General features: G+C 47.0%; 1 protein-coding gene across 1 annotated transcript; it reads right to left on the reverse strand.

Moving 5' to 3' along the window:
- Positions 1–10,744: 10,744 nt before the first annotated feature.
- Positions 10,745–35,561, reverse strand: TNFRSF17 (TNF receptor superfamily member 17). The gene is made up of 3 exons (XM_069209210.1): positions 35,341–35,561; positions 34,490–34,648; positions 10,745–13,304 (listed from the first exon to the last, which is right to left on the reverse strand). The coding sequence occupies exons 1-3, from the start codon at positions 35,456–35,458 to the stop codon at positions 13,051–13,053; spliced, it is 531 nt and encodes a 176-aa protein (XP_069065311.1). The 5' UTR covers positions 35,459–35,561; the 3' UTR covers positions 10,745–13,050.
- Between the last annotated feature and the right edge of the window lie 36,528 nt (positions 35,562–72,089).

The raw sequence follows: 72,089 nt of genomic DNA on the forward strand, positions 1-72,089 counted from the left end.
GTGCCGGGCTGGAGAGAGCCTACTGCGCATGTGTGTTTGGCCGGCCCGAGACAGCCGTCCAAACATACATGCAGACTGAGGGGGAGTGCTGTGCACTCCCCTCACTGCTTGTCACCCCGTGGCCCCACCCCTTTACAAGAAAATGATAATAAACACAGTTTATTACTGTTTTCTTGTAAAGGTTTTGCAGCTGCCACTGCTGGCAGATAGGCAACGCTCCTCTGCCCTAACGGATGAGCCGCCCCTGCCCTACACTGGATGCACTAGTCCAAGGCTGAGTTTAAAAGGGTAGAGAACAGTGCACTAATGACTTTCAATTAGGGGCAAGAGTTCTATATAGACCGACTCAATTACCCCACCTTGCACGACCACTTAAGATATAGAGAAGGGTATAGAGGGACACTACATCCATGGAGGGACTATTTACTGAGAGTTCCCCAAAATGTGCTTAAGTGTACCTATTCCACGTGTTAGATATAAGCCATTCATATCAGACATGCTTAGCTACTTACTTTTGCCTACTACCCCTTCTGGGGTATAGACCAACAACCAGGACTCTCCAGCCATCTCTGACATGGCCTTTTCTCTCAATCTGACTCAATGTGTAACCCAATTTCTTGCAGTCAACCTTGAGACCTAGGCACCAGGTGCTTCTTGGCCTTCCTCTTTTCCTTTTCCCTTGAGGGTTCCAGGTCAGGGCTTGTTTTGTGGTGTTTGATGCAGACTTGCTAAGGGCGTGACCTGTCCGGCACCAGCGTCTTTTCATGATTTCTTCATGAGCAAGGAGCTAGAAAGTCTGCTGCCTTTGGTTGTTGTTGTTAATGGTGTTTTGCCAGCCGATTTGGAGGATTTTCCTCAGACAGATGTTGATGGAGGTCTGGAATTTGTTGGTGATGGTCACTGTTATCCTACAAATTTCTGTTCCATATAGAAGGGCTGATTTTATGTTGGTATTAAAAGACCTGATCTTGGTTTGGATGATTAGGTCCCTGGAGCTCTAGATCTTCTTTAGTTGAATGAAGGCAGCCCTTGCTTTGCCGATTCTTACCTAGACATTGCATCTGTGTTGATCTGCTTATCTTTGACACTGCGCAGGTATGTGTCGGCCTCAACCTCTTCCAGTGAATTGCCTGTAAGAGTTACTGCAGTTGTGCTGGCTGTGTTAGCTTTCAGAATCTAGTTTTTTTCCCCGTAGGTGTTGAGGCCAAGTTGTGCTGATGTGGCTGTCACATTTTCAGTCTTCTCTTGCATCTGCAGATGGGTATGAGAGAGTAGGGCCAGGTGGTCTGCAAAGTCCAAGTTGTCTAGCCGTGTCCATGGTGTCTAATGGATCCCATTTCATCTCCTTGCTGTGGATATTTTCATGATCCAGTCAATGGCCAGCAGGAAGAGAAAAGGCGAGAGCAAGCAACCCTGGCAGACACCAGTCCTCACTTGGAAGGTTTCTGTGAGTTATTCTCCATGGACTATCTTGCAGGTAGGTCATTCCCTCATAAGTGTTCCTGATGGTTCTTACAGGTTTCTCTGGCACACTGTAGTGGTGCAGGAATTTCCAAAGGGTTTCCCTGTCCACACTGTCAAACACCTTCTCATAGTCAATGAAGTTGATTTAGAAGGGGGAGTTCCATTCCATCGACTGCTCAGTGATGAAGTGCAGCGTTGCAACCTGGTCTGTGTATTACCTATCTTTGTAGAAGCCAACTTGCTGGTGTCGCATTTGTTGCCCCAAGTGGGAAGGGTATGCTCAGATGTGGGTCCTGTGCTTGCTATAACACCAGATTCAAGCTAGCCTGGCTGATGAAGGGTGATACCCTGAAACCAGTTCCAGGATGCTTGTTTCTGGTCCTGGGAGGACCTGGCCTGGCAGTTTGGGCTCGACTGTTCCCATGGGGAACAGGGTCAAGAATGATTTGCATATGGCTGGGTCTGAGCTGGAATGGCATGGCAAGCAAAAAAACTGATGGATTAAACCCAGACCCGTGACGGGGAGTGAATGTTTGATTTGTTCTGCATTCCGTCCATCTTCTGTTGTTTTAGCATCGGATAACATTCAGGTTGATCCTGTATTTCTTTGTGTGAATGGTTGCTGGGATGAGTCTTGGACCACCGGCTTCCCATCCAAACAGAGCTTTGTTGGCTGCTGGCATTAGCATTAGTGCTACTCCCTGAGTGTGTGGGGCATTATCTTTCTTGTGTCCTAAATACAGCAACATTCCTCTTGCAGCCATTCATTTCCACCCAGACTGTGTCCATCTGGTCACACTGACGCCAAGCAGGGCAAGGTTTTATTTTTTCATCTCTGCTGCCACTTGGTCTGTCTTGCCTTCTCAGACACAGCCCACATGTTCCATGTCTCGATGGTGATGATCTTGGTCAAAAGGAAGTGGATCGGCTTTGTGCCTTCCAGGGATCTCTGACTTTCACCACAAGGAGTTATAGCTCCATGTGAAGGAGATTTCTCTCTCCCCTAGGATGGGATGTCTTTTGGCTTTTTGGCAGACGTTCATGAAGATAGGATTCTTTTTTTCATGGTGGGGTAGCTAGCCCCATGCATAAACCTCCTCCTTTCGCAGGTGGGCATGGGTCCAGCCATGGCAAAGTTATATCAGCCACAAATGTATAAAGAATGGTCAGCAGAACTTCCAATGGGAGTTTTTGAAAGCTTTTGGATATTGATTTCACAGGAGGCAGTTAAATCCTCCATCTGCACATGATTTAAAGAAAACACATACAAAATAACACACTGGTGGTACGTGACACTTGCCCAGTTGAAAGTAACTTTCAACATTCCTGCTATGTGGGAGGGAGTTTCTGCCCTTAATTAGAGATATCCCTAATATACCGCTGCCACTCGGCCCACTTGTAGTTTTGTTGGGAAAGCATATAATGAAGCATTACATCCTCTATTGCCCTAAGTAGGTAAACCAATCAATCATCAGCTATTGGCTGCTAAATATTCAATAGCCCAGAAATGGCAAGTGCCAGATTCACCAATTAAGGATCTATGGTGGACTAAAGTCTGGTGTTTATATGCCTGGAGAAGCTAACCATGACTTTTAAATAACAATTGACTTTGATGCAAGTGAGAGTGGAACCCCTTTCTTACTCACATAAAAAGACAATTCTCTGTCATGCATTTGCACCCACCTCCATGACTAATTCTTATAGAGGTGAGGAGGGAATTGGGGTGCCCCCTGGACAACCTCTATTGTTGACTTTCTAACCCAGCGCAGTGCAACCCTGGTATTGGATTTTAGTACTGGGGCAAAGAAAGATTACAGTGAGTTTTTCTTTTTAACATGAAGGGTATTCACAAGGTCTGCTCGGGGCTGTTTACTTGATCTCTGACCTCAAATGAAGTTGTTAAAAAGTACCTCTATTAATTGCAGGCAATTGTGTTAAATGTTTTACTAAAGCATTAGGCTACAATTAAGAAGTGAAAATATTTAATGATAATGAGTGCTGTTCTTCACACACGAATGTCCAAGAGAACATTGCCAAAGAAAACAATTTCCTGACCTCTGGATTTCTTCATTCTTGGATAATGAGTTAGCAGTTATGACTAGAGAGTTGTAATTGCACTACCACATTCTCAAGGTAGGTACATATGCTTCAGTCCTTGTGCTAAACGTTTGCTAAAAATAAGGTTGAAGGTATTTTACTTTACCAGTAACTGCTACTACTTATAAAAAGGTTGTGATCACAGATGTTCCGAAACATTTATTGAAAGTTGCAGTATTGACTCATCATCATAAACCAGAATTAGCTTACATATTTATCCAATAGAAAACAAGCAGAAACCATTAAAACAACAAAAATATATATGTGAATGTGTATTTTGAAGCACCTTTCCCTCAGCTTTTTGAAAATCATTTGAAGCACCTGCTCCTGACTCTAAAAAGACAGCTAGAAATGACTTTGGATGCTGCAGCTTGATGAAGCATTCAAGCAGTTGGATGTGACTTCAGAGGGAAACCTGGCAACCACTTGAGGGACTGAAGCTTTGACATTCTGCAGTTTTGTGAAAAACTTTCAGGCTTTTGCATCTGACTCAAGAGGGGCATCTAGTAACAACTTGAGGTACTGCAGGTGTTTTTTTAATTTCTTGGCCGCCTCACGAAAAATTCATAGTAAAAATACATACATATAGATTAATAAAAGGACCTTTCATCAAATTTGTTTATCTATTAGTTTACTCAGCTGACATTGAAATTCACAAATCATAGGGCATTAGTTCAGCACAATTCAGTCCTGGGCTGACCATACTACAAGAAACTGCAATTTTGTGACACACATGTATAGTGCCAATCACAAAACAGTTTCTTAAAAATAAATAAGGTGTAAGCCACTTCAGTTTACCAGTGACTGCTAGTACCTATACTTATTAAGTTGCCATCACAAGCGCTCCTTAATAAATAAGGCGTTTTTTGAAAGTTGCAGTATTGACATAGCATCATAAACCTGCTTTGGAGTGTCTACTTATCCTATAGAAAACAAGCTCAATTCATTAGTCCTTTCCCTTCCCCTAAACCTTCTCCCTTACCTTTTTTACCCTTTACCATTCCTGTTCTTATTTTAAGTATTTTTTTTATTTATGGACGAGTCCTCTAGCTTTCTCTGTTACCCTATTTTTCCCTTTACCTCCATACTTTAATCCTTACTTTCTCTATAACCTTTACCCTTTAAATCTTATCAGAGCCCTTTCGTTTTTTATGTAGTATTTTTCCTCTATTTAATTACCCTTTTGTTTTTTGCATTCTGAGCAAACTGGTTCGAAAAATAGATGTCACTATTGTTTCTATGTGTAGGTCTCTGTGCATCAAGGAATCCAGAAGGCATTTGAGTAGTTTTAGCCCTGTCCTCTACCTGTGTACGGGTTCATCCCTTAAGGAGCATGTATATCCTAAATGTATCCCCTGGATCATTCCATGAACCAGGACAGTCAACATCCCTCGAATATAGCCCTCCATATACTCCCAGGAGTATGATACAAAATGATGCCTTTTGTTTGGTTAAGGTACCTATAATTTCAAACTCCTACATCTGAACCTCACTCTTGCAGGGTGTAAGGTAACAGACCGTGTAGGGTCCTTTTGTCAAGAACTGGCAAGTAAGCTGCCAGGGTAGATGGGGGGCGACCATCAGTATCTGGGATGAGCACAGATCTTGGATGTAATATGTGGTCACCGCAAACTGAAATGTGCAGTTGACTCGATATTATGACCTCGGCGCAAATTGTGTCAATGCGTCCGAACCAGAATTTTGCCATATCAAGCCTGACTCTAATGGGGAAGACAACAGCGCCAGGCACTGTATGCTAACATCTGAACGGGTAATAACAATATTATTCTCAACTTCGATGTGCATATGTCAATAGGATCACCACTGGTGCAGTCCACAAATACCGAGCCCAGAAATTTCTACTTGCCAGGTATGCAGTTTGCCCCTGGCAGGCCGTGCTATTTATGCGTCTCTCGGGAAGTGGACTGAGTGTTTCCTTTTCCTCTGCCACCAAAGCAGGCAGACTGAAAAAAGAAGTGAAACTGGCTGAGTGAAGAAACATCTTTGCTGTGGCACGTTACCCTTTATGCAATCTTTCACCAACAGCTAGTGTGGCTTCCTCGTTTAACACTAGGACACATTTCCTGCAACCTTAGAAAATTAAAATGAGGCATTTTATATTCGGAATGTGACCAAGAAAGCTGCTAAAGTGGGTTTTTCATTTGGAGACATAAAAAACAAATACAGTTAAAAAGTATCCTTTGTAACATTAGGTAAAAAATGGTGGCGGAAAGCGATCTTGAACTCGAATATCCAGAAGAGCCATATCAGCCGCAGCACATTGCACCATTCCGGCAGAGTTTTTGAATACTAATAAATTGCGGTACAAACATGACTGTAAATATACTTTATTTTGAAAGTGGCTGGATGTTGGCAGTGGATGTTCTCCAGTGGGGAAACGAAATTTGAATGGGGGGCCCCCTGCAAAATACATGAATGCCCCCCTCTGACGCAGTGCCAGCTTTTTCGCTGGAGGTGCGGTGTGCAACAGTCTTTTTTGGCGTCCCACCTCCTCCGCCAAGAATTCCCTCACTTCCACTCCCCAACAGTGCCCCTCATCTCTCCATAGCCCCTCTCCGGCATCCATTTCTTTTTATTTTTCGAAGCCCTACTCATAGTTCACTCACAGTTTTGTGATCTGCATGGACCACATTCTTTGTAGCAGCCACATTATCCCTCTCTGCTCCTTTGTAATGAGTAAAAACTGCCACTAGACAAAATTCAGATCTATCACCAGCAGTAACATTAATCACCAGCCTTACCTTGACATTTTTATAGTTGCCTGAAAACTGCTGGATGCACAATGATGTTCAGAGCTTCTAAATCCATAAGTTATTTTTGAACCCAGCGCCCACTCTCCAAAATCAGTACCCCGGTCGCACTGCCCTAAAGCCGGCGGCCCCCACGCTCGGACCCAGTCAGGAGCTCAGGCCAGGCGCCTGTGCACAGTGCCTGGGGCCTGGATCTCCCCCCCTCCCCCCCTCCAACGCACCACGGGGGCTGCAGGGCTATTGTTACGTCACTGATGTTCTCAAAATAATGTAAGAGTGGTGCAAAAGTCCAGATTTTAACGTGAAAAATCAACATGCAGTACATACAGGTAGTAATCGTAGAATTCGCCTGAATTACTGGAAGTTTACAAGAGAAAACTTTCCAACTTCGCACATTTACAAATATGACTGGAGAAAAATACACATACTGCTGTAGTCAGAGAGAGAAGGAAATTACATTAAAACGAAATGTGTCCCTTAAGAATCTCTCCCCAAATAAGTGGATTGAGGGGCCCAGGAAGGACATTGTTTCCTTACGTGCTCCCATAGGTTGGGATGGAGTGAAGAAAGAGCAACCTGTGCTGATTGGCAGGAGTCGGCTTCCCATACCTGAGGGTTGTTGGTGGCAGTGTTCACTGCCCCATCTGCTGTAGGACCAGTGAACAAAATCCTTCTAGTGTCACTACCTGCACTTTTCATTTCCCCCAGTCACTGCACAAGGTACCAAACATGTTTACTGAGGATAAAATAAATGGGCAAATGTACCTCTCTTACATGGAAGTTAATTGGATCCTTTTTTAAGCCAATGAGGCATGCCCAGCCCTTCTGGATCTGGTCTACGCTCACAACTCATTTGGAAAAACACAAGAATCACTTTCATTCTAGACTTTTATGGTCACTCTTTGTTTACTGAACGTAGGATAGTGGCCCATGGGACACCATTAGGCTCCCATGTTTCTTTCTAGCAGCAATCACATAGGTTACCCCATTGTTAATGTGGCCCAATATGTAAATGTAAATTAGCACTTGTATAGCGCACTACTCACCCGTTAGGGTCTCAAGGCGCTGTACTCATACCACTATGGAACCCCTCCTGGCTTTTCCTTGTGAGGCGCCCACTCCTGAGCACCCCCAGGGTGAAGCCAGGCATCCAAGCGCTGTTGGGGCCTTTGTGGAGATTAAGCAAGCTATTGCCCAGAGTTGCACCCATGAATTAGATTAGGCACTGAGGCGAGAATTATCTGGTCAAGGGGAATTGAGCCCAAGACCTGCCGAAGCGGGACTTGAACCCTGGTCTTGAGCCAGATCTCTGCTTCAGGGTCTGCCGCTCTAACCATTGGGCCACACTTCTCCAATAGAGCTATCTCCCATACAGGGAGATGAATGAAAATTACCATGAGCCGAACTACAGGTGTACGTTAAAGAAACTAAGGGCCTGATTGAAATGTTGGTGGTAAGCATATCCTATCGCATATCCTATCGCAACGGAGTGTGCTTACCGTCAATATGATGATCCATCCACAAAACGTAAAAGCGTGTGGGCCACAGTTTGACCACAACAAAGTCTACTCTGTCTCCGCTGTGGCCAAACTTCTCCAATGGCCCACGAATTAAGGGCCGTTGGAGAATTAGCTATATGTCCATCCTCCCACTTAGGATGGGTAGACAGATAGCCAATTTGTATTGCCTGTCACTGCAGGCAAACCCTCGCAGGGAGGGGCAGTAAAAAGCAAAAAATGCCCCTCGCCATGTGAGACAACTCGCATGGCGAAGGGGACATTGATTTTTAGGTTGAGCGAGCAAGCGCTTTGACCTGTTGTTAGTATTGTGGGCTTTTAACCAGGCCCACTTCATGCCCATCACTTGGGGCCAGATGTAGGAAAGGTTTTGCACGTTGCAAACAGCTAATTTCGCTGTTTGCGATGTGCAAAACCCTAATCGTGATGCCCAATTCCCGTTTTTGCGAGTCGGTAACCTGGTTACCGACTTACAAAACGGGACTGCGAGTCGCAATTAGGAAGGGGTGTTCCCCTTCCTAACTGCGAGTCGCAGTGCGATGCTGCATTGCTTTGTGACCGCGAACGCGGTCGCAAAGCAATCGCAGTTACCAGCAGTGTCACACTGGTGGTAACCCATTCGCAATAGGGAAGGAGTCCCCATGAGACCCCTTTGTGAATGGTATGGAAAACATTTTTTCATTTTGTAATGCATCTCGAATTCCTTTAAGGAAAACAGGCTGCATTGCTAATATGCTTAACTGTGAGCAAACTTCTTTTTCCTTTTGTGTCTCTCCTTCGCGCTCATGCTCATAGCAGCAATGGTGCTTTGAATCGACTCGCTTTTGTCAACTAATGTTTTACTTTTCATTTTCAATTTATGTGGCAAGAAAAGTCCAGTTATGAATATACAACACCAATACCTCTAACTGGAGCTAATGTAAGACCGATTGAATTGCAAATGCTTGTTTTTTTAGTTCAGACACAGAACCCCACTTTGGGTGTATGTATTTGAAAATAAAAAAACTTTAGAAACTTTTCTGTATGGCTCCATCATGTTAAGCAGTGCCCTGGGGGAAAGTTCCAATGCATTCACAGGAACCGCCTGATGGTGGTTCCTGTGAGTGCTAGAAATGTCCAGTGCCCTGAAAGAAATTTCTAAATTGGACAGTCGAGACCTCCACAAGCCAAACGGAGTACTGAAAATGGCCCAAATGCCAAGAATTAAATCAGGCACTAAGTCTCCCACTCGAGGAAAATACTTGCAGGTGTGGCTCACATAACTCCGGTACCAGGATTTGTACAGGCTAACAGTTGACCTGCCACCAGGACAAGATACTAGCACCTACTCAGGACAAGCTAGAGCACTGCCCTCTGCCCACCCTCGTCTACACTGGTGGTAACCCTTTAGTAATCTCTTGCATGCCTGACTAGTTCTTTCATTTGTCTGGAGTTAAGGTACCATTTTGCGGACGGTCTTGGCCACTATGTCCTTCAAAGTGGTGGGGAGGGGGCCAGTCAGAACACCAGCCTTCTTTAATGAGAACGTGTCTGTTCCTACTTGTATACTCTTGAGTTACCAACTGGGTGCTATTCCTTCCTTAGGAGGAGACCTTTCACGGAGCTCCTCGGGGGCTTCTATTAGAGGTCAATAATGACTTCAGAAACAAACATCTATGCATCTGCCCAAGCACTCTCTCTCCCTGGCCACACTGCTAGACAGGACCTACCCATCTTCCTGCCCCCGGACTCCATAGTCGAAGAAGCCACTTTATCATTGAAAGGGAAGTTAACAGTTACTCCATCACTACTAGGTTGTGTGTAGCTTTGCTATCTAAAGAGACAAAAGGACCATACACATGAGTGACAAGGTACAGGTTTTCCAAATACCATTGTTTTATGTTAGGTCACCTGTCTTATTTTTGGAGTGAATTGAAGCAGCTGTTAGTAATCTCCTTCCACTTCTCATTCAATTATCAACCCCAGGCTGGAAGTAAAAGCTGAAAAGGTAAATTTAACCCTTTAACGATTACTCAGAAGTTACAGCAATACCAACGAGCATCAGTGGTCTGATCTGCAAGCCCCGAGCAGAGTTCAGGTTAAATAACACCATCCACTCGCTGCACACTTGAATATTGCCCAAAGTCTTTTCCTTCAGAACTTTGGTCCATGTAATGGGAAAAGGGATAAAAAATGACGAGTGCTTGCTATATCAAGTTAGCTTAACATTTGACACAAACGAAGGAAACACTTCGGCCAAGCGTTATGGAAGGCCAAAAACTCCATGCCAAAGACCAATAAAGCCTGACTCTTCTGACAAAAACCAGATCTAGGTTGAAATTTGAGTCACAATACCTAGGACTCGACACTGTCGCCGAGTCGAGAAAACTGGCAGAAGACGATATCAGTTGCCGTTCTTGGATAAACACATTACCACTTTGCATGTTCCAGCACTCCTCCACCACTATAAACCCAGCAGCACCAATGGGTATCCACGAAGAACCTTCAGATGACAGTGGACTCCATAAAGGAATATTAGGCACTGGAGTTACCAAGGAAGAGCTAGTAACATAGGGCTTGATTTACCAAGGAGTTTAGTAACAGGCCCTAATTTAATAAGGGTGTTTCCCTGGCTTGAGACATTATTACATCTTTCTTAAGGAAGAGAAAACGTTTTGTAACAGTCTTATGGTTGTATTAAGCCAGGAAAGATAGTCTCAAACCAGTCTTCAGCCAGGGCAAAATCCATCATAAATCAGGCCTTATTAAGGGGTGTAATTCTTAAAAGTGCCTTAAATCTGGATATCTCCTTTGTAATTCCGGGCAATGGATCAAGCGTAGGTACTACCAAATAGAAAGGGAATTAATGAAACATTTCACATTATTTAGCTAAATACTTAGACAGACGCAAGATGTAGGAATGCTTACTGTCATTGTTATAAAATCCGGATACAGTTTCAAAAGCAGTGATTAAATAAGCAGCGAGGTACAAAAAACAACCAATCTGAAAAGGAAATGGGACAGTTAACATTTCAAAAACGTTTCTTCATAGATGCCTATAAAGGTTTGCATAAAAGCGAATGCATATTCGATGCATAGGATAATGCACAGTATAATTGTTTGATGCATAATATAATTTCATTGTAAAAAAGTTTCATCTCAAACATCCAAAAATATTATGTTACAATAAATAATATGTTTTTTCATGTGGAGCTGCAAACTGTTTTTGCTATGACAATATGAACAATTACTGTTCCTAACCCAACTGCCATTTTTGATAGACGTTTACAGATTTGTTGAAAGCTTTTAGGCAGAGCAAAGCACAAATGTGACGCAGGTCCCTTCTCTGGTTTTAAGGCGACATCTAGTGGCAGCCAATGTTATCTGCCTTCTCAGGAAGATATCACAAAAGAAGGCTAAGCCTTTAGTCGCATATAAATAGATTTGCATTGGCAGCACGAGTCCCTGAAATGAGCGGGGCCTGGAGCAGATGGCCTTGACTGCTCACATTTCTTGTGATAGCCCTAGAGCCATAAGGGGTTGGTGACTGGCGGTTTAAGTGAAGCTGCATGTAGTTTACACTGTGTGTTAAAAGGAAACACGCCTCCTGAAAGAGGCAAAGTAAGCTAAGACGCAGTGCAACCCAGTCCACTTGCTCTAAACATTAATTGGGTCGCCTTTTATGCTAAACACCAGCATGATACATCGAAAATCCTAAAGACTTAAGTTGTCTACGTTGAGGCAAATATTCAGGAAATTTCTGCATGAACTGTGCATGGCATGTGACATGGGGACCACAACTCATAAAATAAGCAAAAACTTTTGTACATGAGTTTATCTGCCAGGACTATAAATTGTAACAGTGTCCCATACAAAAGGCTACAGAGCTCGAGGGAAGCTCAGTCTACCCGATCGCATAAACAACACGAACAACCATAGAAACATTGTATTCCGTTTTTAACTTTAAATGCACTTTTTTCCTTTAAATGGGTGCCTGCTTAGCTTAGCCTCTAAAGCAACTACCAAGTTCGTCAGTAGGTAGGTCTTGGTATTTACCTAGCAGAGGAGTAATGGAGAACTGTACATGATAAAGTAATTGTACTACACATTCACATCACATTTCACATAATTACAATAGCATTTGACATATTTGCATTCAGGCACAGGGAAATTAAGGGATTTGCTTAGCATTGCACTATATTTAATTAAGGGTCACGGCTGGGTTTGAACCAGTAGCTTAGCTGATAGACACTCCTTTTGGTCAGGCATCTCCATGCTCAGCCTTCTCACTTGGCTATGCACTGTGATGGAAATGCTCTCTATTTTTAGAACTGGCATGAGCACAGAACTTTTGATTTTACGAAAATTAGATTTCTAATAAACTTACTTGAAGGGACTTTCAGCCAGTCCTCTTTATCCATTGGCCTGTTAATGTGCTATTCGTATTGTTCTTCTACCTACAGCAGCATACTTCAAGGGGCAGTGGGCCAGTCCACTTAAGTCATTGGGTAACTTCACAGTGAGTGTTGGCATCCTGCTCTTTCACAAGAAGCACATACACACACAAAGTAAGTGCCAAGGACTACTATGGCAATGTCTTCTTTTAGAAACCCCAAATTATTTTTGCTTTTAAGTTTTTTTATAGATTGTAAAGAGCCTCGCAGCTTCCCCAATAATAATGTTTTTCAAAAACAATGACAAAACAAGCAAAAGGCTAGAGGCCAGCCAAGACCCATTGACTTTGCCAATGCTTGTTTATTTGAATGAAGCGCCCACCAGCACAGGATGGCTGGAAAAGGAGATTGTTAAGGGTAGTGGGTAATCTCAAACACATTTAAGAGAAAAACAAGATCTCAGAACCAGCACAAAATAGTTGGTCATGCCAAGGTACATTCCTTCTATTGTATCAAATGCCTACTTGAATGTGCCTACAGGCTTGTTCGGGCACTCAGATAATCTCTCATTGGGTGGATTTCATACCTTATGCTCACGTTTTACATCTTAATGACCCTTCAAAAGCATTAGGTTATGGAATCAATGAGCAGAGAGAATTTTTCCCAAATTAAGCCCGCTCGGTAACTGATTTTTACTTAACACATAGCGAGGTATGCTTTGCTGAATGGCACGGTCAGCCCTGTCCTCCAGTAGCCGTCTTAAGTGTTGAGGTGTGGCTTCCCCTTCCCCACGAACGTGTCACTCATCGCTTTTGCCATCTAATTTCCCTAGTCATATGTTTTTGTGGTGACCAGAAGAGTTGCCCCTTCTTCCGTGGCTGGTAAGGGGAAGCGAAATTCAGAGGTTGCCTGGAGTTTCAACAAGTCACACACTTCACAAGTGCAGTCCTTCACTTCTGCTTCACTCGTCTCTGGTCGTTTTTCAGTTTCATCTGTCTTCGTGAGAAGGTTTTCTACGGCCTCTCCTCCCGCACCGCTCTCGGCTCCATTTTGAGATACAACATTTGTGTCTTCCCCGGAATCTGCAAATAAACACCAGTTGGGATGTTTAGCTAACCAAGGATACATCGATCAAGAAGTTTTATGACTGACTGTGCAGGATTATATCACATAGATGTGCATGACAACAAACAGATTAAAATAGTCACTTGTTTGTATTTTCTGCATTGTCTCTTTCCTAAACTGTACAGATTTTGCTTTATGGTGGGTTTTGATGATCGCAAACAATAACGTAACGATTGTTTCAATCACCTCCCCCTCAAAGGTATAGATGATGTTTACCACTAAAATGTGGCAATTTCCTTGACATGTATGACTGGTTTGTATACTCTAGACATCAAACATGTAATTTGCTGCATAATGTATGTCCATATCCGCTGAATTATTTGTATTATATTGAAAAACGCTAGGAAACCCGCTTGACAAGAACAGGTCTTCAGAATTGGTTTCACCACTTTTGTTTTTGTGTAAATGTATTTACAACCAATAAAAGTAAAATGAAAGTAAAAGTTTTTGTCAGCTTTCTGACGTCTCTGATTGGATGAAGCAATTCATCAAAGCAAACAGTGTGCTAATTTCATTTATACATGCTGGAAGTAATTGAATTATTCGTAATGTGAAACCTCAGTCAAGGATGCACAACTTCATTTAGTGGTTTATGTAAACATTATTGGGGTTTCTTCAGATAAAATAAAATGGGAGTATTTTCCCCTTCCTTTCATGTCTTAGCAGGTTAGCACACCAACTCTTGCACTTCCATCAATGAGAGATACTTTTTAACAGGGGCAGTTCCTCCTCAGGAGCGTAGAGGCATTGACCACCTACTAAGTGCAGCCAAAAGCAGATCATTTTAAAATTCCCCAAGTCCGAACTGTTTAAAGGACTGGGCTCCGCAAGGCTGATGTGTTTGTTCATAGGGGATGAGCCAGGGTGGGGCCAATCCTGATGACTGGTAATGGCATCAAGCTGAGGTCCAGTGCGCATGTGGGGTTAGACAGGGTTCTGATGCGTCCAACCTGACATGCACATATTAAACCTCTCAAATCCACTCTCTTTTAGGGAGTCTGGGAAATACAGTACAGGCCCCCAGTCTCCGTTGGAGTGCTGGGCACACCTGCTCACACCAATCCTGACATTGCACTCATGCATTTTCTACTTGAAGCCTCGTGCAATCAAACTCAAAACTGATTGTGGGGGCTGGATGGCTGTGGTGACGTTAGAGTAGCTTGTCCCCGCAGTCTAGCGCTTGGAGGCAGTTAGTGTGGTTTGCTCAAGATCACACAATGTTTACACGTAAGAAGAGCGAACATTAGAATGTTTAATATCACAGCCACTAGCCAGCATCTTTTGCCACTGTGCAGGTTTGTGTTGCAACGTTAAATGCGGCTTGTTAGAAATGGGTCCTCACTCTAGTCAGGGTAAAAGAGAATCACCCTCAGCTAACCCCTGCTTAACCCCTTGGTAGCTTGGCACGAGCAGTAGGCTTAACTTCAGAGTGCTAGGTGTAAAGTATTTGTGCCAACACACACCGTAACTTAATGAAAACACTACAAAATGACACAACACAGGTTTAGAAAAATGGAAAATATTTATCTAAGCAAAACAAGACCAAAACGACAAAAATCCACAATACACAAGTCAAGTTATCCTTAAAAATACAAAAAGAGTCTTCATGTAATTTTAAACACACACTAACACTGTTAGCGTGAAAATGTACCTTAAGTGCATCAAATATAACCCAGAACGGACGAGTGGGCATCAAAAAGGGCTTGCTATGTGTCGATTTCACTCACGAGCGAGAGCTTGCGTCGTTTCTCCTTCAGTCAGGTCGGCGTGTGTCATTTCTTCTCTCCGCAGGAGAGTGATGCGTCGATCCGGTCAGCACTCTCGGGTCCGGGCAGGCCGTGCGTCATTTTTACATGCCCAGCGGTGTTTGCGTAGGAAATCCAGCCGCACGATGATCCGAAAACCACGCAGAGTGGGTTGCGATCTCACAAGCCTCCGTCAGCAATGCTGTGTGTCATTTCTCCAGCCCCAGCGTCGATCTTCTGGTCGCGTTGCAGGCAAGCGTGGATTTTCAGCCACAAAGTCGGTGGGGCATCGATTTTTCAGCCGCAGATCAGAGTTCCGTCGATCTTCTCCCCGCGCGGCATTCTGTGCGTGGATTTCTCACTCTTGGGCTGTTAGCTTCTCCTTTCAGGGTCCCAGGAACAGGATGGGCACCACTTGGCAGAGTAGGAGTCTCTCCAGAGACTTCAAGTGCTGGCAGAGAGAAGTCTTTGCTATCCCTGAGACTTCAAACAACAGAAGGCAAGCTCTAAATCAAGCCCTTCGAGATCTTCACAAGGAGGAAGGCAACACAAAGTCCAGTCTTGGTCCTTTAGCACAGGCAGAAGCAGCAACTGCAGGATAGCTCCACAAAGCACAGGCAGGGCAGCTCTTCTTCCTCAGCTCTTCAGCTCTTTTCCAGGCAGAGGTTCCTCTTGGTTTCCAGAAGTGTTCTAAAGTCTGTGGTTTTCGGTGCCTTTCTTATACCCATTTTGCCCTTTGAAGTAGGCTTACTTCAAAGAAAAGTCTCTCTTGATTGTGGAATCCTGCCTTTCCCAGGCCAGGCCCCTTTCAGGTGTGAGTGACTACTCCTCCCCTCCCTTCTAGCACAGATGGCTCGACAGGAAATGCAGACTACACCCCAGCTCCCTTTGTGTCACTGTCTAGTGAGAGGTGCAACCATCCCAACTGTCAAACTGACCCAGACATGGAATCCACAAACAGGCTGAGTCACAGAAATGGTTTCAGCAAGAAAATGCTCACTTTCTAAAAGTGGCATTTTCAAACACACAATCTTAAAATCGACTTTACTAAAAGATGTATTTTTCAATTGTGAGCTCAGAGACCCCAAACTCCACATGCTATCCGCTCCCAAAGGGAATCTACACTTTAATCATATTTAAAGGTAGCTCCCATGTTAACCTATGAGAGGGACAGGCCTTGCAACAGTGAAAAAGGAATTTAGCGATATTTCACTGTCAGGACATATAAAACACATTACTATATGTCCTACCTTACGTATAAGAAAAGGGAAGGTTTAGGCCTGGCAAGTGGGTTACACTTGCCAAGTCGAATTTACAGTTAAAACTGCACACACAGACACTGCAGTGGCAGGTCAAAGACATGATTACAAAGCTGCCTATGTGGGTGGCACAACCAGGGCTGCAGGCCCACTAGTAGCATTTGATTTGCAGGCCCTGGGCACCTCTAGTGCACTGTATTCGGGACTTACTAGTAAATCAAATATGCCAATCATGGATGAACCAATTACATATACATTTTGTATAGGAGCACTGGTTAGCAGTGGTAAAGTGCCCAGAGTAACAAAAGCAGCAAAAACAGAGTCCAGCTCACATCAACAACCTGGGAAACAAAGGCAAAAAGTTAAGGGAGACCACGCCAAGGATGAAAAGTCTAAAATGGCTCTTCACGGAGGTGCACATTAGTAAGATGAGGCATGCCATGGCAGTGTGTCCTCACCTCTGCCACCATTGTCACTGTTATCAGATTCCTAGACTTCGTGCCACAAACTTGTTAAAGCTCTGTTCACTGAGCAGCGCCTGGGGCTGCTCTGGTGGTAGACTCAAATTTTACCCAAAAAAAAACATTTAATCGGAACTTGGGAGCAAATTGGACCAATGAATATTAAATACACATCAGGTGGCATTGACAACCGTAAGGTTGTGCCTGGCGCTGAGTTAATGTTTTTGTTTATATGTCTGTATATATCTGATGCCATATTCTCGAGGGTTTTCCAGTGCTGTAAGTAGCAGGTGTCCCTATAACCTAGCTGCATGGGGCTCCTTCTATTAACTTTGGACAAATAAAAGTTAGCCCTACTGGTTACACACATGCATGCTGGACACAGAATACTGCAGCAGATGCCTTCGCCCACTCAGCTACATTATTAGAATGTATCCATAACTTTCTAATACTGCCCTTCCCTTGTTTTTAACAGCGCTTGTTCGAAGACCTTCAACACGCCCTCCTCCCCAGAAGTCACCGTCGCTAATGGATGTTATGCTAAATTAAGTCACAAACGAGAAGGGGGGTGCATGGATAAAGATCCTAACTGATCACAGTGTAGCTTTACTATCAAACCACACTTTGATTAGTTTTGTTTCTTAAAGAGTGACGCGATGCTTTCTCCTCATACACAGCGCCGGTGACGACATTATGCCTGCTGGGAGTGTATGATAGCAATTTAATTTTGTCAAATTCCTCTGTGATTTAAGCGGTGTTTGCGTTAGAGTTAACACGATTTTGGACACAGGAATTCTTCTTTGCAGAAGGGGAGCAGATATAAACCTGCCAAAAGTGGGGTGAGGCAACTTTGAAATACTGCTCAGCTAGCTGAGTGCGGTAGATGACTATTGTACACTATTTATGCTTTATGAAGTGCGTGTCCAGCTGCAGAGAGAGAGAGAGCGAATGGGGAGAAAGAAACCACTTTTTCAGATCTGGAGGGAGTAGATCTGACCTCTTCAGGGGCAGGCATAAAGTATTTTTCAGATTAATTTAATTTAAAAAAATACAATTTGAGCATTTAGAGTGACAAACATTGCAGAACGTATACAAGGACACATACATCTGGCTAAAACATTGTTTACTTCATTGACAAGTGTATGAACTACAGTGACTTTTAGAGATTCCACCATCAGAAACATTCCTCATCAGAGATAAATTGAAAAGAATGCTTCCCATTCGGCCTATTCCCTTTCAATCTCCCTGGCTAACCTTCGGCAGCTCCTTGCCTTGCTCCTGCCATTCGGCCTGGCTTTGGATGGCACGTGCCTCCCTGTGCCTGGTGTTTGCGCTACCAGGCGTGCTTTCTGCCTCCTGCACTGATTATGTTTTGGTGATAGGATTACACCGCATAAACAATCCAGGTGAGTTCAAAGCAGACCCTGCCAATAAAATAATATTACTATAACTACTACTGTTTCAATACAGCTGGTATTAAGTGTTTGGGGAGCAGTGGGGGGGGGTCATGAAACAAAGTGAGGCCTGGCCTTCCCTACTGTCGAACTCCAGGCTGTGGTCCTGCACCCCTTTCTAAGTGGAGCTGCCCCATTTTTTCCCCAACTAAGTTGATCCAAAAGTTGTGCAGGTCTTTTGTCCTCTAGCGATGCTGACCCAAATATCCTCAGCTTTTTTGAAAGTCAAGCGCAAAGAGATAAATATGTGTAAATGTTCTGAGAACACAACTGAACTACAATCATTCACTACAAAAAGCGAATTCCCAACTTTTACGTTCCACCACTTTCAAATGCCACCACTGTTTTTTCATTCCAGCTAGTGGAGTTGCCCGCCCCCTCCGGCCACGCCCCCACTTTTGGCGGCAAGGCCGGAGGAGATAATGAGAAAAACAAGGAGGAGTCACTGGCCAGTCAGGACAGCCCCTAAGGCAACCTGAGCTGAAGTGACTCTGACTTTTAGGAATCCTCCATCTTGCAGATGGAGGATCCCCCCAATAGGGATAGGAATGTGACCCCCTCCCCTTGGGAGGAGGCACAAAGAGGGTGTAGCCGCCATTGGCTACTACCCTCCCTGACCTAAACACCCCCCTAAATTCTGTATTTAGGGGCTCCCCTGAACCTAGGAACTCAGATTCCTGCAACCTAAGAAGAAGAGGACTGCTGAGCTGAAAAACCCTGCAGAGAAGACGGTGACACCAACTGCTTTGGCCCCAGCTCTATCGGCCTGTCTCCCCCCTTCGGAAGAAAACTGCTCCAGCGACGCTTTCCCCAGGACCAGCAACCTCTGAATCCTCAGAGGACTGCCCTGCTCTATAAGGACCAAGAAACTCCAGAGAACAGCGGCCCTGTTCATCCAAGACTGCAACTTTGTTTCCAAAGAAGCAACTTAAAGACAACTGCACTTCCCGCCAGAAGCGTGAGACTTGCAACTCTGCACCCGACGCCCCCGGCTCGACTTGTGGAGAAACAACACTTCAGGGAGGACTCCCCGGCGACTCCGAGACTGTGAGTAACCAAAGTTGTCCCCTCTGAGCCCCCACAGCGACGCCTGCAGAGGGAATCCCGAGGCTCCCCCTGACCGCGACTGCCTGACTCTCAGATCCCGACGCCTGGAAAAGACCCTGCACCCGCAGCCCCCAGGACCTGAAGGATCGGAACTCCAGTGCAGGAGTGACCCCCAGGAGGCCCTCTCCCTTGCCCAGGTGGTGGCTACCCCGAGGAGCCCCCCCCTTGCCTGCCTGCATTGCTGAAGAGACCCCTTGGTCTCCCATTGATCCCAATTGAAAACCCGACGTGTGTTTGCACATTGCACCCGGCCGCCCCGTGCTGCTGAGGGTGTACTTTCTGCGCTAACTTGTGTCCCCCCCGGTGCCCTACAAAACCCCCCTGGTCTGCCCTCCGAAAACGCGGGTACTTACCTGCTGGCAGACTGGAACCGGGGCACCCCCTTCTCCATTGAAGCCTATGTGTTTTGGGCACCACTTTGAACTCTGCACCTGACCGGCCCTGAGCTGCTGGTGTGGTAACTTTGGGGTTGCTCTGAACCCCCAACGGTGGGCTACCTTGGACCCAAACTTGAACCCCGTAGGTGGTTTACTTACCTGCAAGAACTAACAATTACTTACCTCCCATAGGAACTGTGAAAATTGCACTGTGTCTAGTTTTAAAATAGCTATGTGTGTTTTATTTGAAAAGTATATATGCTAATGTGATTATTCAAAGGTCCTAAAGTACTTACCTGCAATACCTTTCATGCAAAGTATTACATGTAGAATTTGAACCTGTGGTTCTTAAAATAAACTAAGAAAATATATTTTTCTATACAAAAACCTATTGGCCTGGAATTGTCTCTGAGTGTGTGTTCCTCATTTATTGCCTGTGTGTATGTACAACAAATGCTTAACACTACTCCTTTGATAAGCCTACTGCTCGACCACACTACCACAAAATAGAGCATTAGTATTATCTCTTTTTGCCACTATCTTACCTCTAAGGGGAACCCTTTGACTCTGTGCATACTATTCCTTACTTTGAAATAGTGCATACAGAGCCAACTTCCTACACCACTGTTTTCGATGCACTCACCACATTAATTGTTAAAATGGAGGAGGTGGTGGGCAAATTGGGAGAAACTGTGGGGCGTATTCATTCACATGTGGTGAATCTCTTGAGCAAATCAACCCCCATGACCCTTACCCCTCATAACATTCCTAATGTGCCCTTATAGGACCACCTCAGTAGGCATTTTCCATCTCGACCATTAGAGTCTGAGAGAGGACTGAGGATCACTGACAGCATAGCTGACAACACAGCTAATGTTATTTTTTTCATCTTCGATGCCCAGTCAGAGTCCCAGAGCGCTCAGCTCAGCGACTTTAATGGTTGGAATTCCCTTCACAATAGTATTCAAAGCACAGACCGCGGGCAACCAGAAAGCAAACCTCCTACTCCAGCCGTGGTTTCCTCGGGAAACAAGTTTAGTGATGTCATACAACTGCCACCTGCATCTACCCGATATGTTTTAATGATGACCAATGTTCCCCCAACCTAAAGGGTAAGGAGATTGAAAATTATCAACAGCTTAAAAATAAAGTCACACATTGGCTGACTGGCAGAGTGAACCTTGATCAGTCCCTTTTCGAAGAGTCTATCGTGGTTCGGAGAGCAGGCTGGATAGGTAATTCCCACAAAACATGTACAGGTGACTGTTTAGTCATCAATATTCATAACACTTTAAGTGTGAGTTACACCCTCCCCAATCTTATGTCCAGTACTGCCCGAGACCTTGAATTACTGTACTCCACCTAGCCTTTATTTATAAACCCTCAAATATGAGGCCAATGTGGAGGGGAGGGGGGGGGGGGGTGGAGGGTGGGGGCTCAGGCCATATGTGCCATCGGGGACAGGGTTTTAGTTTGCAACTCAGCAACCGCTTTAAACCACCAAATGGATTATATGACCCATTTTGACTGGCCCCTAATCCTGGGGTAGGCATCACTGCCATTTCGAACGCTGAATGTTCTCCTGGAGACCTTAAAGTGTTAAACTGGAATATTGCAGGTGTCCAGGGTAAATGATATGATGAAGAGTGGATCAATAGGCTTTGCCCCCACGATGTCAGTAGCCTTCAGGAGACTTGGGACAGAAAAGGGGGTTAAGTTTCTAGACGTATATGTTACGTTTGCCTCCTTAGCCACTCCTTCCACCCACGGTAGAGCTAGAGGGTGGGGGGCTTGCAACAATAATCAAACTGTGTCTGAATTGTAAAGTGGGGCTTATTGCCTCCAACTCACCCACTATCCTTGGTATTCTTCTGACTTTTTCAAACCCTTTCAAGGTTCTGACTGTGAATGTTTACAATTCAATCTCAGCGAGGGCGTCTTAGGCATCGTATCCCTAACCTTTCACTGATAATGTTGATGTGTGATTTAAATCTGTTCCCATGCACTGGCTGTTATATGTATGGGGTTATCAGCAACCTATGTCCAAGCACTGATCAGGTGCACCTCAAACATACAGAGCAGGGTGATATGCTAAATGATTGGATCTCAAACCACGACCTAATTAATCTATTTAACAAGAAGAAGAATCTCGAAGAGAGGGTGCCCACGTTTAAGATAACGAGTGCCAGGTCTACAATTGATTACATTTTTAGCATGCTTCTTTTTTTACCCTTGTAAATTTTAAAGTTGAATCGGACACAGATAGGGACACAAAACTCACGTGGGCACTTTCTGGTGGGTAGAGATGCCTGTGGATGCTGCGTGTTTATTTAAGAAAGCAGTCATTTCAAGAGACCAGGGTCAAAGAGTGAAATGGGCCAGGATCATACCTGCTGATTGTATCTCTAATTTGCTCTCTATCTGTCAATCTGAATTTTTCACCTGTTTAAGTGAGGAAGCCACGGACACCAGTATCTTGGCAGCTTTCACCATCCTCTATGGGTTAATTAAGTCTGCGCTTACCTGGACAGTGGTGGTGTCTTCTCTACCTGTTTGGTGCCACTGTGTGATTGTGCCTGTATTTAAAAAGGGGAGCAAAATGGATCCAGCCTGTTACCGGCCCATCTCTTTGGTGGATTTGGAGGTTCAAATTATAGAACGGGTGCTTTTGGATCACCTCACGATATTGAAAAAGATCATAATATTTTGTCTGATCTCCAATATGGGTTTAGATCAGGCTGGGGTACTAGTGGGCGAAATCTCAATCTTTATTTGTTAATCACTAAATACACCAGGGCAAAAGGGGACCTCAATACACTTGGCCTTCATGGACCTCAGCTCGACGTTTGACAGGGTTAATAGAGCTAAGCTCTGGGGCGTGTTGAGATTCATGGGGGTCGAGCCTGCTCTTGTTGCTTTTTTACAATATTTCGACGATGGCCTTACGGCCGTGGTGAGGTATGGCCCTAATGGGGAATGCACACTGCACTTTTGTCTGAAGGTAGGGGTTTGTCAAGGGTGTATCCTGGTCCCTTTCCTCTTCATTCTGTATATAAACTGTCTAAAATCTATTTTGATTAAATGGGGGCAGGGCGTTCCAAGCGTGGGTGGTCAATGGCTGTCTGCCCTTCTTATATGCAAACAATGCCATTTTACTTGCACATACAGTCTGTCTGCCCTTCTTATAGGCAAACAATGCCATTTTACTTGCACATACAGCCAGGGGCTTGCAGCGATTTTTAGATCATTTTGTTACTTTATGGATAGTCTTAATCTCTGCGGTGGGCCACAAAACTACCAAAATGCAAACACATTTGGTAAGGGGCCAACATATTAATAGTAGGGCAGAACATTTTTCTTACCTGGATATTTCACTCCATTCCCACCTTAACTGGTGCCCTAGGCAAACAGTGTGTTACATAAATGAGTGCATCAATGTTAAGGAAAAAAGTGGAATATTTTTACCTGTAACAAGATCAGAAAATAAGCTGGATGGCTAACATTTCCCATAGTTTTTTAAGAAAGAGTTAAAAACTGTTACTTTTCCATTGACCAAGGTGCTGCCCTGAGTGTGCAGTTAAAGGAAAGAAATCTAAGGCCCCAATTTACTAACATTTTGCGTAGTGGGTGCACCATTTTTTTCAGTCAGCCATGATGCAAAATGTATTTCGGGATTTACAAAGCAGCACAAAGCCTGCTGCCTGTGCTTTGTAAAACAAAGCAAGCATTGGCAAGGCCAGTATTCTTCACCTATGTGAGATCTACTGGCTTTGGTGGAGTGGCATTGTGTGACGTGGAGTGACATTGTGTGGTGTGGAGTAGCATTATTTGGAGTGGAGTGCACTGTAGGGTTTGGATTTGAGTGTTACTCTGTGGTGTGGCGTGGCATTGTGTGGGGTCAAGTGGCAATGTGTGGAGTGGCATTATGTGGGGTGGCATTGTGTGGAGTGAAATGGCATTTTATGGAGTGAGTGGCATTGTGTGCTGTGGAGAGGAGTAGAATTGTGTGGAGTGGAGTGGCATTGTGTATTGTGGAGTTGCATTGCATGGCATGAAGTGGAGAGGCATTGTGTGGCATGGAGTGGAGTGACATTGTGTTGTGTGGACTGGCATTGTGTTGCACAGAGTTGTATTCTAAGGCATGAAGTGAAGCAGAGTAATAGTGTGTTGTGTGAAGTGGAATTGGGGGAAGGGGAGTGTAATGTAGTGGTAGAGTGTAGTGGAGTGGCATTGTGAGGAGTGAAGTGGCATGGAATGGATTGGCATGGTGTGGCATCGTGTGGAGTGGTACTGTATGGTGTAGTGACATTGTCTGGCATGGAGTGGAATGACACTGTGATGTGGAGAAGCACTGTATGGCATTGAGTAGCATTGAGTGGAATGGCCTTTTGTGTGGAATGTAGTGGCATTGAGTGGTGTGGAGTGGCATTGTAAGGCATAGAGTGGCGTTGCATGGGGTGCTGAGGCACTGTGTGCCATGGAGTACATTGTGAGGTGTAGAGTAGAGTGCCATATTGTGGCAGAGTGGCATTGTGTGTAGTGGAGTGAAGTGGCATTAAATCGAGTGAAGTGGCATCGTGTGGCTTGGAGTGGAGTGGCAGTGAGTTGAGTAGAGTGGCAAACCACTAAGCACTTTAATGCTTTGTAGAAAGCTGGCCTGGTGTGTGATGGGTTTCCAATGTACTTACACCTTATACCAGGTCCAGGTATCCCCTCTTAGTGAAGTGTAGGCAGTGTCTAGAAGCCAGTCTCTCTAGAGGTAGCTGTGGATGAGCAGCCAAGGCTTATCTAGGAGACATGCAAAGCTCATGCAATACCACTATAGTCACACAGCACTTACACACATGAAAGAAAACACCCAGTTGTACAAAAATAAAGGTACTTTTTTTTTTTTTTTAAATCACCACAAATTATTAGACAGGTAACACACCCTTAGGGGGCAAGTAATACATTAAATATACACACTAATAATCAGAAAAAAGGCATAGAAAAGGTTGGAACTATGCAAACAGATATAACCAATAGTGTCCCTAGGGGGAGCACAAACCATTTACTAACAAAATAGAATGCAAACAAGGTACCCCTACCTAGGTAAGTAAAATGTGTAGAAGGGAGCTGGGAGTACTAGAAAACCACAGAAGTAAGTAACACAGTACCCACCAGCGACCAGGAATGCAGGCGTAAAACACTGGATTTTCCCCAAACCACCCAAAAGGAGGAAAAGAAGAAAAAAGACCTGTGAAGAGAGGGGACCAAGTCTAAGAGTCACAGTGGAGTCCTAGAGGAGTAGGAGCTACTACCCACCCAGCTGTGGATGCAGGAGTTGGTCGACTGTGATGAAGAACAGGTCAGCACTGCAGCTGATGGATGCAGATGAATTGCCATGCTGGAAGAAAGATTGCAGTTGGTGTCGGTGCAGGAATTCCACCAACAAGCCTTGGCAAAGGTAAACTTGCCCTTAGTGGAAAAGAGGTGCTGCCAGGGACCAGCAAGGCCCAGGAGGGGGAGTCACAGGGGACCCTCAGCATTGCAGAGATTCCACAAGAGCAAAGGCAGCACCCACAGGAGTCCCACAGGTCAGGGACACAGGAGTCGCAGAAGAAGCCCATGCAGCACTACAAAATAGGATCCCACGCCGCAGGGGAACTATGCAGGAGGCTGTTCTTTGCAGGATGGAATGCTGGGGGCTGGAGCTATAAGTTACCAGAAGATCCCTTGGAGGAGATACAAATAAACCTAGGCAGCTGCAAGAGACGTGGTGCATGGGGGGTACAGTCCTGCGTAGGAAGGCAAAGGCTCACTTCCACCAAAGTTGTACAGCTGGCAGAGAGGACCAATAGGACTATGCCAGACCATGACCCCTGATGCAGGATCCATGCAGCTCAGCAGGAGGGGGGATCCACGCAACCGGTCGTCGCTTGTAATAGGTGCCTGTGGGTGCAGGGAAGTGACTTCAACACTCCAAGGGTGATTCCTTCTTTGTCTTGTGCAGGCTGAAGAGTCACAGTCGCCTGAGGATGCCAGGCCGGGGAAATGATGCAAGGCTGGCAGGAAACCTGGAAACAATGTTGCTGAAGAGTCCTTTCTTCTTGGAAGCAGCTTGTCGGGTCCTGGAGGTTTCAGAAGCAGTTCCGGAGGCCAGAAGCTGAAGCAGAATTTGCAGAGAACTCCTGCTGGAATCCTGCAAGGTGAATCTGAGGACCCACCCAAGAGAGAGACCTTAGATAGCCCTGAAAGGGGAATTGGTCACCTAACCAGGTAAACACCTACCAGGAGGGGGCTCTGATGTCACCTGCCTGGCCTGGCCACTCAGATTCTCCCAGAGATCCCTGCCAACCTTAGAAACAAGTTGGCAAAACAAAGGGACCCTCTGGAGGATCTCCGGGCACCACCCCTAGGGTGGTGATGGATAGGGGAGTGGTCATTTCCATTGTCCAGTTTCGCCCCAGAGCAGGGACAGGGGTGCCTGAACTGGTGTGGACAGGTTTATGCACGGAGGGCACCAAATTTGCCCTTCAAAGCAAACCAGTGTCTTGGGGAGGCTACCCCTCCCAAGCCAGTCACATCTATTTCCAAAGGGAGAGGTGTTACCTCCCTCTCCCAAAGGAACTCCTTTGTTCTGCCTTCCTGGGCTTGATCAGATCAAGCAGCATGAGGGCAGAAACCTGTCTGAGGGGTGGCAGCAGCGGACTGTCCAGAAAACCCTGTAAGACTGGTGGTAGCAATGTTAAGGAGCCCTCAGAGTGCATGGAATCATACTTCCAGTACTTGCAACAGTATTGGGGTATGATTCCGACATGTTTGATACCAAACATGCCCAGGTTCGGAGTTACCATTATGTAGCTGGACATTGACCTATGTCTAGTGCACGCATAGAATGGCATCTCTGCACTTACAAAGTCCAGGAAAATGGCTCTGGAGTTTGTGGGGGCACCTCTGCTAGTGCAGGGGTGCCCTCACACACAGGTACCTGCACCCTGCCCTCTGGGCTGAGAGGGCCTACCATAGGTGTGACTTATAGTGAACTGGTGTAGTGATCTGTAGTGAAAACAGGTGCATGCACCTGTTTTACACAGGCTGCAATGGCAGGCCTACAGAACCCTTTGCATGGGCTCCTTATGGGTGGCGGAATAACTGCTGCAGCCCATAGGGATTCCCTGGAACCCCAGTGCCCTGGATACCTAGGTACCATATACTAGGGACTTACATGGGGGACCAGTATGCCAATTGCGGGAAGGAAATGTTAGTAGCAACCAAATTTAGAGGCGAGAGCATAATCACTGGGGTCCTGGTTAGCAGGATCCCAGTGAACACAGTCAAACTCACTGACAACAGGCAGAAAATGGGGGCAACCATGCCAAGAAAGATGGCACTTTCCTACATGCCACATCAGGGTTAGTAAGGACTATGTAAACACAATTACAATTGAGTCTAGTGGAGTGGCCCTGAGTGGAGTGAAGTGGCACTGTATGGAGTGCAGTGACACCGAGTGAAGTGGCATTGTAGGGAGTAGAGTGGAGTGGCATTGCATGGAGTGGAGTGGAATTGCATTGTGTGGCGTGGAGTGGCATTGTGTGGGGTAAAGTGGCAATGTTGTGGAGTAACATTGAATGGAGTGGCATTGAGTGGAGTGGCATGCCAAAAGTGCTTAATACCTTGTTAGAGATAGTAAGCACTATAGAGATGCATCTACAGTTGGGTGGAGGGGAGTGGTGCAGAGTGGTATGGCATTCTGTGGAGTGGAGTGGCATTATGTGGAGTGGAATGGCATTGTGTGGCACAGAGTGGGATTACGTGGAGTGGATTGACATTGTGTGATGTGGAGTGTGACTGTGTGGTGCAGAATAGAGTGGCACGCAGCGGCGTGGAGTGGTATTGAGTGAAGTGGCATTGTGTGGACTTGAGTGGCATTGTGTGGAGTGAAGTGGTATGGAGTGGAATGGCGCTGTGTGGCATTGAGTTCCATTGTGTCGCATGGCGTGTAATGGAGTGGTGTTGAGTGATGTTACATTGAGTGGAGTGGCATTGAGTTTAGTGGCATTGTGTGGCATGGTGTGGAGTGGCATTGGACATTGAGTGGAGTGGCATTGTTTGACATCGAGTGGCATTGTGTGGTGTGGAGTGGCACTCTGAGGCTTGGACGGAGTAGACTGATATTGTGTGGCATTGAGTGGAATGACATTGTGTGGTGTGGAGTGGCATTGGGTGGCATAGGGTGGCATTGTAAAGCATGGAGTAAAGCAAAGTAATATTGTGTGTGTGAAGTGGCAGTGTGTCGAGGGGAGTGTAATAGAGTGGCATTGTGGGAAGTGGAGTGGTCTTGTGTGGAGTAGAGTGGCATTGAGTGGAATGCCATGGTGTGGTGATGGGTGAGTTGTATATAGAGTGTAATTGCATTGTGTGGCATAGAGTAGCATTGTATGACATGAAGTGGCATTGTGTGAAGTGGCATTCAGTGGGGTGGAGTGACATTGTGTGTAGTTTAGTGGTATTTTGTGGTATGGAGTGGCACTGTGTGGCATGGCACTGTGTGGTGTCGAGAGGCATTGTGTGGCATACAGTGGAGTGACATTTCTTGGTGTGGAGTAGCATTGTGTGGTGTTGAGTGGTATTGTGTGGAGTGGCATTGTGTGGAGTAGAGTGGCATTATGTTGACTGTAGTGGCATTGTAATGGTATGGAGTAGCACTCTGTGGTGTGGAGTGACATTGTGTGGTAAAGAGTGGCATTGTGTGGAGTGGCACTGTGTGGTATAGAGTGCATTGTGAGGACTGGACTGGAGTGGATAGAGAGATATGGAGTGTCGTGAAATGGATTGGCATTGTAGCAGAGTGGCATTGTGTGTAGTGGAGTGAAGTGGCATTAAATGGAGTGAAGTGACATTGTGTCTAGTGGAATGGAGTGGCAGTGAGTTTAGTGGAGTGGCAAACCACTAAGCACTTTAATACCTCATTAGGGTTAGTAAGAACTACTGTATATAAATACAAATTACAATTGAGTTTACTGGAGTGGCCCAGAGTGGAGTGGAGGGGAATGGCACTTCATGGAGCACAGTGACATCGAGTGAAACAGCATTGTATGGAGTACAGTGGAGTGGTGTTGCTTAGAGTGGAGTGTAATTGCATTGTGTGGCACGGTGTGGCGTGGAGTGGCATTGTGTGGGGTGGAGTGGCAATGTGGTGGAGTAACACTGAATGGAGTGGCATTGAGTTGAATGGCATGCCAAAAAGTGCCTAACACCTTGTTAGAGATAGTAAGCACTATATAAATGCAACTACAATTGAGTGGAGAAGAGTAGTGCAGAGTGGTGTGGCATTCTGTGGAGTGGAAAGGAATGGCATTGTGTGGCATAGAGTGGGATTATGTGGAGTGGAGTGGCATTGTGTCGGGAGGAGTGTGATTGTGTGGTGCAGAATGAAGTGGCATGCAGTGGCATGGAGTGGAGTGGTATCGAGTGAAGTGGCATTGTGTGGACTAGAGTGGCATTGTGTGGAATTAAGTGATGTGGAGTGGATTGGCATTGTTTGGCATGGAGTTGTGTGAAGTGGAATTATGTGGCATTTTGTGTAATGGAGAGGAGCTGTATAGCATTGCATGGAGTGGAAATGTATGGCATTGTGTGCCATGTAGTGGAGTGGAATTGTGTGGCATATGGAATTGAAGGGAAAAGTGTGGCACAATATGGCATGGAGTGGAACTGTGCTGCATTTTCAGGAGAGCAGTAGAGTTGTGTGGCGTAGAGTGAGCTTGTGTGGCATTATATGGAACTGTATAGAGAGCATGTAATTATGTGGCACTGTGTTAAGTGGAGTGGAATTGTGTGGCATTGTGTGGAGTGGAGTGGAGTGAAATTTGTGGAATTTTGTGGCGTGGAATCAAGATGAACTGTATATCATTGTGTGGAGTGGAATGTAATTGGGAGGCATGGAATGGAATTGTGTAGTTTGTATTTTGTGGATTGGACTTGCGTGACGTTGTTTGGAGTGGAGTGGATTGGAAATGTGTGGAGTGGAACGGTAGGAGTGAAGTGAAATTATGTGGCATGGAGTGATACTGTATGGCATTCTGTGTAATAAAGTGGATTAGAATTGAGCAGCATTGTGCAGCATGTAAATGTGTTTACAATTGTGTGGAGTGGTATTGCGTTGCATCGTATGGAGTGAAGTGGAATTGTGTAGCATTGTGTGGAGTGGAACTGTGTCAAGGGGAATTGTGTGGTATTGTGTGGAGTGGAGTGGAACTGTTTGGCATTTTGTGAAGTGAACTGTAGTGGAGTGGTGCTGTGTGGCATTGTGTGGATTGTAATTATGAGGCACTGTGTGTAGTGCAGTGGAATTGTGTGGCATCTTGTGGAGTGGAGTGGCATTGTGTAGTGTGAAGTTCAGTGAAACTGTGTGGCACTGTGTGGCATGGATTAGAGTGAAATTGTGTGGCTTTGTGTGGCATTGTATGGCGTAGAGCAGATTGGAATTTTGTGGTGTGGAATTGAGGGGTACTGTGTGGAGTAAAGTGGAGTTGTATTGTTTGGCATTGTGTGGCATGGAATTGAATTGTGTCACATTGTGTGGAGTAGACTGAAGTAGAATTGTGTGGAGTGGATGGTTACGCCATTGTGTAGAAAGGAGTGGAACTGTGTGGCATTGTGTTGAGTGAAGTGGAATTATGGGGAGTGGAATTGTGTGGAGTGGAGTGGAGTGGAATTCTGTGGCATTGGATGGAGTTGAATTTTGTGTCTTTGAGTGACATGGAGTGGAATTGTGTGGCTTTGTGTGGAGTGGAGTTGAATTGTGCTGTTCTGTGTGGAGTGAGTAGAATGGCATTGAGTGGCCTGGAACAGACTGGAGTGGGGTGGCATTGTGTAGTATTGTGTGGAATGATGTAGAATTGTGTGGCATTGTGTAACGTGGTGCAGAGTTGAATCATGTGGTATTGTGTAGAGTGGAGTTGGTAATGTGTGGCATTTTGTGGAGTAGAATTGTGTGGCATTCTGTGGTGTGGAGTGGGATTGAGTGGCACTGGGTAGAGTGAAATGGAATTGTGTGACATTGTTTGGAGTGGAATTGTCTGGTATTATATGGTGTGGAGTGGAATCGTGTGGCATCATGTAGAGTGGAAATTGTGTGGCCTTGATTAGAGTAGAATAGTGTGACATTGCGTGGAGTGGAGTATGATTGTGTGGAGTGGAATTGTGTGGCTTTGTATGGCACGTAATGGAGTTGTGTGGCATTGGGTGGAGTGGAATCATGTCTCATTGTGTGGAGTGAATTGTATGGCAATGTGTGGTGTGGAGTGGAATTGTGTGGCATTTTGTGGAGTGGTGAGGCATTATGTGGCATTGAGAGGACTGAAGTGACATTGGAGTGGAATGGAACTGTGTTGCATTGTGTGATGTGGAATGTAGTGGAGTTTAATTGTGTTGCATTGTGTAGCATGGAGTGTATTGGAGTCGTATTCTGTAGCATAGTGTGTCGTGGAGTGTAATTGTGTGGCATTGTGTGGTTTGGACTGGAGTGTGATGGCTTAGTGTGGAATGGAATTGTGTGGCGTGGAATTGTGTGGCAGTGTGTGGCATTGTGTGGAGTGGAATTCTGTGGCATGGAATGGAATTGCAAAACATTGTGTGTAGTGGAATTGTGTGACGTTGTGTGGAATGGTATTGAATTGTGTAGCACTGCATGGAGTGGAACTGTGTGGCATTGTGTGGCATGGACAGCATTGGAACTGTGTGTCTTTGTGTGGAGTGGAGTGATCTTGTGTGGTGTGGCATGGAGTGGACAGGAATTGTGTGGTATCATGTGGTGTGGAGGCGAATTGTGTGGCAGTATGTGGAGTTGAGAGGAACTTTGCGAAGTGGAGTGGAACTGTGTGGCATGGAATGGGTGGGAATTGTGTGGCATTGTGCGCCGTTGAGTGCAGTACAATCGAACTGTGTGGCATTGTGTGACATGGAGTGAAGTTGAGTTGTGTGGCATTGTGTGGCAAGGAGTGTAATGGAGTGTAATGGTGTGGCATGGAGTGGAATTGAGTGGAGTGGAATTGTGTGGCTTTGCGTGGCATACATCTCTGTTTCCCTCTCACTCCCATCTAAATTGTACTACCAAGTCAGATTCAGTTGCCTGACTAGCTTCATAAACTGCAGTAAGTGCTTCATGTTGCGTGGTGGAGTTTATACAGGCTGCACAAATGCCCAGGAGCCACCAGCAGGAGGGAGCGGAAAACGCAGGCAGAGAAACTAGTCAGAACGTAACAAATACGGTATAAAGGCTAGGGTTCACACAAGTGCAGGAGGCAACAATCTCATTACAAGAGAAATTAAGGTAAAACATACATGAGAAGTGCATCTGTGTAGAGGACCAGCATACTTTTCAAGAACACAAAGAACAATTTGGTTGCGGTTTACTCTAAAGAATTAACGTAGTACCTTGCAGCGAAAAATTAACTTAGGTCCAACATTTCCTTCTATTATTTATAACGTTAATTTCTGACAGCAATACAGTGTTCCTGAAGCAATGGGGGCTAAATAGGGGCAGTGGGGTTGAGGGGCGTAACGTGAGGGAGAGAATGCTGAAGCAACAAGAGATAGGATGTGGGGATGAACGTGAAACGTTGGAGAGAGGACATGGCCTACTGGCTACAATTGCGAATTTGGAACATGGGAACCAGATTTGAGAGCCTATTGGAGCAAACTCCTGACCCTGGATTCTAGCCAAATCAGCGTGCCTCAAGAAATTTAAGTGTTTTGTGAAATGTAACTGGTGCTAATGTAAAGTGCTCCAATACCTTTGTGTTGAGTTCCCACTATATAAAATTGCAAAAAATAAATATGTCAATATGCAACATGGAGGAGGGCGGGGGACGCGTAAGGAACACAGATGGCATGGGTGGAGAGAAGCATATGGAATAGTACAACAGGAAAAGGGCTAGATGATAGAGAATAACATTGGAGAGACTTAGATGAGGGAGGTGATAAGAAAAAAAAGGTGCCTTAATCCAACTACGAGCAGCAGTGGAAGGATACTAATCAAAGACCATCAATCTGTACTTCGTCCATGCTCTCAAGGAAAGGCGATGAAGTGAAGCTAGCAAGCACTAGCTAATTAGAAGACAGAAAATAATAGTGACAATGAAACTAACAAATTATAAGCAACGGGCGAGTTCCAAGCACCTTGTATACAATAAACTCTTGCAAGCAAGAGCACATGCACTATCAAAGGCAATACCTAAAAAAGTGAAGCAAGGCAGCGCATACCACATTACTTTGTGTCAGAGAGGGGTTACATGGGTGAAGATTCAACCACGTATTTTGATGCAAATCCAGATTTACTAAAATCAGTAAACATGGGTTTGCACAAAAATGGTGCACCTTGTTACTTCCTCTTTACATGAGTGTATGTACAAAGAGGAAGAATAGAAAAACAATAGTTTTTTCATGCAGGGCGGGTATTTATTCCTGCACAAAAAGTAATCTGACCACAACACAGGCACACTTGCATTGTGGTGCAAGGATGTCTGTATTGGCACTAGGTTGACACAAGGGTGCCAGTGCAAGGTGGGGGCAGTAGGCACATACAAAGAGGAAGAATACAAAAATAATCATTTTCTATGCATGGAGGTATCTATTGCTGCACAAAAAGTAATCTGACCACAACATAGGCACCATGCCATTGTGGTGCAAGGAAGTAGGCTGATACAAGTGCACCAGTGCAAGGCAGGAGCAGTAGTGCACCATTTCTTATTAAATGGTACATTGTGGCTCTCTTCTTGCACACAAGCCTGTGCAGCAAGACCTGTTGCTTTGTTGCATTATAGTTTAGTATATCTGAGCCTCAGAATACTGTGATCTAAAGCCAGAGTATATTGGCTAAATCAATTTGAACATCTGCTGCAAATCACTAGTTTTTCTGGCTGCCGTCTTGACTGTTTTCTTAAGAGGTATAACACTTGCACTCAGTTTGCATGGGAGACAGCCTTTTACAATGGGGTGCCTTGACCACACATCCTTTAGCTCAAAATGCCTTTACTCCAAATATGCCTTTACCACGCATGCTTTTAACAACAACATGTTACTATGTTTAAAAATGTGTGTGTGTTTACATATACTTATATGGTAAAGGCATTGGTGGTACGGGTGCTTAGTAAAAGAATGAGCTATGAACAACCGTTTGCACTGCACCCCACTCCCTGTGTTTCAGCACGGAGTAGATGTGCAGCTCAAAACAATAAGGCTCCCTGCAGAATGCGAAGAGGGGCCACTGAGCCTCCCATAGCTCACAGACAATACCTGGCCTTGCTTTGATTTGGAGACCCCCCTCAAGGTTTGAGTAATCACTGAAGCCCCGAACTCACCCCCAGGGGTAGTGGAAGTGACATCGCACGCCCATGATGTGCCCTCTGTCCTAATTTTCACACGTGCTTCCACACACACACACTCTCACGTAAACACACACCCTCCTACAAGCATGCACACTACATACATTCAAAAGCATTTGATTTTAAATATGAGATGCCACTGTGCTCCAGGATCTGTATTTGCCACTTCTGACGTCCACGCTATATATATATATATATATATATATATATATATATATATATATATATGTGCAAATAGATGTATACATACACACACACACACACCTCCCCCCACACCACCCCCAGCCACAGAGGCTGAAGGGGCCTTTCACGCGCCATCACATTCACACACAAATTATCGAAGGAATAAAATAGGCTCAACTCGCCTTACCTGTCTGCTCAGCTCGACTCGTGGAGTACGTGGGGCGCAGCTTCCTGAGTAAGAGAGACAGTATGAGCACTGTCGCTGTTAGAAACAAAACTGTTCCAAGGCAGATCCACAGGTTTTCGTACCTATCTTTCGCCATGGCTTTCACCGGTCCGGTGGCATCTTTAGAAAGAGGAAAGGCTCGAGCGTTATGCGTGTATTTCTCAACAACATTTTGTGTAAATCTTATTCTGTGCCATGCCAGGCTATCTCAAAATAACGCAGTATCTATCTATCTATTTCGTGGGGCAGTAGGCTGTTTCTGCGTTTTATCTAGTTGTTCTTCAAACATCTTTTGCTGAAATCTGTAACTTGTGCACCAGATATTGCAGTATGTGGCACGTGTGCAAAATTCATAATTATGCCGAAATAATATAGCCGCATAATCACGTGATTCAAGTGGCCCTATTTATAAATACCTTCTATCATAACATAACCTCACTGTATTTCAGTTAACATTCTAGAGAAACAATTTGTGCAGGTAAAGGTTGTGATATTCCAATGAAAACTGTAGACGGACGAAAAATGCACCCAACTGAGTGACGTAGCGGGGTTGTTATGGGCCCAGGGGCACGCAAGGTAAATGGACCCTCTTACTGCTGGACGGCTAGGAAAAAACAGCAATAATCAGGGTCCGATGTGCCTCGGCGCCACTGCACCCGCTGCACCATTTGTTAGCCACCTCCTGAGCCCACGTGAGAGGCTGTAGGTTGAACACAGACAGAAGACCACTAACTGGTCAAACGAGGCTGCTCGTTCTTTCCTTCTCACTACAGTTCTGAAGAAAGGTCTGATAAAAACGCTGAACGACTTACAAGAGTGGCAGTAGCGCTGGCATATGGACGGCGGAGACCTGGAACAGCGCAGGCGACAAGAGCGGCACGACTGTAGCAGCGAGTCAAAATACTCGCCTGTTAGGCAAGGGCGAGCCATGGGCGATGATTTGTTCCGAAGTTAAATAGAGGCCAGAAGCACGGGCTGCTTAAGGTTACCTTTAACAATGTATCAGTGATCAGATGGACAGATGAGGGAGTCTAAACTGAGAGACGTGTCAGTAAGTCGCAGGATGCTGACTGCAGGAGTTTCCCATCACCCTTGGCTCCCTAGGGGACCCGGCTTATTTGAATACGGGGTGCTGATTCAAGTTTCTACAGTAACCATGAAGACGCAGGGGATTTTGTATATACTTAGAACAAGACCGACACCGTGGAGTGACTCTGCTTTTGCAGGGGTAGGGGGCAGGTTTTAGAGCCGCTTAATCAGTGGCGTAACAAAACTGTTGGGGGCCTCCCTACAAAGAACATGAAGAGGGCTCCCTCTCCGGACTCAGGGCCATATTTATACTCCGTTTGCGCCGAAATTGCGTCGTTTTTTTTGACGCAATTTCGACGCAAAACTAACGCCAACTAACGCCATATTTATACTATGGCGTTAGAGGCGAATAGCGCCAAAGTTCCCGGAATGTGCGTCATTTTTTAGCGTGAACCCCTTCCTTGCGTTAATGATATGCAAGGGAGGCGTTCCCGTCTAAAAAATGACTCCCAGGCCTTTACGTGGTATTTATACTCCCGGGCAAAAGAGACGCCCGGGAGTTGGCGTGGCAAAAAACGGCGCATTTGCGCCACTTTTTAACGCCTGCTCAGGGCAGGCGTTAAGGGGCCTGTGGGCTCAAAATGAGCCCACAGGTGCCCTCCCATGCCCCCAGGGACCCCCCCTGCCACCCTTGCCCACCCCAGCAGGACCCCCAAGGATGGAGGGACCCACCCCAGGGACATTCAGGTAAGTTCAGGTAAGTATAATTTTTTATTTTTTATATTTTTTTTTGGTGGCATAGGGGGGCCTTATTTGTGCCCCCCTACATGCCACTATGCCCAATGACCATGCCCAGGGGACAGAAGTCCCCTGGGCATGGCCATTGGGCAAGGGGGCATGACTCCTATCTTTACAATGATAGGAGTCATGTTGATGGGGGATGGGCGTCGTTAAAAAATGGCGCAAGTCGGGTTAAGACGATTTTTTCGACGTAACCTGACTTGCCCCATTTTAAGACGCCCATGCGCCATTTTCCCCCTACGCCGGCGCTGTCTGGTCTACGTGGTTTTTTCCCACGCAAACCAGGCAGCGCCGGTCTGATTGCGCCGTCTAACGCCATTCCATAAATACGGCGCCCGCATGGCGCTTCAGAATGGCGTTAGACGGCGCAAAACTTTTTGACGCTAAACTGCGTTAGCGCAGTTTAGCGTCAAAAAGTATAAATATGGGCCTCACTCAGGCCAGGTGCTCTGCTGAGGGGGCCCACTGGAGCTCGCCCCCCTCCTCCATCGCTGGGGCAGCGGGGCCTTTGTTACGCCACTGCGCTTGACCAGTGCAGCCAAACCTGGCGAGGTCGCATGTGGGGTGGAGTGTTTGGACATAAAGCTCCTGCTGCAGAGTTCATTGTGTGTCCATGAGTTTTCAGGCAACAATAGAAAATCAAGCTAACTCTGGTAATTAATGTCCCCTCTGAAAAGAGAGGGGGTTTTGTCCAGTGGCAGTTTTAATTCGTCATAAAGTAGCACAGAGAGTTAATATGCCTGCTGAAAAGAACGTGTGCCATGCAGATCAAATAAGTGAAATGTATGTGGCTAGTTTAGTAGATTACTGCTTTTGTCACAGAAATGCTTTTGCTACTTGAAATTTATGAATTACAATCCTAATATGTCATAGTGATAACTGACAAAGAGCTGTATGCAAACTGCAGGGGACAGGTTAGACCATTATGTTTTTCGGCAGTGTTCATTATTGTCATGTTGCTAAAAAGGGGTAGCGTGGGTAGAAGTGCATTCTTTTAAGTAAAGTAAATCCCAACCACTGTGGTATGTTTTACATTTTGCGTTTGTGCTTCTCCAAAGCAAACACTCTAAAAATATACTGCTTACTGGAATGGATGACATGCAGTCGTCTCGGGCCGGCCAAACACACATGCGGAGTAGGCTCTCTCCAGCCCGGCTCTGTGTTGCCGTGCTGGAGAGAGCCTACACAGGCTCCCAGTCTGCTTGGGAGCGCCCTGGCTGGGCACTCCCAGCCAATCCTAATGCTGCTTTGAGCAGCGTCAGGACTGGCCGCAGAGCAGGCTGGGAGCCTGTGCCTGCAGCGAGACAGTGGAAAGGAGCGGCATGGCGAGGAGTGAGGTAAGTTTTTATGTTATTTCTTTCTTTCTTATTGCATTTTAGACCCCCTCCAACCTCCCCCGTGCCGCACCCGCCCTGCTCCTTATGAGCGAAGTGAGCCGCGACTGATGACATGTGATTCCTACACCTTGTAATCCTCATTATCTTATGTAGCGCAGTGATTTACACACTGACACTATACACTGGTATGAGTAGTGATATATAAAAAATTAAATGCATGTGAGAGAGGGGCTATGGAGAGAGGAGGGGCACTGTTGCAGGCTGGTAGCGAGGGGTTCTGTGGAGAAGAAGGTAAAAGGGGGAGGTGCCAAAAAAGACTGTCATAGTAGGCACCACTAGCACTAAAGCCGGCCCTGCAGGGGCGTAGCTATCTTTGCTCATCAGGTGCAGTGGCACTAGGGCCCACTGCATCACAACTATTGTTACTCGGTAGACCAGTGAGGGATAGTACATAATGGGCTTACCATCAGCCCCTTTGGGAATATACATAGGAGACGGGCCAAACCTAGGGCCTGATTTGTACTTTTTGACGCAAAAATGCACAAACGCAATTCGGCAGCAAAAAGTCTAGCGCCGGTTTGCACCATTTCACTGCGCCAGCTGGGCACAATGATAAAGGAATGGCACAAGCCGGTGCTAAACTTGGGCTAATGTCTTAAAAGAAGATGCTAGCTGGGTGGGGGTGGCGGTAGGGAAGGAGGGGGTTGTGCATCAAAAAGATGACACTAGTCTGGTTAGAGAGGCAAAAAAAATGCTTCCAACCAGACTAGCACCTTTTCCTGGTGCACAACCACCAAAAACATGACTCCTGTCTTAGGAAAGACAGGAGTCAGGCCCACCACTCCATTGGCTAGCACAGGGGACAAGTGTCCCCTGGTCATTGCCATTTCACCCTGTGCCATGCAGGGAGCCCCAAGTTAGGGCCCCTAATGGCAAAAAGAATAAAAATAAAAAATAATTAACCAGACTTACCTGGGATAGGGTCCCCCATCCTCTGGTGTCCCTCTTGTGTGGGTTGGGTGGTTCTGGGGCTTAGATAGGGCACCTGTGGATCCGTTCCATGGTGTTTAACCATGGAAATGGGTCCACAGGTCTCTAACACCTGGTCTGACCCAGGCATTAACCAATAGTGCAGAGCAAGCTTTGTACCATTATTTGGCCCCTCCTCCCACCCGTGCATCATTTTAGCATTGGAGGATAAATATGGGGCTTTAAGGATAGCAAATTTTTTTAGATGGGAATGCCTACCTTGCATCTCATTGACGCAAGGTAGGTCCACACATCCCAAAAAATGAAGCAAATGCCTATATTTTGATGTTAGACTCATCTAACGTCAAAATATAAATATGGAGTTAGGGTTGCGCCAAAATTGCGAGAAAAAAAAATGAGGCATATTCGGCACAAACAAAGTATAAATCTGCCCCCTAATAGGTATACGCTGCGAGGAGAGGGTCCAGACATCACACATGACTCACAGGAGACTGGGACTGGGGGGATGTTCATAGGGGTGCATAGGTTGGCATGTTGGTATTGTTTAAGTTGCATAACTGTGTTGTCTATTCAATCAATCAATCAATTTGTAAAACGCGCTACATACCCGTGAGGGTTTCAAGGCGCTGGGGGGGAGGGTGCTGCTACTGCTCGAAGAGCCATGTCTTGAGGAGTTTTCTGAAGGAAAGAAGGTCCTGGGTCTGTCGTAGATGCGACGGGAGGGTGTTCCAGGTCTTGGTGGCGAGGTACGAGAATGATCTGCCGCCGGAAGATTTGCGCCGGATGCGGGGGATGGAGGCGAGGACGAGGTTTGCGGAGCGGAGATGCCGGGTGGGGGTGTAGAAGCTGAGTCTGTTGTTCAGGTATGTTGGTCTGGTGTTGTGGAGTGCCTTGTGTGCGTGGGTGAGGAGCTTGAAGGTGATCCTCTTGTTGACGGGGAGCTGTCTATTGAAAGAATATTCCTGATGAATTTTCTCATGTCAGATCCACCGACTATCACTAATCTGTTTATAAGTGACAAGCACTGGTGGTAGCTGTAATATTTTCTTACAATATGTAACTGTTTGTTTTGAAAATGCAATAAAATCTGTTTTAAAAAATCACAACTTTTGTTGCCTTTTACCACCGAACTGGGGGTAGAAATTTTGCTTGCATTAGAGAACTTGCCAACTTTGCTGCAACCAGGCATGCCAGAGAAGCACTGACAGAATGGTATGTGCTGTTTTGTTTGCAAAAATATTGAACAGGCTTCTGTGGCCTTCTTATGGAGCGTGTTTCATTGCTGTGAAAGAATATCAATTTCACTGGAAACAGCAGTGCGGTAAGCCATAGCGGCCTCCAAGTACATTGTGCCTATTTATCCAAACTTCAGAGTTAGTAATGTTTACATCTTACAAACTTTGACTTCAAATTCAACGCTGAAAAAATAAATAAAAAATGCCTGTTGCAGTGTAAAACAATTAATTAAAAATTCAATGACAGGGAAACTTGGAGGGAACAGAACATTTATTAGTGTGAAGTACAGTATCTAGGAGAGTTTTTTTGGAGGGCGTTATTTGCTTTAAGCAATAAAATATGGTAGTGGAGGAAGAGTGAAGCGTTTTTGGCAAACTAGCTTCGCAGGGAATACCGGTGGGACAGAAACTGAATTTATATATAATGGTTTTAGGATTTGAGAAAAAGGGTTGGTTTACAGTTCATATGCTCATTTTAGAATGGTGCGAGCAATGGAATGTTTTTTAGGTGAATTATGGCGGCAGTGTAGGACGGACTGCTGATTCATATAAGCATGCTGATGGTGTGAACACGTTTTCGACAGGGGAGGTGGGACATTCTAGACGAGGTAAATGAATATGGGAGGAGCTAGAACTGGGGAATGGAGTAAAAACAGTCGTACACCTTTGCAAAGCATTTCAGTTTTGCAAGAAACCAGTCACTAGTGAAAGGACATATTTTTGTATGAAATTGGAATTAATTTTGGGATGTGGAATGCCAGATGTGTTTGAAGTAGTGGGGAGTAAGGTATAGATTTCTGAGAGGACATTGTGTATGACACTGCTTTCAGAAAGAAGCAACAAATGAAGACAACGGTTTGAAAGATAAGGACAGGACAGTTAAATGTATGATTCAGGTGGGATGTTCTGGGAATGGACCAGTTATTTAAGAGATACGAATAGGTCAGATAAAGTTATGATTCAGTAGGGATATGTTGGGAATGGGAAATATGATAGGCTAAAAGTGTGCGCTCCATGAATATTGACCCAAGAATATTGATGGGACACAATATTGAAGAAAATGATAAAAAACAATTTTTGACTGGCTATCTAGAGTTTCTATATCTAACGCCACATTTAAGTGGCTACACAGAACATATATCTACTGGGGACATAGGTTCGGAGGAAGGAATAGTAAACCTATACTTCCTTGTATGGACTTACCTTTCGATATTTTGTCCCTCGTTATTCTGTGAAAGGTTGGGGGCCTGCTGAAAGGTTGAAGGCTCCCGTGCTTCAAAAAGGATGCAGAGACCGGGGTTAGTGCCCTGATCTGGGTTACGTTCATCCTCCTTTTTATCCCAGCATATCCACATTTGAAATGCTTATTCCTCTTGTTGCCTCCATTCCACATGCCACATTATAGGACGATTTAGTGGATTTACTGTAGCCTGTCTTGGGCTTTATTCCAGTAGACATCAAGCTCTCCGGTTCAAGGTGGCCTCTCATCACTTTTGTTTCTTTGTTTTCTTCCAAAACTTCGTTTCTCACTCCATTTCACAACTTTCAGCATGCTTGGGCCCTCTACTGATTTCCTGGTCATCTCAGTATGCCTCTTTCTCAATACCAGCACAAGATCTACAAATTAGCTACTGGGTATCTCACCTTTTGGCTGTGAAATAATCCCAGTAAGCAGGTCTTAGGTTTTAGGGGACCTGCGCTCACAGTGACATCCATTAGAATTTGTGTTATTTCTCCCTAGTGTTGGGTTACCCAGTCTGGTCTAGCATAAGAAGACTTAGCTACTCAGTGAGTCCTAGTTATCTTTTATGGATGAAGTAAGTTGTGTGTAGAAAAATTAAACCTTAGGAGCTTAAAGTGATCATTTCTGGACACTTTGGGTGTGAGGCTTAAAAAAGGCCAGGGTCCAGTCCTCTTCATACGATCTTTTTATTAACATTGGCTAACCAGTTTTCTCTCCAGACTTCAACAGTACTCTTAGTTGTTTTGAAGAGTTGTAGGTATAAAATGAAATCTATCTTTCTCCTAACCTCCATTGTAAACAGCAGGTGTTAGACATGTAGGAAGTTACATATGTACTTCTCCCCGGATATGTTTTAGCACCATGTTACTGTCCCATATTTCAAAACTGACCCATACACATGGTATTCCCTTGCAAGAAGTCTGCGTCTATGTGTGCATGGTTTATAAAAGTCTCCTACCACCTCGAACCCTTACCTCAGAGGTACCCCAGTTAGAATTTAGAGCTTTCCTGTGGTCCTCGAAGACCTATGAGCCGTGTACTGGGGGTATGTGCCACTTTCTGCCATGACCACTTTACATATTTTCCACAACAGCATTCAGTGATACTTGCCTATCCTCAACAGTTAGTCTTGAGTGCACTACTTGGTTTAGTAAACTTAACAGTTAGGTTATTGATGTTTAATTTATTTCTAAATGTTTTTGCACACATTCACCTACATTAATCTGCAGAACACATACCTGTTCATGGTGTGATATTCACCTCAAGTTGCCAATAATTAATGTAGTCTTCAGCTTAAAGTTGTTCAAGTTAGTTGTGGTTTCTGTCTGCTGTGTACTTTCCCTCGTTTTCTTTGCAGAAGCCAAGCTGTAACAGCAAGCAATAATTCAAATGTATTTCTTGTTTAGTTTCCGTTTGAATGTTCCTTGGAGTGTGAAATAAAATGCCTTCACTTGTGAATGGGAACATCCTGACCAAATTGTATCATTCAGCTACAGATATCCAGCTGAAGGTAATGCAAGAGACACTACATTGTCTGGTAGTCAGGGAAGAAGACTGAAACATTTATTATCACAACATTTAACTTGATTAGTTCAGATGCCCTTTACGTTCTCCTCAGTGGAGATGCTTTCCTTGATATTGCCCAAAAGCCTTAGACTCTTGGGCAAATACCTTTCCTCACTTGTTTGAATGAATATTTATTTGATTCACTTGATTCTGCTTTTGGAGGTTTTACCTGTAAACACCTCCTGTTTGATTTCCCCCAACCTTCTTAGCTTCCTTAACTTAGTAAATTAGAGAACATCACTTCACGGAAAGTCGAGCCTGGTTTGATTTACTTTATGACAATGTTAAACAGTTGTCTTTTTATTTGTGATCTTGTATTGCTTTGAATTGGACTGAATTATACATTAATCTACTGATTTACAAATAATTTGAATGATTTGAGTTTTTAATTTGCTAATCTGACACTTTCCTTAATTTTTGTTGGGCCAAACGCGCTTCATGATATTCTAATGTATTTGGTTTGTGTTGTTGTGCCTCACTCCGGAACTAAAGGTCCTGCTTGAGTGCAGCTCAGTGGTGCTGGAACAATTTTCTGAGCAGGGCTGCTGCCATCAATGGTACATCACTGTGCTCACAGGAATTCTGAAAAAATCGACGCATCACAAAAAGAAGGGTCAGATGTAGCAAGAAAAAAATTTGTGACTTGCAAATTGCGAGTCATACCGACTCGCAAATTGCAACTCGCAAAATTGTATGCAGAAAGGTGTCTCAGACACCTTCTGCGACTCGCTATGGGGTCGCAAAGACCCACCTCATGAATATTAATGAGGTGGGTCGCAAATTGCAACCCCATAGCGAGTCCCTGCACTCACAGGGATGGTGGCCTGCTGGCGACAGCAGACCTCCATGTCTGTGACAGCTTTTTTTAATAAAGCAGTTTTTTTTTTTGGAATTGCAGCCCGTTTTCCTTAAAGGAAAACGAGTTGCAATTCAAAAAAATAATGAAACCATTTGGTTTCATTTTTTCAGAGTAGGCAGTGGTCCATTGGACCACTGCCTGCTCTGAAAAAATATATTCAGCGACATTCACAAAGGGGCAGGGGTCCCATGGGGACCCCTTCCGTTTGCGAATGCGTTACCACCCACTTCAAGTGGGTGGTAACTGCGTGTTGGTTTGCGACCGCTTTCGCGGCGATGCTTTCAGCATGGCGATGGGGTCGCAAATGGGAAGGGAACACCCCTTCCTATTTGCGAGTCGGAATCACATTTTGCAAGTCGGTACCGACTCGCAAAATGTGACTCTGCATCGCGATGGCCGTTTTGCATGTCGCAAACTGCGTTTTTCACAGTTTGCGACATGCAAACCGGTTGCTACATCTGGCCCGAAGTGTCATAGATGAGCCACACTACTCAGAAAGAGAGTGTGTAATTGGTGTTACATGTTGGAGCACACTGTTACAAATGTATTACTAAGCATGGTGTGGTAGCACACTGGCATTTACAGAAAGCACATTTTTCATTGAAATGACCACTACATTTGCGCAGACATACAGTTTTACTGATAAAACTATATTGTGCACAAACAATAATGAGTGGAAATCAAGTTTCAATTAATATTTTTAAATTGTGCATCACCAAGTAAATGAGTTCTCATTTTTAAAATCCTATTAAAATTGTTAAATCTTAGCTTCCATAACACTTCTTAATTATAAAAATAGCGCCTCATTTGTGCTTTCCGGCCCGCTTACTTATTTTGAAATATTTGCACAGTTCATTTACAGGTATTTACATTTTCATTGTGTTAGAAAAATCAAATTCCTACAGCCTTCCATTTCTCACCAGCAAGACTGTCACATAGTTCACTTTATAAAACCCTGTCTCTTTGCATTCAGAGAAAGGAAAGTAAACACCAATTTCCACATTAAATGAATAAGCCACAATTTTTCAGAAGACATAGGGTGACATTTGACTTCTTCTTTTGAATGGACACAAATGTGATGATATAAAACAAAATTGAAAGTCATCTTTAATGTGCATTCATCTCCAGCATGGTTATTTAGGGGTGCTACCGCACCCCCTGCACCACTAGGTCCAGCGCCTGTGGCACAGCTTGTACTTCAGTCTGCACTCGCTGGCACACTGTCTCTACCAGTCCTCTTTAAAAGCATAAGGGCCAATTGGGTTCTCAACGCGTCAAAGAAATTCCCACATACGCACAAGTTATCCTTCATACAAACCCCAGACATGACCAAGATAAAAGACTCTAGATATGAGGACTGAACAAACATTTGTGGAGCGCTGGTTGGCCGGTGCCACTGCCTGTTACCACATAGCCTGCTTGAGGTGGGAGCGGCCGCTGTCACTCACAGAAGGGGTTCACTTTGGAGGTTCACTGACACCAAAGCCCAGCTCGGATGTTGACAAAACATAAATGTAATGCAGTGCCACCATTGTTCGTAGAGCTCATTAGAGGGAAGCAACTAATGTCCTGAACTAAAATGCAGCACAAGAGATCACAGCTCTTTGTCTTATGGCAATGCAGCGTGAAGTATCTGCCCTTCATTTTCAATACAACACAAGGCAGTGAGAGTGCAGTGTTGGCACAGCAGGCGGACAGAGAGTTTAACAGTTGTGCAGCACCAAGCACGGGTCACTGCACGTATCACTGCACGTATCAGTGGGAGAGGGCTCATTTGCACTGCTCATGTGTTACATTAGAGGGACTTTTGTCTTGGATGGAAGTAGGAACACGTCCTTATTATGTTTTGAAACACATTTATTATGGTGGTTGAATAGTTTGGTGCCTTTGATGCGTAACTGTGGCCGGAGATAGTTGGGTTCTTAATGTTGCGCCTGTTGCTGTGCATTCACTATCGTGATAGTAAAACTGTCATTAAATATATGTTCTCCGTGCAAGAGCTAGAAAGAGATACTTGCCAAAGATTGTCAACATTTTATAAACAATTTAGTTAACAGGTTTTTCAAAGGTTGACAATTGACAAATTACAAGTGCAACAAGATGTTAATTGTACAAGTAGACACTTACAAGGACAAACAGATACTCAGCCCAAGCATCAACCTTGTCTTGTTCAAACACTTAATCCCCTCAAATTCTATTTTAGTCTTCCCTCGACCCTCAATCCATACGTATCCCACCCATTCGTAAACCAAACAATTCTCAGCCCTCTGGGCTCTCTATACAGTTTTAATAATCGAAGACTAGTTAGTCCAATTCTACACTTGATACGACTCCCAAGCAAGCCACCAACAAGAGCGGGTGTGAGGTCTAACCCTGGTTCCAGGCAGTTGAATCTTTTGGTGTGTAAGAAAGGGTGTCCAAGTCTGTGAGTGTGGTTTTCTTTTTTCTTTGACTAGTGAGCACAGCAAACGTCTTGCACCAAAGTCGATGTTAGGAGAAAATTATAGGTAAAATAATCCCTGTTGTCTCTACAAAATGTATATTATATGACACTTAAGAGAAGGCAGCACAAGTTGCACAGACAGGTCTTGGGAAAAGTGTTAAGGTCAGAAGAGCACAGTGTAGGAGGGCCACATCAATATATCCTTAGGGCAATCCTTGAATGGGAGCTAGCTGAAATGGATTCTGGCAGGTTGGTTGGACCGGTGAATAGATTCCTTTCAGTCACCAGCTCTATCAAATCGATTTAATGCACTCATTTGAATTGTGCTCATAAATGTCAATTGGTTGCTTATGACATACAACACTGCAACTTCATCCGGTGTCTATGCAGAAGAAAGCGCGACTATCAAGGTCCTAATGGAAAACTAGAATCAACAGATGCAAGCTCCTATTGAATTTTGTAGATGAGACTTTGGACATTAGTCGAATATCACAAGAAACAGATTTCTGGCATCCACGGATGTAACAGACACTGGTAAACATGATGTAAGAAAGAGTCAGAAGATGGCAATTAATTATTTGCCGTACAAAGTTAATCATGGAGAGAGATTTACATTGTACGTGGATCAAGGGGTTGAAAAAAAATGATGGTCACCACACCACCATGGAGGCCAACATTCAGGTACATGTGCAGAGTTTGATAACTGTAACAAGAAGCGTGGCTTTGGCCTTGAATAACATTGCTAACCCCAGTGCACCTGTCTGTAATGAACTGATGACTCATTTGAAAGCAAGCAGCACAATTTACAGCCAACAGTGCTGCTGCAAAAGTGGATGAACAATCTGTACACTTGGAGTTTCTAGAAATAATGAAATAATCCTTGAAATAAGGCATTTTAGTTTGAACTGATTCCTAGTGCTGCTCCCCAAATTACAACATCTAGAGGTACAGTGAAAGCTCTGTAGTCAGTGACCTGCCTGTGGGCCCATGTTTACAGTGTGTCACGCAACCAAGGGCTGCTTGAAAATTTGTAGTGCTGCACTGTGCGAAAGGCAGGAGAGAGCACTGCACAAGATGTAGTAAAAGTCATCTTAGATGACATCATCAATGGTGCTCACGATAAAGCTGACTCCTCCGTGACACTAACCTTCACACTCTTGCGTAAAGGCTGGCAAGCGGACTCTATTTTAGGATTTACACTGGAATTACACTCTCCAAAAATAGTCTTAGATGTAGACAACAGTTCGGTGGTCAGACAGAAGATGCACATATTACATCTAGGCATATCAAATGATATATTTCGCTTGGGCCTCCTTGTACCTGGCATTAGGATTAGGGTCAAAGCTAAATCACAGTAACGTAGTAAGTATGGCTTTGCACCAAAACAGAAGGTTTTTGCACTGGAACACCACAGTCATGCCACCCCTTGTATACATTAACAGGGGCATGGTGCAGAGATGATCTTCTATTGGTGTTTGCGCCAAAGGTCACTGCAAGCCCTTATTAAATCTGGGTTGTTTTGTCTAAAGTTGTTGCACAGTTTGGCGGACCTAAAGCAGCACGGCACCATGCTGTAGGTGAAATGTTTTCCCACCTTTCATGTACAACTGCTTTGCTTGTGATGTTTATATGTGTTAAAATAGATGTAACTACAGTTTGCAGACTACCTGAAATCAGGTCTGTCCAGACAGCTGCAAACTTGAGTACTCCAAGTTGAGAAGATTAAGGGAAAACTGGGGAGAGTGCAATACCAGGATTAGTCACAAGCTGCAAAGATAGAAGAAGACATAGAATGGAGCAACATTCACATTGCAAAACGGAAATATATTACTAATAATAGTAAATGGGCACACCCTAAACAAATAAATAAATAAAACTTAGTGAAGATTACGACATACATGCGATTAGTATTAGCAGCAATAGCAGTCATTGTTGATAACTTCAGTGTTTACCTTAAGCTAAGCATTAAGCAAACATAGATATGTATTATGATTTAACATTGTACATAAAAATATTTATGCTATAACAGATGTTTTAGTTAAGGAATTGTTTCCAGAAATATGTAATATCTTCCCTCTATTGCTTAGCTTTTCACATGTTAGCATCAAATGCAGATTTCAACAAATTAATTATACAAACTCATAACTTCTAACGTCTCTCACTTTGTAACACACACCCACCATAGTTCCAAGGTAACTAAATTCTATTATGAAAATACAGGGTAATAGTATAACCATAAGTTGCTTGTTTAAGGTTCGTATTTTATTACATCCATAAAGCAATTAAGAAAAATCAAATTCATGAGTAAATTGAGACATTAACAACCAAACTGTTTAGTTAAATGTGGAAAACAACTTCATACCTTATTAGTAATCCTTATTTGTGCCTGGAGATTTCTGAAATAAAAGTATATAATAACTGTTATCTATATAGATTGGTAAGTAGTGGTAACTATAACAATAATGTGACCTATGTTAGCATACCTCACAATTGTCACAGGGCACAGTTCCCTGCTTCAAGACCTCTTATTATTAAAAAGGACCCATATCTAAAATGCCTGCCGTATTTATATGCACCCTTCTAAAATAATGTCAACAACAAGGCACCAGTTTTCTATCCCTAAAGCTGTGGTCAAAAATAATATGGTACCCCAAAGATGGAGTTTCTCCTTGTTAACAATATCCTACCTGAAACCCTATGATCCTTAAGCAACTCTTAGATTCAAGATAGCATAGCGAAAAGAGCTGTTAGCTTAAATAGGCCATCAGCAGAAAAAAAAAATTGTCAGATAATGTGTGACTGAAAGCAAATAGCTGAAAACAAAACTTAATAAAGGTTCATTCTAAAGCAGGGGTCTCCACCCTTTTCTTTAATAGGTGCTACTTATGCTAAATGCAAATCATCCTGAGCTATTAATGTTAGTGTTGTATTAGTGATCACTGTAAAGAAATGGCTCCCTGTTGCAGTTACCCCCCACTTTTTGCCTGATACTGATGCTGACTTGACTGAGAAGTGTGCTGGGACCCTGCTAACCAGGCCCCAGCACCAGTGTTCTTTCACCTAAAATGTACCATTGATCCCACAATTGGCACACCCTGGCATCCAGATAAGTCCCTTGTAACTGGTACCTCTGGTACCAAGGGCCCTGATGCCAGGGAAGGTCTCTAAGGGCTGCAGCATGCATTATGCCACCCTAGAGACCCCTCACTCAGCACAGCCACACTGCTTACAAGCCTGTGTGTGCTAGTGAGAACAAAATGAGTAAGTCGACATGGCACTCCCCTCAGGGTGCCATGCCAGCCTCTCACTGCCTGTGCAGTATAGATAAGACACCCCTCCAGCAGGCCTTACAGCCCTAAGGCAGGGTGCACTATACCATAGGTGAAGGGTACCAGTGCATGAGCACTGTGCCCCTACAGTGTCTAAGCAAAACCTTAGACATTGTAAGTGCAGGGTAGCCATAAGAGTATATGGTCTGGGAGTCTGTTTTACTCGAACTCCACAGCACCATAATGGCTACACTGAAAACTGGGAAGTTTGGTATCAAACTTCTCAGCCCAATAAATGCACACTGATGCCAGTGTACATTTTATTGTAAAATACACCACAGAGGGCACCTTAGAGGTACCCCCTGAAACTTAACCAACTATCTGTGTAGGCTGACTGGTTCCAGCAGCCTGCCACACTAGAGACATGTTGCTGGCCCCATGGGGAGAGTGCCTTTGTCACTCTGAGGCCAGTAACAAAGCCTGCACTGGGTGGAGATGCTAACACCTCCCCCAGGCAGGAGCTGTAACACCTGGCGGTGAGCCTCAAAGGCTCACCCCTTTGTCACAGCCCAGCAGGGCACTCCAGCTTAGTGGAGTTGCCCGCCCCCTCCGGCCACGGCCCCCACTTTTGGCGGCAAGGCTGGAGGGAACAAAGAAAGCAACAAGGAGGAGTCACTGGCCAGTCAGGACAGCCCCTAAGGTGTCCTGAGCTGAGGTGACTCTAACTTTTAGAAATCCTCCATCTTGCAGATGGAGGATTCCCCCAATAGGGTTAGGATTGTGACCCCCTCCCCTTGGGAGGAGGCACAAAGAGGGTGTACCCACCCTCAGGGCTAGTAGCCATTGGCTACTAACCCCCCAGACCTAAACACGCCCTTAAATTTAGTATTTAAGGGCTACCCTGAACCCTAGAAAATTATATTCCTGCAACTACAAGAAGAACGACTGCCTAGCTGAAAACCCCTGCAGAGGAAGACCAGAAGACGACAACTGCCTTGGCTCCAGAAACTCACCGGCCTGTCTCCTGCCTTCCAAAGATCCTGCTCCAGCGACGCCTTCCAAAGGGACCAGCGACCTCGACATCCTCTGAGGACTGCCCCTGCTTCGAAAAGACAAGAAACTCCCGAGGACAGCGGACCTGCTCCAAGAAAGGCTGCAACTTTGTTTCCAGCAGCCTTGAAAGAACCCTGCAAGCTCCCCGCAAGAAGCGTGAGACTTGCAACACTGCACCCGGCGACCCCGACTCGGCTGGTGGAGACCCAACACCTCAGGAGGGACCCCAGGACTACTCTGATACTGTGAGTACCAAAACCTGTCCCCCCTGAACCCCCACAGCGCCGCCTGCAGAGGGAATCCCGAGGCTTCCCCTGACCGCGACTCTTTGAATCCTAAGTCCCGACGCCTGGGAGAGACCCTGCACCCGCAGCCCCCAGGACCTGAAGGACCGAACTTTCACTGGAGAAGTGACCCCCAGGAGTCCCTCTCCCTTGCCCAAGTGGAGGTTTCCCCGAGGAACCCCCCCCCTTGCCTGCCTGCAGCGCTGAAGAGATCCCGAGATCTCTCATAGACTAACATTGCGAACCCGACGCTTGTTTCTACACTGCACCCGGCCGCCCCCGCGCCGCTGAGGGTGAAATTTCTGTGTGGGCTTGTGTCCCCCCCGGTGCCCTACAAAACCCCCCCTGGTCTGCCCTCCGAAGACGCGGGTACTTACCTGCAAGCAGACCGGGGCACCCCCTTCTCTCCATTCTAGCCTATGTGTTTTGGGCACCACTTTGAACTCTGCACCTGACCGGCCCTGAGCTGCTGGTGTGGTGACTTTGGGGTTGCTCTGAACCCCCAACGGTGGGCTACCTTGGACCAAGAACTGAACCCTGTAAGTGTCTTACTTACCTGGTAAAATTAACAAAAACTTACCTCCCCCAGGAACTGTGAAAATTGCACTGTGTCCACTTTTAAAACAGCTATTTGTCAATAACTTGAAAAGCATACATGCAATTTTTATGATTTAAAGTTCCTAAAGTACTTACCTGCAATACCTTTCGAATGAGATATTACATGTAGAATTTGAACCTGTGGTTCTTAAAATAAACTAAGAAAATATATTTTTCTATACAAAAACCTATTGGCTGGATTTGTCTCTGAGTGTGTGTACCTCATTTATTGTCTATGTGTATGTACAACAAATGCTTAACACTACTCCTTGGATAAGCCTACTGCTCGACCACACTACCACAAAATAGAGCATTAGTATTATCTATTTTTACCACTATTTTACCTCTAAGGGGAACCCTTGGACTCTGTGCATGCTATTCCTTACTTTGAAATAGCACATACAGAGCCAACTTCCTACATTGGTGGATCAGCGGTGGGGTACAAGACTTTGCATTTGCTGGACTACTCAGCCAATACCTGATCACACGACAAATTCCAAAATTGTCATTAGAAATTGATTTTTGCAATTTGAAAAGTTTTCTAAATTCTTAAAAGACCTGCTAGGGCCTTGTGTTAGATCCTGTTTAGCATTTCTTTTAGAGTTTAAAAGTTTGTAAAAGTTTGAATTAGATTCTAGAACCAGTTGTAGATTCTTAAAAAGTATTCCAACTTTTAGAAGCAAAATGTCTAGCACAGATGTGACTGTGGTGGAACTCGACACCACACCTTACCTCCATCTTAAGATGAGGGAGCTAAGGTCACTCTGTAAAATAAAGAAAATAACAATGGGCCCCAAACCTACCAAAATACAGCTCCAGGAGCTTTTGGCAGAGTTTGAAAAGGCCAACCCCTCTGAGGGTGGCAACTCAGAGGAAGAGGATAGTGACTTGGAGGAAAATTCCCCCCTACCAGTCCTATCTAGGGAGAACAGGGTCCCTCAAACCCTGACTCCAAAAATAATAGTCAGAGATGCTGGTTCCCTCACAGGAGAGACCAACACCTCTGAAATCACTGAGGATAACCCCAGTGAAGAGGACATCCAGTTAGCCAGGATGGCCAAAAGATTGGCTTTGGAAAGACAGATCCTAGCCATAGAAAGGGAAAGAAAAGAGATGGGCCTAGGTCCCATCGATGGTGGCAGCAACTTAAATAGGGTCAGAGATTCTCCTGACATCCTAAAAATCCCCAAAGGGATTGTAACAAAATATGAAGATGGTGATGACATCACCAAATGGTTCACAGCTTTTGAGAGGGCTTGTGTAACCAGAAAAGTAAACAGATCTCACTGGGGTGCTCTCCTTTGGGAAATGTTCACTGGAAAGTGTAGAGATAGACTCCTCACACTCTCTGGAAAAGATGCAGAATCTTATGACCTCATGAAGGGTACCCTGATTGAGGGCTTTGGATTCTCCACTGAGGAGTATAGAATTAGATTCAGGGGGGCTCAAAAATCCTCGAGCCAGACCTGGGTTGATTTTGTAGACTACTCAGTAAAAACACTAGATGGTTGGTTAACTGGAAATGAAGTGTGTGACTATGTTGGGCTTTATAATTTGTTTATGAAAGAACACATTTTAAGTAACTGCTTCAATGAAAAGTTGCATCAGTATCTGGTAGACCTAGGTCCAATTTCTCCCCAAGAATTGGGAAAGAAGGCAGACCACTGGGTCAAGACTAGGGTAACCAAAACTTCCACTGGGGGTGACCAAAAGAAAGGGGTTACAAAAACTCCCCAGGAGAAAGTGGGTGACACTAGAAACAAAGAAAAAGAGTCCTCTGTAGGCCCCCAAAAACCAGAACAGGTGGGTGGGCCCCAAGACACAACCCAAAACAAAGGTGGGTACCAGGGTAAGAACTGGGATGCCACTAAGGCATGGTGCCACAACTGTAAACAGTCTGGGCACCACACCAAGGACACTTCCTGTCCCAAAAACAAACCCCAGAACAAAATTCCAGGGGTAACCAGTGTAGCCATGGGAGATGACTCCTCAGATGAGGAGGTCTTCATAGCCTTCAACTGGAAACAGGGCCCAACAGGTGAGTTGGAGATTCCAGAGGGAAGTAGACACTTCCACCACCTACTGGTGAATGGAATCCCAACCACTGCCCTGAGAGACACTTGTGCCAGTCACACTATTGTGCATGACAGGCTGGTGCTCTCAAACCAGTACATCCCAGGTGAGACTGCCAGGGTAAGAGTTAGCCTAGACAGGGTCACTAAGAGGCCTGTGGCTTTAGTACCCATAGAAGTGGGTGGCACCCTTAGCTGGAGAAGGGTAGTAGTCAGTACAGACCTCCCCCTTGATTGTCTCCTTGGAAATGACTACCCAGAGGTTAGTCAGAGCCCCAAGAGAGGAACTGGTCCAGTGCCAGTCCTCTCCCAAGGATTCTGGAAGTCCTGCCTCTGCAGTAAATGCCAGCAGGCCCCAGAAGAAGAAGAAAAGAAAACAGAGTAGGAAGGGTGGACAACCTTTAGCCAAGGTTACAGCAAGCCAAGGAGATTCTGCTCCAGTAGGGGAGAACTCCAAAAATGGCCCTGATAAAGTCCAACCTGACCCACAAGAAGTCCTGGCTAGTCAGGCAACTGTTAAACCTGAGTGGGTGGCTCCTCAGCTAACAGAAGAAAGAGTGGAAGAAGGGTGTTTACTACAAGATGTGGTAACCCCCCACTCTAATACAGCAGACAGGCAACCTGAGCCCAAAGAGGCCTGTAACTTAGCCCCTTCCCTTTTAGGTGAAGAGCTAAAGGTGTGGTTCTGGGCACTGACAGCTGTCAGTGGCCTCTGCTGGGTGTTAGCCTTTATGGCTGCACTATCCTTAGCATGGTGGCCTGACCCCATGCCAAATAGCAAGTTAGGCCCCCTGACCCTATTGGTCATGGTGGGGTTACTCCAGCTCTGGGTAACCTCTCTGGGTGAGCTAGGGGTAACCCTGGCCAAGATAAGGTTAGCAGAGGTGGATACCTCTAAGACCAAAATAGAAAGAATGGGTGGAGACATTGAAGAGGCAGACAAGAGGCAATTCAGACTAGGTCCTATCACTGTGGAAGTAGGTCAGTTCCCCAAAGGGAATGACCTGAACAGAAGGATGTAAGGCAGAGTAGGCCCTGCAACTAACCAGCCTATTTCTCCTACTCTTCCTCGCCTGACAGACTAGGAAGACTCTCCCAGCTTGGGCTGAGTCTCCTGGCCTGTGGGCTGGGGGGGGGCTTGTGTAAAGAAATGGCTCCCTGTTGCAGTTACCCCCCACTTTTTGCCTGATACTGATGCTGACTTGACTGAGAAGTGTGCTGGGACCCTGCTAACCAGGCCCCAGCACCAGTGTTCTTTCACCTAAAATGTACCATTGATCCCACAATTGGCACACCCTGGCATCCAGATAAGTCCCTTGTAACTGGTACCTCTGGTACCAAGGGCCCTGATGCCAGGGAAGGTCTCTAAGGGCTGCAGCATGCATTATGCCACCCTAGAGACCCCTCACTCAGCACAGCCACACTGCTTACAAGCCTGTGTGTGCTAGTGAGAACAAAATGAGTAAGTCGACATGGCACTCCCCTCAGGGTGCCATGCCAGCCTCTCACTGCCTGTGCAGTATAGATAAGACACCCCTCCAGCAGGCCTTACAGCCCTAAGGCAGGGTGCACTATACCATAGGTGAAGGGTACCAGTGCATGAGCACTGTGCCCCTACAGTGTCTAAGCAAAACCTTAGACATTGTAAGTGCAGGGTAGCCATAAGAGTATATGGTCTGGGAGTCTGTTTTACACGAACTCCACAGCACCATAATGGCTACACTGAAAACTGGGAAGTTTGGGATCAAACTTCTCAGCACAATAAATGCACACTGATGCCAGTGTACATTTTATTGTAAAATACACCACAGAGGGCACCTTAGAGGCACCCCCTGAAACTTAACCAACTATCTGTGTAGGCTGACTGGTTCCAGCGGCCTGCCACACTAGAGACATGTTGCTGGCCCCATGGGGAGAGTGCCTTTGTCACTCTGAGGCCAGTAACAAAGCCTGCACTGGGTGGAGATGCTAACACCTCCCCCAGGCAGGAGCTGTAACACCTGGCGGTGAGCCTCAAAGGCTCACCCCTTTGTCACAGCCCAGCAGGGCACTCCAGCTTTGTGGAGTTGCCCGCCCCCTCCGGCCACGGCCCCCACTTTTGCCGGCAAGGCTGGAGGGAACAAAGAAAGCAACAAGGAGGAGTCACTGGCCAGTCAGGACAGCCCCTAAGGTGTCCTGAGCTGAGGTGACTCTAACTTTTAGAAATCCTCCATCTTGCAGATGGAGGATTCCCCCAATAGGGTTAGGATTGTGACCCCCTCCCCTTGGGAGGAGGCACAAAGAGGGTGTACCCACCCTCAGGGCTAGTAGCCATTGGCTACTAACCCCCCAGACCTAAACACGCCCTTAAATTTAGTATTTAAGGGCTACCCTGAACCCTAGAAAATTAGATTCCTGCAACTACAAGAAGAAGGACTGCCTAGCTGAAAACCCCTGCAGAGGAAGACCAGAAGACGACAACTGCCTTGGCTCCAGAAACTCACCGGCCTGTCTCCTGCCTTCCAAAGATCCTGCTCCAGCGACGCCTTCCAAAGGGACCAGCGACCTCGACATCCTCTGAGGACTGCCCCTGCTTCGAAAAGACAAGAAACTCCCGAGGACAGCGGACCTGCTCCAAGAAAGGCTGCAACTTTGTTTCCAGCAGCCTTGAAAGAACCCTGCAAGCTCCCCGCAAGAAGCGTGAGACTTGCAACACTGCACCCGGCGACCCCGACTCGGCTGGTGGAGACCCAACACCTCAGGAGGGACCCCAGGACTACTCTGATACTGTGAGTACCAAAACCTGTCCCCCCTGAACCCCCACAGCGCCGCCTGCAGAGGGAATCCCGAGGCTTCCCCTGACCGCGACTCTTTGAATCCTAAGTCCCGACGCCTGGGAGAGACCCTGCACCCGCAGCCCCCAGGACCTGAAGGACCGAACTTTCACTGGAGAAGTGACCCCCAGGAGTCCCTCTCCCTTGCCCAAGTGGAGGTTTCCCCGAGGAACCCCCCCCTTGCCTGCCTGCAGCGCTGAAGAGATCCCGAGATCTCTCATAGACTAACATTGCGAACCCGACGCTTGTTTCTACACTGCACCCGGCCGCCCCCGCGCCGCTGAGGGTGAAATTTCTGTGTGGGCTTGTGTCCCCCCCGGTGCCCTACAAAACCCCCCCTGGTCTGCCCTCCGAAGACGCGGGTACTTACCTGCAAGCAGACCGGAACCGGGGCACCCCCTTCTCTCCATTCTAGCCTATGTGTTTTGGGCACCACTTTGAACTCTGCACCTGACCGGCCCTGAGCTGCTGGTGTGGTGACTTTGGGGTTGCTCTGAACCCCCAACGGTGGGCTACCTTGGACCAAGAACTGAACCCTGTAAGTGTCTTACTTACCTGGTAAAATTAACAAAAACTTACCTCCCCCAGGAACTGTGAAAATTGCACTGTGTCCACTTTTAAAACAGCTATTTGTCAATAACTTGAAAAGTATACATGCAATTTTTATGATTTAAAGTTCCTAAAGTACTTACCTGCAATACCTTTCGAATGAGATATTACATGTAGAATTTGAACCTGTGGTTCTTAAAATAAACTAAGAAAATATATTTTTCTATACAAAAACCTATTGGCTGGATTTGTCTCTGAGTGTGTGTACCTCATTTATTGTCTATGTGTATGTACAACAAATGCTTAACACTACTCCTTGGATAAGCCTACTGCTCGACCACACTACCACAAAATAGAGCATTAGTATTATCTATTTTTACCACTATTTTACCTCTAAGGGGAACCCTTGGACTCTGTGCATGCTATTCCTTACTTTGAAATAGCACATACAGAGCCAACTTCCTACAATCACATTAGACAATATATGACATTTTCATCAACTATCAGCTTATATTTTCTGAAAATGCACACATGTACGTTCAAATACACTCTTTTCAATTTTCCATACATTTGTTCATTCAGCCAAGCAATAACATCTAATTTATTATACTGGACTGCTACTTATAGGTACCTGGAGAGCTACCCATAGCTCACGACCTACTCGTTGGAGAAGTCTGTTCTAAAGAACTCTGTAATTGCTTGGGTGACTCTGCCTGACCAAGCCTGTAGTACAAACTTGTCTCAAAAAATAAAAGCACTATATCAAAGTACACACACTTGAAACTGTGAAATTGCAAATGTCTCACTAAATCAGTTATAGTTCCTTTGATCCTTCGATAGGTTCAATGCACAGTAAGAATAGACACCCAATAAAATCTAATGACTGAAAAGGGTAAGACCAATTACCATGTAAGCCAAAATACAAAATAGAGCAAACACAAGTGGAACACAGAAAAGCAATAAGGTGAACTTGTAACAATGACATTAAGGAGAAGCTGCACTGCAGCGCTGATCTTTAAGACCAGAGACTGAAGTGACTGTCTGCACATGACCATTTTAAGCTATGCATGGGGTAATCACCGGCTTGCAGACAACATTCGTCTTTATTATCTGTGTGCAACCGGTACCCAAAGCATAACGAAAAAAACAAGAGCATCTATTTAGTTGAAAAAGGTCAACATACATTTTTCATGAATTTGGCAACCATTTTTGTCAGTGTTTTTTTCGGAAGACTGGACCAATTTATCACCGTGGTCTGGGGCAGCTCTACATTGTCCAGTGCGACTGGAGTTTGCTCAGCTACCTGCCTAGACAGGTTTGTGATCACATGCTCCTCTCACCCATGTACAGCCATATTGATCACGTGATCGTAATTTGATTTTTCTGTCTGCTCTCTTGCTTAAGAACGAAAACATTGTAAAGCAGAAAAATACATTTGATCAAACTGTGTAACACATGGACTGTGATAGGCATTTTATATATGGGTCTTTGTTAGAGCTAATTGTAACTTGTATATGGGAACCGCAATATATGTTTGTATCCATACCAAGATTAACCACATTTTCATCAGCCAGACAGTCAGTGTCCCACAGTCTGATGTATCTCAGTTCAGATTGATTTATTGATTGATCAGACCCTGAAACATACAGGGACTGTTATTTATGGGCGTTTTATTTTGCCATGAACCTTACACCAAGACCAGACAGCAGATTAAATTCAAAAACCAAGTTTGTCCTTGTACAGTTACATCGAAACCTGGTAAGGTTTTCACCTCTCACACACTGACATGCCGTAATTACGTATCTCTCTGTGAGCTCATCTGTCTCCAGGGTCATGACTCAACCCTCATCTATACCTCTCTTTTCTTCCCAGATGAAAGAGAAAACCCTGTCTCTTAAAATAAATATCATCTTGACAAACACTTTGCAGCACTGCCAGAGCTCTTTACTTCTGAGCTGCACGAATGTAAAGAGGCATTATATCTAGTTTTCAGAAAAATGCGCTTCTTAACTCATTTTGTAAATGCATCATGTATGCAAATGAACATCTGGTTCAGGTTTAGAGTCTTTCAGTGGAGCAGATGTGAGAAAATAAGGTCTTACTATCCGGTTTCACCGTCCTGTACAGGAAGCGAGGATTGCTTACAGAAACCTTTGTTTGGTATTTGTGCAATGAAAATTAAATGATTAATTGCACACAGACTGCAAAAAAGGAAGGATATTCTACTGCATAGGAATTCGCGAATTCCCTGTTTATTAACTAACTGTATCTCATTCTCCAAGGGCACAATGGCGGGCGGGGGATCACTTAAATCTTTCAAAGGGAGAAAGATGAGGGTCCTCAGTAAGCAGAGCTCAAGAAACCAAGGCCCGGCTTCAATTAGAATGCGCGCGAAGCAGAGCAAAACGTAGTTACTGTGTTGTGCAAATGGGAGAGAGCAGACCTCCGCAGTACCCTGGGCCTAGCTGTATCGGGCGTTTCTGAGGTGTACCACCCCCTAAAAAAATCTGAAAGTCGGCCCTTGTCAGTTTTCAGACGAGTCCTATTTTTCAGTGGTGGATGTTCAGGTTTGCGACCAAAAATCATCGCGACGCTAAAAAAGAAAAATAAATATGTTTGGCTTTCAGTACTTTTTCTGCACAGATTTTCACGAATACTACTGCTAAAGACTATGGTGCACCTGTAAATGCCGCAGACAGGAGGTGAAGAAACATGAAATGATACAGAGTAGATCCTAAACTGTATTTGAAATGTTGCATCTTGATCAACTCAACTAGCACATGTAATGGAGGCACAAACGTATGCACATTTTATGGAGACACAAACAAATGCATTATTTCTGTTGTTCATACACATGCTTAAGATGACATTGCGAATATGCTTGTCAGAACCCCTTTCAGCCGACCACGGGACATGCAAGTGATACTGGGCCCAACAGTTGTTGTTTGTGGACTTTTAATCCTGATGTCCCAAGACCCAACCTACCATGGATACAGCGCAACTAGGCCATGTAACCCTTCTGCTTTTGACTCTCAGTGGTAGCTGTGGACTAGCAGTCAAAGCCTCACTGGGGGAGATGAGGGTGGAGAGTGTAGATACAGGTTAGTGAACACGACCCATAACTCAAAGTGCGTGCACTCAGTAGTGTCAATAACGCAATGTCCAGTCAAAATACTAAATTTTATATGAAAAAGAAGCATTTTAATTCTAACTCTGTGCATTCAAAAATGTGTGCAGGTTTCACAAGTATCGCAGTACAAACCCCTTGAGGTCCGGGCTCTAGGGTTTACCTGCCAACTCCTTGTCCCACCCTCTTACTTGATTGTGGTCAGGGTTATTCCCCATTCATTGCATTCAGGGAATGCTCACTAGTAGGCCTTACTCAAGTGCCCCCTTTGACTCCTAGGAAATGAACAAAAGTGTCTGTAGTGCTGTAGCACTGTCAGCAGCGAGTCCCCCAAGGCCTGACAGGCTCGATTAAACCGCACCAGCAGGACAGAAGCATTCAGCGGGTATCCTGGCCTCAGGCACTTGCCATGCTCTGAACCTGTTCAGCAGAGTTGGGTTGCTTGTGGGGAACTCAGCAACGCCCAGCAGGCACAGGATCTTTCCTGAGGGGTGTCATGCAGTTCCTATTAAGGTAATAAGATTGTGTGTTTAGGGCAGTGTAGGAGGCTGGCCTGGTTTGTAGCGGGTACCACAGATACTTACACCTTATACCAGATCCAGTTATCCCTTATTAGTGAAATGTAGTCAGTGTCTAGATGCCAGGCTGTCGAGAGGTAGCTGTAGGCAGAGCAGCCAAGGCTGAACTAGGAGACATGCAAAGCTCTTGCAATACCACTGTAGTCACACAGTACTCACACACATGAAAGACAATACTCAGAGTTACCAAAAATAAAGGTACATTTTAGTGACACAAGGCCAAAAATACTTTGGAGACTATACTCCCTTAGGAGGTAAGTACATTACACAATATATACACTAGTAACCAAAAACAGGTATGTAAATAGTCAGAAAATAATGCAAACAGTGAAAATCACATTAGGTTGCAATGGACCTAGGGGGAACACAAACCATATACTAAAAAAGTGGAACGCGAAATTCGGTTTCCCAGCTAGGCAAGTGTAGTGTGTAGAGGGGTGCTGGGAGTGTAAGAAAACCCCAAAAGTAAGTAAAATACCCCAACCCAGACCCCAGGAAAGCAGAAGTAAAACACAGCAAGTTTCCTAAAACACACTAAGGGGGTCATTCTGACCCTGGCGGTCGGTGATAAAGCGGCGGCCAACCCGCCAACAGGCAGGCGGTCCAAAAAATGCAATTCTGACCCTGGCGGGAACCGCCAACACAGCCCGCCACTTTAACACTCCGACCGCCACGGCGGGACCGACAAACAGCGCGGCGGTCACCACCAACAGGCAGGCGGCAGACAATGTACCGCCCACCCTATCACAACTCACCAATCTGCCACCTTTTCCGGGGCGGGAGCCTCGCCGATAAAAACACGGCGGAAACAGACTACGAACGGGAAAACGCCCACCTCCACACACTCCACGAGGAATCTGGACAGCATGGAACCCGAATTAAACATCCTACCAGCTCTTGTCTACCTGCTCATCTACCACGAGTACGAACGCCGGCGCAGATGACAACGGTGAGTACTGCACCTACGACACAGGGGAGGGGGGAGGAGGAAAGGTTACGGGCACACACATACGCGATACACCCACCCCCCCACCCCAAATACCAACACACCAATGCAGAGCAACAACTCACAGTGACAACCCCCAAACCCCCCGGAAGAATGCAAAGACATAATTAAAAAGAAGTTCCAAATTTATGTATAAAATAGGTTCATTGAAGTCATGGTAAATATGCCATATGAAATAAAAAAAAGAAATAATGAACATAGTGCAAAGTATAAACATATGCAATAAGTCCTGCACAGTCCGTTAAATATCCATAGTCCATGGGCCAATGTGTACAAACACATGGGCAAAGCCCACACAGGAGACGGATACCATTGGAGAGAACACTGCAGGGGCATCAAATGATAAAACAACAGGCACCTCAGGGGGAAGGGAAAAGGGGGCACCTCAGCCACATGAGTCCACGACGCCAGATCCACGAGGGGCCTCCATGCCCACTGTACCATCCTGGGGAGTGCAAAGCCACAGTCCATCAGATGGATAACCGACTCCACTGGTATTGGAGGAGGCATGGTGCCCCGAGTGCTCCCTGAAGCCCTGCTCGACACTGAACCGGCACTGTCAATGGACCAGCGGTGCTTGAGACGGCGGTGCCCAGCGGAGCGGTGCTTGACAGGAAGGGCCCAGCGGAGCGGTGCCTGACAGGAAGGGCCCAGCGGAGCGGTGCTTGAGATGAAGGGCCCAGCGGAGCGGTGCTTGAGACGGCGGTGCCCAGCGGAGCGGTGCTTGACAGGAAGGGCCCAGCGGAGCGGTGCTTGAGACGGCGGTGCCCAGCGGAGCGGTGCTTGACAGGGAGTGCCCAGCGGAGCGGTGCTTGACAGGAAGGGCCCAGCGGAGCGGTGCCTGACAGGAAGGGCCCAGCGGAGCGGTGCTTGAGATGAAGGGCCCAGCGGAGCGGTGCTTGAGACGGCGGTGCCCAGCGGAGCGGTGCTTGACAGGAAGGGCCCAGCAGAGCGGTGCTTGAGACGGCGGTGCCCTGCGGAGCGGTGCTTGACAGGAAGGGCCCAGCGGAGCGGTGCCTGACAGGAAGGGCCCAGCAGAGCGGTGCTTGAGATGAAGGTCCCAGCGGAGCGGTGCTTGAGACGGCGGTGCCCAGCGGAGCGGTGCTTGACAGGAAGGGCCCAGCGGAGCGGTGCTTGAGACGGCGGCTCCCAGCGGAGCGGTGCTTGACAGGAAGGACCCAGCGGAGCGGTGCTTGACAGGAAGGGCCCAGCGGAGCGGTGCTTGAGATGAAGGGCCCAGCGGAGCGGTGCTTGAGACGGCGGTGCCCAGCAGAGCGGTGCTTGACAGGAAGGGCCCAGCGGAGCGGTGCTTGAGACGGCAGTGCCCAGCGGAGCGGTGCTTGACAGGAAGGGCCCAGCGGAGCGGTGCTTGACAGGAAGGGCCCAGCGGAGCGGTGCCTGACAGGAAGGGCCCAGCGGAGTGGTGCTTGAGATGAAGGGCCCAGAGGAGCTGTGCTTGAGACGGCGGTGCCCAGCGGAGCGGTGCTTGACAGGAAGGGCCCAGCAGAGCGGTGCTTGAGACGGCGGCGCCCAGCGGAGCGGTGCTTGACAGGAAGGGCCCAGCGGAGCGGTGCTTGACAGGAAGGGCCCAGCGGAGCGGTGCTTGACAGGAAGGGCCCAGCGGAGCGGTGCTTGAGATGAAGGGCCCAGCGGAGCGGTGCTTGAGATGGAGGGCCCAGCGGCACGGCGCTTGACAGGAAGGGCCCAGCAGAGTGGTGCTTGAGATGAAGGGCCCAGCGGAGCGGTGCTCTTCATGGCGGGGCCCTGTTCAGCGGTGCCTGTCTTGGCGGGGCCCTGTTCAGCGGTGCTCTTCATGGCGGGGCCCTGTTCAGCGGTGCTCTTCACGGCTGGGCCCTGTTCAGCGGTGCCTGTCTTGGCGGGGCCCTGTTCAGCGGTGCTCTTCACGGCAGGGCCCTGTTCAGCGGTGCTCTTCACGGCGGGCCCTGTTCAGCGGTGCTCTTCACGGCGGGGCCCTGTTCAGCGGTGCCTGTCTTGGCGGGCCCTGTTCAGCGGTGCCTGTCTTGGCGGGGCCCTGTTCAGCGGTGCTTGTCCTGTCTTGCAAGGAACCCAGACCTGGCCAAGACTCCCCGTTTAGTCGTCCTCCGACCTTGCGGTAGCGGGGCCCTCCTGTGATGGAGTCTTGGGCCCGTGGGTGTCATCCTTCACACCCGGTATGGGGCTGGTGGGGCCCTCCTGGTGCGCTTGCATGCTGCATGTCTTCTCCGCCCTGCTGCCCTTGCCCTCCTTCGCTGCAGCTCTCTGGCCCTTGCCTCCCTTAGATGATGTGGCAGGTGACGGGGCAAGGCCACTCTCCTTGGTGGCAGCCGTCTCAGGCTTTTCGCGCCGGCCCTTAATTTTTCTTGTCCTCTTCCCAGGGGGTGGGCTGGCTGTCCCCTTGCTGCTGGCCGATGTTCCCTCCCTAGGAGCTGGTGGACTCCAATAGCCCTGCACTATGGTGATACTAGATGCAGGGCTGGTGGTGGCTGAGGTGCTCTTTGGACTCTTAACAGATGGAGGGGGTGGGTCAGGTGATGCAAAGAGGTTAATTTTGGAGAGGAAAAGTTTTTTAGGAGCAATGGGAGGGGTAGGTGCAGTGGGAATGGGAGTGGAGGAAGAGGATGTGGTTGTAGGAGAGTCAAGTGTGCTGTCTTTGGGTGCAGGTGCTTGGGCTGGAGGCTGTTGTGAGGTGGATGGCTGTTGGGTGGGTGGCTGCCTGTGTTTGTGTGGTTTGGAAGAGGGGGTGACAGACACAGTGGGAGAGGACACAGGGGACATGTAAATGGCAGTGGGGGTGGTGACTGCACGTGTGCTGACTGTAATGGAGGGTGTGCTGGTGATGGAAGTACTGGCTGATGGTGGTGTGCAAGCAGGTGTGAGTGTAGACGTCACAGGGAGGGAGGAGGGAGACGAGGAGGAGGGGGACACAGAGGTGGTAGTGACTGTTGGCATGTCTGCATCTGGATGTTGTTTGTGTGAATGCTTGTGGGATCTGTGGTGCTTATGTCTGGATGAGCTGCCCTTGGGTGTTGAGGTGTGTGCAGGCTGGTCTGATGGTGTGGATGGGATAGGCAGAGGAACAGGGGAGTGGGACTGGGTGGAGGGAGTTAGAAGAGGGAGGCTGGAGACAGGGACAATGGCTGCCGTCAGTGCTGAGGCCAGAGCGTTGAACGATCGCTGATGGGCAGCCTGACCCGAATGAATGCCCTCCAGGTATGCATTGCTCCGATGCACCTCCCTTTCTACACCCTGGATGGCATTCAAAAGGGTAGACTGCCCAACAATGAGCGTCCTCAGGAGGTCAATGACCTCCTCACTGATGGCAGCAGGGGTAACTGGGGCAGGGCCTGAGGTGCCTGGGGCGAAGGAGATGCCCGCCTTCCTGGGAGAGCGGGCACGGAGCGAAGGCCGAGGGGCTGCTGGGAGGGCGGGGCTGGTGCGCTGGGTGGCGGCTGTACCTGTTGTGGCGGTGGGCACAGATGTTGCCGCCACCGCAAGGGAGCTCCCTTCCGAGGACGTGTCGGTGTCGCTGACGTCTCCACGGGTCCCCGTTGTGGAGCTCCCCTCGCCCTCCGTCTCACTGGTGAACTCGGAGTCGGTTGCATGGCCCTCCGGGGCCATGTGAGATGCAGCTCCCTCGTGCGCCGATGCCACTTCTCCTCCGCCTGATGATGCTAATGCACACATGCACAGGAAGAAAAAGAAAGTGGGTGGGGGGGAGAAATGAAGACAGGTTGAGTGCATGCATTGGCAACACCGTTGGCGGAGAGGACAGACACAAAAGCCCCCTGCACTACGCTGCGCAATCAGGGTTCACTACTCAGTTATTGTGAGTAGGCCTACAGGTCTATGGACGACAAATGCACACATGGGTGATGCAGGACCATGGATAGCTGTACTTGGCACCCTACAGAGGTGGGGGGCGGGAGCACAGGGCCATGCCTAACGGAGGGGACTAGCCTACAGAAAGCGCCCTGGCCTTGAGTTACCCACAGCCCTTCTCCCCAACCCAGACGCCTCAACTGCACGCAAAGATAGCAGAATGGGCTGATACTCACCCCCTTGTGTCTGCTGTGATGTCCTCACGCGCCCATCCAAATCGGGGTAGGCCACCGCCAGGATCCGGGACATCATGGGGGTCAATTGGCGGCTGGCACCCCTCCTACGTTGGGAGGCCATCCCCAGCAGAGACTCGGCGGTCTTTCTGGTCCCGCGGCGGATGTCCTCCCACCTCTTTCGGCAGTGGGTGCCCCGTCTGGTGTGGACCCCCAGGGCCCGGACGTCCTTGGCGATGGCACGCCAAATGTCGATCTTCTGATGGGCGCTGACCTATTTGACATCTACAGGGAGGGAAAGGAAATATCATCACTTTTCTGCATGGTCGATGTGAGTGGCCCCCCCTCCCCAACCTTGCCATGTGGCACATGTTCCCATCTGTCGGGCGTTGGACTCCTCATTCGCTCCCCTCCCCACCATCTTACATACACCCCACTCAACACAGGCATAGCCCATTCAGCGTGCACCCTGTGTACCAACCTGTTGGTCTGGAGGACCGTAGAGTAGCGCATACGGGGGGAGGACCCCATCAACAAGTTTCTCCAATTCCTCAGATGTGAAGGCAGGGGCCCTTTCCCCAGTCGCAGCAGCCATAGTATCTCCCAGACCGAAGTCACAGCAGCACTTGCAGTATAGGTCCTCTCCTGTGGATGATCAGGTCTCGAGTGATTAATCAGATAGAAAATGGCGGCCACGCCCGCGGCGGTGCGTACCGTGGCGGTGCGTACCACGACCGCCGGCGCACATCGTCATTGGCCATGCAACCCATAGGGTGCAATGTTAACCAATGCGGCTTCGCACCGCGGTCTTCGACCGCCTACCGCCACGGTGTGCCACGCCAGCGCATTGACCTCACATCCCACTGTCACACTTCACAGGTCAGGCAGCCGCCATTTCCAGGGCCCACATGGCATAATTTCAACTGCGTCACACAGGCCTAGGCCGTGCATTGCCACTCATACAAGCCTTTCAATGCATTGCTTTTCTTTTACTGTGCAAGCTGTGTGAACGAACCTGTGGTTTGCTTGACTTTCTGCTCCATGTTGTCCTTCGTAGGCACCGTCCGCTGGGACTTGCGAGGAGAAGGATAAATCCTCCCGTGTACCGACCGCTGGTGGACCTGTCGACAATGGAAGAACGACATGTTATACTTAGATACAGACTTGACCGAGCCACTATACATGAACTGTGTGCCCAGCTGGAGCCAGACCTGATGTCCCCCATCCGCCAACCCACAGGGATTCCCCCTTTGGTGCAGGTTCTGTCAGTACTCCATTTTTTGGCAAGTGGGTCTTTTCAGACAACAGTGGCCATGTCATCAGGGATGTCTCAGCCTATGTTTTCTAAGGTTTTGTCCAGAGTGTGGCCTGCCCTGATGAAATACATGCGGAGCTACATTGTTTTCCCTGAGGATGATGATTTGGCTACAGTGAAGGGTGATTTCTATGCCCTTGGACACATCCCCAACATCATTGGTGCCATTGATGGGACCCATGTGGCTTTGGTACCCCCCAGTGGAAGTGAGCAGGTGTACAGAAACAGAAAAAGTTATCATTCGATGAATGTCCAGGTGGTCTGTTTGGCTGACCAGTACATCTCCCATGTAAATGCCAAGTTCCCTGGGTCAGTGCATGACGCGTATGTTATGAGAAATAGCAGCATCCCTTATGTGATGGAACAGCTACAGAGACACCGTGTGTGGTTATTGGGTGACTCTGGTTACCCCAACCTCTCCTGGCTATTGGCCCCAGTGAGGAATCCCCGGACCAGGGCAGAGGAACGGTACAATGAGGCCCATGGGCGAACTCGGAGGATCATAGAAAGGACTTTCGGCCTCCTGAAAGCCAGGTTTAGGTGCCTACATATGACAGGTGGATCCCTAATGTACTCACCAAAGAATGGGTGCCATATCATCGTGGCCTGCTGTATGCTTCACAACCTGGCTTTGCGACGCCAGGTGCCTTTCCTGCAGGAGGATGGTCCAGATGGTGGTGTTGTAGCAGCTGTGGAGCCTGTGGAGAGTGAAGAGGAGGAAGACGACGGGGACGACACGGACAACAGGGATACAGTCATACGACAATACTTTCAGTAGCACACAGGTAAGAAACAGCCACCCCAATTTACATTTACCTAAGGCCTCCTGCGTCTCTACTGTCTGTGTTTCCCCCCCAGTTCCTTTTAAGTTAATTGTGACTTTCCCTTCCCTTTTCAGAGCTGTATGACCGACTGCGTGACTACTGCTTTGTTTGCCCATGGACTAAAGCTTATTGACATTGGTATGTTGTCATCACATTGTTACTGAACATAATTGCACCGTTATGTGTAATACATTTGTGAAAGATACAAGCAGACTCCTGTTATTTTAAGTGCAATGAGTGATTTATTTCAAGTGCTACATATAGGTAAATGATTGGGAAGCGGGGATGGGTGGGGGTGGAGTAATGTCCATGGCAGAGTCCAGTTCTCAGTCGCACAGGTGCATTGTCCATATGCCTGTGGAAGGATGGAGCAGGGGCAATTCAAGGTTGGACAGGGTGACTATGTGGGACAGTGGGATGACATCAGGGGGTATCATATGCTGGCGGGGGTCTTGCAATCCTACTCTGTCTTCTAGTGAGATCTCAGGTTCCGCTTGCGGGGTGGTTCTTCTTCAGCAGGAGGTGGGGTTCTGGTGGACTGTCGTTGTGTGGGGGCCTCCTGTCCACTAGCGCCGGCGGATGTTGTTGCCTGTTCCTGGTCCTGGCTCGTGCCAGGGGCCCTTTGTGGTGCCACATGGTCCCACAATGTGGTGACTATCTGGTTAAGGGCCACGACGATGGTCCCCATTGCGGAACCGATGTTCCTCAGTTCGTCTCTGAACCCCATGTACCGTTCCTCCTGCTGTGCCTGGATCTCCTGGAACCTGGCCAGTACCGTCGCCATCGTCTCCTGGGAGTGGTGGTATGCTCCCATGATGGTGGTGAGGGCCTCTTGGAAAGTGGGTTCCCTGGGCCTGTCCCCCCCCTGTCGCAAAGCAGCCCTCCCAGTTCCCCTGTGTTCCTGGGCCTCTGTCCCCTGGACGGTGTGCCCACTACCACTGCCCCAGGTCCCTGTGGTTGTTGGGGTGGTGGGTCAACCTGGGTGCCCTGTAGTGGCGGACACACCGCTGATTGACGTGTCCTGGAGACAGAGGCATGGGCCCGCTGGGTGGGAGCTGTGCTGGTGTTCCCAGAGGGGGTTGGGTCTGGTGTAGCCTGTGGCTGTCTGTGGGGAACCGACTGTCCAGAGGTCCCCGATGGGCCGGGCTGGTCGTCTGGCTCCAGGGAGACAGAGCTGCTGTCATCGCTGGGGGCCTCATCTGGGGGTGGGATGGACATCTCTGGACCCTCCGTGGCGGTGTGGTGGCGTTCGGGTCCTGCAGGGGTATTAAGGTATGGTTATAGCTTCTGTGTGTGGCATTTCGTGTGATGGGTGGGTGTCCGTGTACCCAAGTGCAGGCATTCCCTTGTGGTGGCTTTTGTGAGGGTGGCTTGTGGGGGTGATGTGTGTGTGCAGTGGGCATGCTTTGGTGATGGGTGTCCATGCTTTGTGGTCGCATGCAGGGCTTGGTGTTGGGATGGGTGGGTTGTGATGGTGAACCATTTGCAAGGAGTTGGTGTGATGGGGGTGGGGGTGGGGGTGAGGGTGGGGGTATGTGCTGGCATGCAGGTGGGGTGGGGGTGGGAAGTAGTAGTTAAGATTTGACTTACCAGAGTCCATTCCTCCAGATACTCCTGCGAGGCCCTCAGGATGCAGGATGTGCAAGACTTCCTCCTCCCATGCTGTAAATTCTGGGGGAGTAGGTGGGGGTCCGCCGCCAGTCTTCTGCACCGCAATGTTGTGCCTTGATACCATGGAACGCACCTTCCCCCGTAGGTCGTTCCATCGCTTCCTGATGTCATCCCGATTGCGTGGATGCTGTCCCACCGCGTTGACCCTGTCCACTATCCTTTGCCAGAGCTCCATCTTCCTAGCTATTGTGGTGTGCTGCACCTGTGCCCTGAATAGCTGGGGCTCTACACAGACTATTTCCTCCACCATGACCCTGAGTTCTGCGTCAGAGAACCTGGGGTGTCTTTGGGGTGCCATGGGGTGGTGTGGATGAGGTGAGGGGTGGTGTATGTGTTGTGGAGTGTAATGTGTGTGGTGGTGTATGGTGTTTTGTGCGTGGTAATTGTGTGGGTGATGTTGTGATTTGCCTCGGTGTGATGGTCTACTCTAAGCAGTGCTGTCCCTCTTGGTCCTTGATTCGCAATAGTTGTCGTAGGGGTTTGTGGGTGATGTGGGTGTGTGTTTTATTTTGTATTGGGTGTGTGGGAGTGGTGTATATATGTATCTCAGGTGTGTGTGTTTCAAATTGACCAATGTGGGGATGTTTTGTAAAGGTGTGTGTATTTCGACCGCGGCGGTGTGTACCGCCAATAGAATTCCGCGGTTGAAAGACCGCCGCGTGGATTCGTGGGTCGTAATGGCATGGGCGTATTTCTGTTGGCGTGATGGTGGAGGTTTGGTCATCGCCATTTTTTCGCTGACCTTTGGTGTGGCGGACTTTTGTGGATGTCGGGTTTTTGGAGGTTTTCACGTTGCGGGTCAGAATGACCGTGGCGGTTTACCGCGGCCGCGGCGGTGTTATGGCGGGCATCTGACCGGCGGTAGGCGCCTTTTACCGCCGAGGTCAGAATGACCCCCTAAATGTCATGGTAAAAGAGAGTGCAAGAACCAGAAGAGACTGTAAGACACTAGCGATGGATTTCTGGACCTGAAGACCTGTGGAAGAAGGGGACCAAGTCCAAGAAGCACTGAAGGGTCCAGGGAGAACGGGAGACCCTGCAATCCCGTATGAAGGTGAAAAAGAAGAACGACCGGTGAGAAGACAAAGTCAGTATCGCACAAAAGAAGATAGATACAGATTCCTGGTTGGTGTAGAAGGTGTCCCACGCCGGATGGATGAATTCAGTCTGGTTTTCATTGTTGGATTCCACAAACAAGCCTTGGTAAATGCAAAACTTGCATTTCACTGAAAATGGTGGTGCCTGGGCCCAGGAAGGACCAGGTTGACTCTACCCAGGAGGGGGAGGCAGAGGGGGCTCTTAGCAACTCAGGTAGCCCTCAGAAGACCAGGCAGCGCATAACAGGAGTCCCAAAGCACGGGGACAAAGGACTTGCAAATGGTGGTCGTTGCAGCACTACACAAAGGGATCCCACACCGCCAGAGAACATCTCAGGGAGCTGAATATCACAGGATACAGTGCTGGGGACCTGGGCTAGGCTGTGCGTGCCCAATGGAATTCTTGGAAAAGTGCACAGAAGCCCAAGGAGCTGCAAAATAGGCAGAGCACAGGGGTACTGTCTGGCACAGTAAGGCAAGCTCTTACCTCCACCAAATTTGGGCAGCTGGACCTTTGGACAATCAGGGTCACTTTAGTCCACCACCTGTGTTCCAGGATCCACGGCCGTCATCAAAAGAGGGGACCCAGAGTACCAATCGTCACTGCAGAGGGGTGGTTGCTGAAGTAGGGAAGTAACTCCATCACATCACAGGAGATTCCTTCGGTTCTTCTGGTGCAGGATGAAGACTGGCAGTCTTCGGAGCATGCACAACCTGGAAACTGTTGCAGTTGCTGGCAGGAGCTGAAGTTACAAGGTCGCAAAAGTCATCTTTGCTTCTTTGTTGCAGTTTTGTAGAGTTCCTGGAGCAGTCAGCAGTCGATCCGTCGGTAGAAGATGAAGTAGAGGATGCAAAGGATTCCTGCTGGAGTCTTGCAATCCGAATCTGAAGAAACACCCAGAGGAGAGATCCTAAATAGCCCTGAGAAGGGGACCAGGTAAGCACCTATCAGGAGGGGTCTCTGACATCACCTGCTGGCACTGGCCACTCAGATGCTCCCAGAGTTCCCTGACCATCCTGAAAACAAGATGGCAGAACCCAGGGACACACTGAAGGAGCTCTGGGCACCACCCCTGGGGTGGTGATGGACAGGGGAGTGGTCATTCCCCTTTCCTTTTTCCAGTTTCATGCCAGAGCGGGGACTGGGGGTCCCTGAACAGGTGTAGACTCAATTCTGCAAGCAGGGCACCATCTGTGCCCTTCAAAGCATTTCCAGAGGCTCTGAGAGGACACCCCTCCCATGCTTGTGACACCTATTTCCAAAGGGAGAGGGTGTAACACCTTTCTCCTAAAGGAAAAGCATTGTTCTGCCTTCCTGGGATTGCGCTGCTCAACTGCCAGGAGAGCAGAAGCCTGTCCGTGAGGTAGCAGCAGCTGGGGCTGAAATGAAACCTCAGAAGGCTGGTATGGCAGTACTGGGAGTCCATAGTGGAGCCCCCTTGGTGCATGGAATTGTAATACCAATGCAGGAATCAGTATTGGGGTGCAATTCCCAGTTGTAAGTCACCTTACATGGCCATATTTGGAGTTATCACTGTGATGCTGTACATAGTTATTGTCCAATGTGCAGTGCACACTTAAAGTGGCGTCCCTGCAATCACAAAGTCAGGGAAAATGGGCCTGGACGACGTGGGGGCACCTCTGCTAGTGCACACACAGGTACTTTGCACTCAGCCTTCAGGGTCTGAAGGCCTGACATATAGGTGACTTATAAGTGACCTGGTGCAGTGAAAATGGCTGTGAAGTAGTGC

Source organism: Pleurodeles waltl, chromosome 10 (genome assembly GCF_031143425.1).
Source record: "Pleurodeles waltl isolate 20211129_DDA chromosome 10, aPleWal1.hap1.20221129, whole genome shotgun sequence".
Lineage (NCBI taxonomy): Eukaryota > Metazoa > Chordata > Amphibia > Caudata > Salamandridae > Pleurodeles > Pleurodeles waltl.

What these genes read in the sequence shown, in the direction of transcription:
- TNFRSF17 (XM_069209210.1), bottom strand. Translation starts at nt 35,458, where the DNA reads ATGGCTCGCCCTTGCCTAACAGGCGAGTATTTTGACTCGCTGCTACAG. An exon ending in CCAGCGCTACTGCCACTCTT is followed by an intron (nt 34,649 to 35,340) that starts GTAAGTCGTTCA and finishes CTCTTTCTAAAG; the next exon opens with ATGCCACCGGACCGGTGAAA. An exon ending in GAGTCGAGCTGAGCAGACAG is followed by an intron (nt 13,305 to 34,489) that starts GTAAGGCGAGTT and finishes GTTTATTTGCAG; the next exon opens with ATTCCGGGGAAGACACAAAT.